The sequence below is a fragment of the Glandiceps talaboti genome, chromosome 7 (genome assembly GCF_964340395.1).
Source record: "Glandiceps talaboti chromosome 7, keGlaTala1.1, whole genome shotgun sequence".
Taxonomy (NCBI): Eukaryota; Metazoa; Hemichordata; class Enteropneusta; family Spengelidae; genus Glandiceps; species Glandiceps talaboti.
Window position 1 is genome coordinate 13,527,395 of NC_135555.1, and position 72,089 is coordinate 13,599,483.

Below are 72,089 nucleotides of genomic sequence, written 5' to 3' on the forward strand. Positions count from 1 at the left end.
GGAATTGTAGATGGAGTGATGTACATGTATAGTTACGTGCCGATATATATGTGTGTACCGTTTGCCACATCATATGTACAGGTCATTCTGTGTAAGCACTTATTTCTTACAATAAGGTACTTTCACATAAGCGTGGCCAGGGTTTACATCTCTTTACAAAGTTTTGGCTACTCTAAAAACAGCCGTCAACACCAACAGACTTTACTTGTACCCCCAGTCATTGAATGAATTGGGAGCTGTTTACAGTCATACAGTGTATAACACAATTTTTTTTACAAAGTAAAAACATTCCCCACAAAATGTTATTGTGTTTTGATGTCAGTCTGACAGGTGAAGATAGTTGAATGATTTATTGTTGTAGGCTCAGGAACTTTTTCTATCAATTGTAAATATAAAGTGACAGTATATGGATGAGAAATTAGTAGTTATTTGGGATTTTTAATTCATTAATAAAAACTTTACAATATTTCTCTACCTGAAAAAAAATCCAATGTGAAACAACATAGACCAAGTCAGTGCTTTTAAGAACTTAAAAAATGTGGAAAACGTTTGTTGTGGTATGTATGAGAAGTAATTTGTCAACAAAGTGGGTTTATCAAATTGATAAATTTTCGTCAATAAAGGTGTCCATTTAAAAAAAGAAGAATCAAATTTACATTCTCGTTGCTTTTTTTAAATACAGAACTTTATTTCTTATTTTTCAAAATTTTCTTGGTATTTTTCATATTTATGAATAAATTAATGAAGCATCTCCCTTGGGGCCAGCCATAGTAACACATATGCTGATAAATTTTTGTCAATAAAGGTGTCCATTTAAAAAAAAATAATCAAATTTCCATTCTCGTTGCTTTTTTTTTAAATACAGAACTTTATTTCTTATTTTTCAAAATTTTCTTGGTATATTTTCATATTTATGAACAAATTAATGAAGCATCTCCCTTGGGGCCAGCTGTAGTAACACATATGCTGCTATGGGAACATATACACTGGTTTTTGGTATTCTAAGGGTTAATGATACGATATCATAACTTCATACTGTCATCCTAAGTCATGAGAACATGTGTGTTCTCTCGACCTTAAAATGTGCATAACATTCAAATTAGCCAGTACCCCCCCCCCCTGTTTTCTGTTTTCAAAGTTTTGCTTTCACTGGCTATCATTCACCTATAGTTTTCATACTTCAATCGACACCCCATCCCTACCCCTCCCCACACCCCCGACTATATCCGTCGCAGTCTAAACATTGTAGTGTCTAATACAGAAATACAAATCCATCCAAAAATGAATGCATTAGTATTCGGTATTAATCATTTAGAAATGGGGGGGGGGGGGGCAACATCATAATATTCATCAACACCAAATTATAACATATCATATTTATTTTATTCATTGTTTAAAAAGAAAACATGATGATCCTTACCTTGACAAAAAATGATACAAATAGTTGTTATCAAAAAAAAGTTTTTAAAAATGCATCAATGGCAGATATTAAACACTCAGATTGCAACAGAATAATAAATACACTTTTTCTTTTTAAAAAAATTTCCTATTTACACATATTGAATGTACTGAATGTTAAACTCTCCAACAGTTGATACCAGAGGAACTATTTATGGAAATTGCAAGGGGCAATTTCTTCCTTGTGAATTTTTCTTTAAGAATAGAAATGTTGGCATTCCATCATCAGAATCTTGAAGACACATGTTACTGCCTTACGTTTTTGGCCGGGTGAAGAATTTTAGTAGTTTTAAATTCTTCCTCCTTTCCATTGGTCAGTAGACAAGTAACTGATGTATTTCTCAAGTAATGTGATTGTCTTGAAAGTATCTTCGAGTGGCAATATGGATAAGAATTACACAGTTAGTTTGAATTTTTCATTCAATAAACAACTTTGTTATGTTTTTTTACTTGAAAGAGATAGAAGCTCATATGTAAACACGTGTAATCAAACTATTTATGCATGATGGCATTTCAAAGTATGTAAACACTTTACATAAATAGACAGGATGTGAGGTAGTGATTATTTGTGTTTATCCAGTTTGTTTACAGATCACGTCCTTTATGTACAATAACAGATTTTTTTTAACTTTTTTTTTTTTTTTTTTTATACATATTTTAGTTTTTAGCAATTTATTGAGTTACAAACTTGGACTTGTGTCATACTGTTTCATATTGTTTTATCAAGTAGAAAAAAACACAGTAAAGTTGATTTATTATTTGAGAATCGAAAAAAATTTCTCATCTATATGGCCAAATTAAGAATAGTGAATCTTTTCTATCCAGAAATACAGGTCTGATACTCAAGATAACAATAAAAATGAACTCTCTACTTGATAAATTCTTCCACCTTTTGCAGGATACATTTTGAACATCTAGACATTATGTAGAACTTTTAGTAACCCCCCCCCCACCCCACTTTGAAACAATAACTCTGAGATGCTGCCATTTTCTGATGCTAAATCCTCTACACTGTGACTTGAAATGAGGTATGTTATCATGAAATGTGATTTGTTTTCATCGTTTGTTTGTGAAGTACGTTGTCAGGAAATGTGATTTGCTTACACCGTTTGTTTGTGAGGTTTACTATTGTGATATGGTGAACCATTGAAAATAACATTATACAAGTATTCTTATTATACAAGTGTAGAAAATGGTCACAAAAAAGTTGCATAAGTTTACCAAAGACGTCAAGTCACATGACATTTCTTTCAAATCCATCTAGCTATACTGTCCTACCTTTCCCTCCTACTTCTATGACTACTGTCTCCTTCTACAATGTTATTAATTCTGACAAAAGTTTGACACTTGATTTAAAATCCATCTATCATACAAATTGACAATGTTCTCTCCTTCTTCTGGTCTCTCTCTACATACACACATGTATGCTAGACCTCTCCCTATCCACCCTATTTACAGCTACCAGTCAATCTGGGAACAAAATGATAGGGCTAACCCATATCTCTAATATCACACCAAACTTCCGAGTTTCCCAGTCAGTCAGTCCACTGGGAATATGCAAACTTGATAACACATGTGACGATGCTAGACGTCTATGTCTTAAAGTCTGAATACAAAACATGACTGCACAACATAACCATGTAAACATAACTATGAACACTTAAGCATGATTGAAATCTTAGTGTCTAATGACTGAAAGCTAACTAACACTGTCTGAATGTTATGCAACATGAATACAGAGTAACATGACTGTGCTACATAACACATCTGAATGCTAAGTAATATAGCTATGTGCAACATAACATACCTGAATGCTAAGTAACATAACTATGTGCAACATATCTGAATGCTAAGTAACATGACTGCGACATAACATCTGAATGCTAAGAACATGACTATGTGCAACATAACATATCTGAATGATAAACATAATTATGTGTGACATAACATATCTGAATGCAAAGTAACATGATTATGTGCAACATAACATATCTGAATACTTAGTATCATAAGTATGTGCAACATAACATATCTGAATGCTAAGAACATGACTATGTGCAACATAAAATATCTGAATGCAAGTAACATAACTGCCACATAACATCAGAATGCAACATGACTGCAACATAACATCAGAATGCTAAGTAGCATATGTGCAACATAACATCAGAATACAACACGACTGTGCTACATAACATATCTGAATGTTAAGTAATATAAAATTGTGTTAAAGAGCATGAGTGTGTTAAAACATAACACAGCTAAATTACAAGACTGAGTTTAATACTGAGGACAAAGAAATTAATTATAAGATCATAGTTTTTGATACAACTTCATAAATGAACCAAATGGAATGTAAAACATGACTGAGTTATGAATACTATTCTCCACATACAAACGCTACTAACATACTACTCTACCAAACATACATCACATGATACACTACCAAACATACAGCATTACATGATATGCTAGCACACATACAGCATTACATGATACTAGTATGCTACCACACTACCATGTTTACAACATCACGTGATACTCTAGTACACATACAACATCATGTGATACACTACCAACATACAACATCACTTAACTACTTCAATCTCAGCTTTTTATTATAAGTAAAGCAGAACTTCTTTGAAAGTACAACAAGAAATGATAGTAAAAGTATAAAGTAGTCAGACTATCATTATATACAAAGTTTTATTAACTTGGATCAAGTGTCTCAATTTAAACTTGAAAGAGTATTCAGATTCAAACGTCACATGACAAATACAATATTATTCAATGTCATATATGATGAGAAATAGAAATATAATACTTTGAGTTGATATACTGGTCAAATATCCATTCATATTGACCTTTGATATACTGGTCAAATATCCATTCATATTGACCTTTGTGATATCCATGTCTATTGCACAATATTCATCAGTGAATATTTGACCTTTTGTGATATCCATGTCAAGAACTCAATATTCATAGATGGACATTTGACCTCTGTGACATCAATGATTACAACACAATATTCATAGATGAATATTTGACCTTTGTGATATATATGCCTACTGCACAATATTCATGAATGGATATATATGTCATATATGTGAATATCATATATGGATATCACAAAGGTTTATATATCCTAATATGAATATTGTGTTGTAGGCATGGATATCACAAAGATCAAATATCCATCTATGAATATTGTGTTGTAGACATGGATATCACAATGGTCAAATATCCATCTATGAATATTGTGCTGTAGACATGGATATCACAATGGTCAGATATCCATCTGTGAATATTGTGTTGTTGACATGGATATCACAATGGTCAAATATCCATCTATGAATATTGTGCTGTAGACATGGATATCACAATGGTCAAATATCCATCTATGAATATTATGTTGTAGACATGGATATCACAATGGTCAAATATCCATCTATGAATATTGTGCTGTAGACATGGATATCACAGCGTCAATACTGGTTTAAGTAACTACACTAGCTTCATACCAAAATTTTTTTTTATCCATCTATTAATTTGAACACATTTCTGAGACACAAGTTGAAGGTACATACCAGGGCAGGGGTACCAAGCCAGAAGCTGATGCTACACTATGCTTTTGTATAGCCATATATACATATATATTATACGAGCCCTCACTGTCTGTTGTGAGTGAGACACAGAAATAGATTTTTCATGGAATGATGTTCATATTGTTAAAGATTATCTGTTGCATTTTAAATACATTGTATTGATAGCATTTCATTAAATATTGATTGAAGTGATAAGGAAATAATTTTTCAAGAGTTAATTATTCCACCTACATGTATGTGACATAGGACAGTGACGTTGCTGGATTTTTAAATATTAAAGTTATAATACACAACAGTAACAATGTTCTTAGTGGTAAGGCCAAAAAAAACCCAATTGTTTGGTTCCGGTAACCCCACCCAATCCATTTTTTTTTACTGCCGACCCTAAACATTTTTTTAGGTAATTTGAAAAATTTATCAAAATTAATTTTTTTTTGAAAAGTCATGAGAGAAATAATGAGATTTAAAGATGTCATTGCCTGGTATGATCAAAACAACATGGCGGAATACAGAGTAGCAAACAGAAAGTGCTGATTTTAAACAAAAATCCTACCTACCCACCATATTTTGAAATTGGGCATTATCGAAACAGCACAATTTTTTTTTGCCTAAGTTACCATAAAAAGTCATGCTATATCATAAGTAGTATATGTATGCAATAATTGAGATCTTCCTTCACACCTAATGTAGTATGCACCCAGGGAATCCAAGTTTTAACCATCTGCAGTTACCTTGTTCAAGAAAACTCAGTTCAAATCAAGAAAGAAAATCAGGGGTCACCGTACATATTTTTGAAAATAGATCACAAAGGTAGCAATGTAAAGTCATTTTAGAATCCAATATGGCTGCTGATTACTATGTTAACACTGTAGAAACAAAAAATTGTTGTTTTTTTAATTTTTTTGAAAACACATTGGTGAACTCCCAACTTGTTTCCACTACTTGTATTTTAACCGAGGTACAAGCTTTCATAAGGCAAAGATTGGAGAGATTTTACGAACTTTGATTTTTAGTGGGAATTGATCCCAAGGCGCATTTCTACTTTAAAATAAAATACAAAGACTTACTTCCTATATCTATCATGTATATCCTCTGAGAGCAATTATAAACCAGAAGTACTCCTGAAATTTGAATATTTCAGTTTCATGTACATATTATTCACAATTTACACCGATTACTTTTCAAAATGACAAAACTGAATGTCGAGTGAAAAAAGTATACACAGTGATTAATAACCTTGTGAGTGTATTAACTAAGTTTGAAAAGCCGGTTTGTAAGTTTTAATTCATAGCCTTGGGTGGACAGCTCTTTTAATAAATATCACTGGATTTTATATCTCTCTTCGCCTTGATGGTGGATGTTTAGCTGCCGTACAGGTACTGGGCGGTCTTACGTTTTGTCAGCGACCGCCCCGCTGTTGTCGAGTTTTTGATAAGGTTTGGTAGCATGATGTAACTTCATTCTTTGCATTTTCTTCTGAACTTTATCAGCATGATTCTGTAAGTATTAAGTAAATGAGAAAAAAAAGGAGGATGAAAACAAAAGAAATGAGATGAATGTTACGTAAGTCAACAGACAATCTACAGGGTTTTTATGGCACAAAACACAGGCATTGAGGCTTTACAATTGGAAGGAAGTCATAGAAAGAACCTGCAGGCAAGCTTGGCTTTGTTCTCGGTCAAATCTAAATGTTTCCCCGTAATTACCACACAAACATTTGACACTCTCTCTTTGTGCATCTATTGTGTGCTATAACACTGGTTATTGTCGCACACAATAACTCAGGTGCTTCAAATTTTATCACCGAGATTATTATATTTCTTAAGTAGTATGGTGTAGCTTTGTAATGATGTGAAATTTGACAGCCGTGTCATATCGACATACCAAAGGCAAAGAAATATGGATGACTGAAGTTGAAAAAAAGAATTTGTCGCCCATCGATGGATAAGTCGGTCAACCATAAACACAATACACCAGAAAAATCATCAACTTGAACCAGGTCAGCTTGAAAAGTAACTGGTACCTTGCTAGTTCAATTATTGTACACTGGCCACACAATTTCAAAAGTCTGAATCCTGACACGTCAGTTTTTAAAAACTTTTCTGGACATTTTGTCTTACAAGTTTACAATAAAAATAAAACCCACTGTAAATCATTGAATTTTAGAATCAAAAGAAAGATCTAGTTGTTGCCATGGAGGTTATCATTCTGAAAAAAAAAAACCCTGAAAAAGTTCAAAAATTTCATCAAAAATTACAAATGTTTCACTTCACGTAGGAACTGAAAATTCATGACTGATCCTGGACATGGCAATATCCATGTCCTAAGGATTTTTTAAGAGATCTCACTGTCAGGGACACTGAAGGTCTGGGTAGGTGTCTTCAAGTTGTCATTCACATTATCAGTATGAATGAAGTATAATGCAATGAACACTACAACCTATGACCAAATAAAGTCATGTTATCATTACTTTCTCAAAACAAAATAATTAGCCACAAATAGCTGGCAAATTCACTAGATCATAACTTTGTAACCCTTGAGTAAATTCCTAGGACAACCTAGCTAATTTGAAATGCAGTCATTGGCTATGTAAACTTGGTAGACTGAGTATACCTTGTACCCTATGGCACAAACACTAATTAAAACACTAACTGCGGTAAAACTTGTAAATGAAAGGGGCATAAGCCAATTTCTGGTTTTTGTTGTTGTTCATCTTATTTATTTATTTATTTATTTATCTATCTATCTATTTATTTATTTTTGTTTATTTTATCAGGGGGGGGGGGGGGGGCTTTGCTGCACACAAACAGGTTTCTAGTTGTACAGTATTCTATTTACTAAATGCATACTTTAAACACTTCTCTATTGCCAGAACTCACAGCCGATATTTAAAGAGCCATATTTCAATCCTTGGTCATCGCGGTTATCTTAATGAGGTTATTCTTCAGCGCTGGCCCAAGTATCTCTAATCCATTTAGATGGTGGTTTTGAATTCATGATTTCCCCATGAAAGATAGGAAAATCAAAATTCAAAATCCTACTCATCTCGATTCAAGGCTATCAGAAATTTGGTTTTCACATGTAAATCCTAATGTGAAAAGGGCCTTTAAACACAATATATAAATGACGCAATGTCATAATTTCAGTATACATCTCCTAAAAATTCAAGGAAACTCAAATAATGTCATTAACTGTCCTATCAATGAAGACTAAGTTTTGACCTTCATCAAGGGCATACATGAAAGCAATCATATCTAATCAGTGTTTTACAAAGTGGAAACCCACCTGAGCAAACTTTCTTAGTGTGTGTGTACCACTATTGAAGGTTCCATCATCTCAATCCCACACATTCAACAAAGTGTGCATACATACATAATACAATTTGCTATACTAGTGTGCCAAGGTCTTCATATGTTTGTAGTAAAATGAGTTCAAAAAACGGCTTAAGTTTCTTTACACTTAGTCATTTTTTGTGTCTAAGTATCTATCAATCCTAGTTTTGACAAGGACCACATTTTAAGTGTCCATGTGTCCACGGATTTGAATACACTTGTCTACCTATATTTACAACAATGTCAGTCATAGAAGGCAGTCTGTTTTATAGTTAGTCATCAACCACCGTCTTTGTTACTGACAAAGTAGTTATTTACTTACATTGAAAGTAAACAGGAAAACAAACTTAAAGTTTTTTTCACTGAACAAGAAATGGACATTATTGCCAGCAATTTACTCCAACTACTTGATTGGTGACAAAGTGTGGAAGTTCTTTGTAAGAGCAGGAAGTTACTCACTCTAACAACACAGGTTTGACTGGACATTTGCTACAAGTGGATGTTTTCTTTTACAGGATTTTTTGATTATTCGTCATTTGGAAAATACATGTATTGATATTTTAGTGTCAATTGGAAATTATATCTGACTAAAGTTTATTTGGTTTTGTTTCTAATGTTTGAGCTGTTTTGAACAGTTCATTGACATTTACATCAGCACACATCACACGTACACTGTCATTTGTTCAAATCTCAGAACTTGCCAGAACCCTGAATAAATCTTACTTTCTAATTCAATAAAGTTGTTTCATGGCATGGCACAACAGAATCCTTCAGACCCAGAAATTTTGATAGTATGAGGCCTGACAATTCGAAATTATTCAGCAAAATTGAATGTATTTTCCTCATTCAGAAAAGGAAAATATGAATCATCTAAAGGGCCTGGTCACTTAGAGTCAAAATAGAGAAATTACAAAACTCTTAGGGTCAGGAGTATTTTGCAGCTGAGTGAAAACAAATATTGGAGACAAATGTCATTATACTAGCACATGCACAAAATCCTTGACGATTTTTAACTTTGAAATTTTTGGCTCATATTTTGAGTACCACATAACCAGTGATGTAGACGTGCATTGCTATGATGTAGAATGACCAGGGTATAAAGCCTATATATTTTGTTTGAACATGTTCTACTTGGCTTGTGTGTTGTATAATACTGTTTAGTTCATACATATATCAAGTCTTTGGGCTATGTATACAGAATCTTGTACCCTGGCCACTTTAGTTACTCATAATGATTTTGGTAACTTGTGTTGCATGTTAAGGAATGGGCTAGCTCAGAAGTGCTTGCAATATTGAGAATTCAGTGAAATCTATTCCTGATAGTGATGAAGCACCACCAGTTGGCAATGTATAATACTACATCATATCTAGGTTGTAGAACTGGTAAATAACGGTTATTGCCAAAGTCACCAAACAGGTCTGTACCCTCGAGACTTGAGTCTAGACGCTATCCATGGCTCTGAATTTGTGGTGAAGGATATCTTTAGATTTAGTCACAGACTACCTTGAGACTTGTCTTGGTTTGTTTACGAACATTTAGTAAATGAGCAAGACAAGTCTCTGGGTTACAAACAGGTGGAAACATCTCTTGTATAAAAATACATAAATGGCAGCCACCATGAAGTAGTGTTACCTGCACCTACTGGGTAGAAAATGCAATATCTATGCTAACCACTCCGCAGTTATTTTAAGGACACTCATAGACACTCTGATAGACACAAATACATTGTAGAACATATTTATGGCACCCAATATTGAGTTGGGTTTACTTTGTTGATGCACAGTCCATCTATAAGTGATAAGGGGACTGTGGAAATATATGTTTACAACACAAATATGGCTGCCATGGTAAAGTTTGGATACCAAAACATTCTTGGTTGAAATACATCTTCAAGAACACATGGCAGTCATAGCTAAGTTTAGTAACATAGACTTTTGTATGAGTTTAGACACCGACCAGTGTTTTCCACTTTAATCCATACAAGCATATCTTAGTGATGAATGGCATTATACACATGGCAGTCATAGCTAAGTTTAGTAACATTTAGACTTTTGTCCGAGTTTAGACACCGGACGAGTATTTTCCACTTTAATCTATACAAGCCTACATATTAGTGATGAATGGCATCATAATTTTTTATGCGAAGAATTTTTACAAGAAAAACAAAACAAGTGCTCATTCATCAACGGCCTAAAATGTTTTTCTTACTCAGAGCCATTCACGGTAATCAATCTAGAACGATTAAAAAGTTGAAACGTGACACTTTATGAGTAGGAAATTAAATGGATCTATAATTGGAAAGTGAAAGAATTTATTTGATGGTTGACTGGCTTCGAAGACAAGTCTTATACAGAGTGTTCATATTAGGGTATATAGCCTCCAGCTATTTGACTATTTCCAGAATCCATCCAAATATAATGCATAGTTTGAAATGAACACTACAGCAGTACGAAATGAACATGATCCAACACTGAAATGAACATTACCATACACCCACACTATCACATGTTAAACTAAGCAACACCAAAACAAGTTTCTTTTTGGATCGGTATGATGTATTGTTAATTTATTCAACATCAATTCTGATGAAGGAGTCTCCATTGTGACATTTTAATTTATAATTATAATCATGTTATGTATGATTGAGTACTTGTTTATTTTCAATTCACTTAATGGACTACAAATTAATTGAAATTGCCCACATTAATTGGTTGACGCACTTCTAAACTTAATTAAGAGGACACTGCCCCAATTTGTAATAAATCATTCAAAGAACAATACACTATCAATAAGAATGTGAGTAATAAACTTATTGTAATTGGCATTTATGACAGTTACCATGGTAGCAAGCCAACATACAATGCTACCATGGCGACAAGGCAGTAGTTTGCATTATGGCTTATGTTTGGTAAAGTATAGGCTAGTAGATATACAGTCATCTTTCAATGTCTCTCCTATGTACTTAATTTCTTCACACAAAAATTGATTTTGACAATGTCAAGCTCAAGTTTGACCACTTTGCATTTGTGATATAGAAAAGAGATCCAATGGTTTCTATGACAACAAATGAATTTGTATTGTATAAAAAACTTTGCAGTACTGAAAGATTTATCAATGTGTACATGCCTTATATATATTTATACACACACACACACACACACACACACACACACACACGTGCGCGCACATACACACTCACACACACACACACACACACACACACACACACACACACTGTGTGACTCAAGAAAACTCAAGTCGAAGGATATCTAATAGTTCTGACTAGAATGCCAACTTTGAATCTCTCAATCGAAACATTGTCTGTTCAGAAGAAACTGTTCAGAAGTCCTGGTAGGACTATGGTTGCTACGGGAGGGATGTTTTTCAATGCTATGAGCTTCAAGAAGGTGCAATGCCAGGGGAGTCAAGGTAGACTACAGGATTCCTGTGCCACTATGGGTCCATGTCAGGGTTAAAGTGCTACATACAAACTACTACTGTTATCATTCTAATGCAATTGCCATTTGTTTTCAATACCTTCCAAGTTTTGCGTGAATATCACTACTGCCCAAATAAATTGTGGGGTGGAGTGGGATGTTACATGTATGTGTGCTACTCAGGGGGGGGGGGGGGGGAGGAGAGGTTGTCACCTGACCGTACCCTGGGTTTAGCAGTAAAATCGTTGTTATTGATGGCATGGCGTTCAGTCTTTGTTCTATAAAATCACCCATAATTAAAGAGGTCGACCTGTCTTTCCACCATTTCATGATGAAAATGTTATTTCAAACGTACTAAAGACAAAAACAAAACTAAATCTCAATGTAACAATATAAGCGATGTAATCTCACACAATACATCTTGCATGGAACTGGATGACTATTGCCAAACTTAACCCATCACAAGATTTGCACTGTTGGCTTACAGTTGTAGTTTGAATTTACAAAAAAAATCAAAAAAATCAAAATGTCTGTTAGGATAGCTGAAATAGTGTAGTAGTATTTAGTTCTACCAAGACTACAGGTATAGGCTACTAAGAAAAGGTTGGATACTTGTAATATTTAAGAACACATTTGATGCTTTACAGGGGACGATGTTGACAACTCTGAGTGCTATCGCGACAAAAATTCTTTCTTTTTTAACATTGTTTTCTTTATTACAAGTTCCAAGAAAACTAGAAAACTTTTGCAAAATTACATCCCTGAGAACAAACTGTTTATGTCTTCTGAAACAAATGCTGACTCATGTTGCTATATTTACATGGTGCGATATCCAACACGACTCTGGTCCACAAAAATAAACAAACCTTGCAAAGACAAGCATCTCAATCTTGAAAACTATGTCAACTTTTTTTTTTGCTTTTGTATTTAAATATCTTTTTTTTTTGTCTGTAAAATCCTTGGCAATTTTGGCATATTAAAACTAATCCCCTGATTACACAAAGCAGGAAATAAGACCCAGAAATGCCATAAATTTTCACAAATGAGTCTGGTTCTATCATGCATGGTGTGCATACGGTAATCTCTACTTTGGGCTTTAGTATGTATTCAAATACAGCCACCCTTATAAGTCATTGCTCTCTGAGTGCTCTATACTTTATTGACACTATTAAACCAACACACGAAGTTCACTTTCATTGTTGAAAACAATTCCAAAATTGACACGAGGTGAATACTTAGAAATGGGTCTCTAGATATCTCATCAGGAAGCCAGGGGGTGGCTGTCTTTTGGGGGGAGGGCGATAGAATCTACAAACGGTTGGAGATGACCGACTATCGAAAGGAAATACTAGTAAGTCCCTCTCTGTCAGTTACTTTTGTCAGCTATGTAGTGTTCAATAATCACCAGCTAGTACCATTGTATGTTGCTAATCCTCTTGGCGAGAACAAAGAACACTTTCTTGTCTGCAGATTATCAGTTCCAAGGATTATGTAAAACAAGTGTGTAGAACAATAGAGGGGTTTGCATTCAAAGCCCTTCTTTGTACTTTTCACCATCCTTGTTCATTTCAGTGTTCACCAATAATCGTTAAATGTACTATCTCCACACAATTAAATCATCTTTTCTCTTTTATTACATAATCCTGTAAGACTTTTTTTTCTTGGGAATTCCGTCACTTATCAAGTTAAGATGAGGTGAAAGTGACAGTGGTGTGGTGCTAATGAGTAGCTCAGATCACAGAGCTGTCACATTTCATGCGTTAGAGAGATAGACAGACAGACGGACTGATAGACAGACAGACTGTAAAAGTTTGACGTGACAAGCCATAAATTCTCAAGACTGTATTTGGGAATACTGCCACTTATCAAGTTAAGATGAGGTGAAAGTGACAGTGGTGTGGTGCTAATGAGTAGCTGAGATCACAGAGCTGTCACATTTTGATGTGTTACTGTTAGAGAGAGAGAGACAGACAGAAAGACAGACAGATTTTAAAAGTTTGACGTGACATGCCATAAATTTGCAAGACTTTACAGGGGAAATCATCACTTTAACAAGAAAGGAAGGTGACAGGATACTGTGGAGCTAATGAGTAACTGAGATCAGACCTGTTGCATTTCATTGCACTGACATAATTGCATTAATTGACAGGCAGACAGACTTTACAATTTTGATGTGACAAGTCATAAATTCTCAAGACTTTATTAGGGAATTCTGTCGCTTATCAAGTTAAGATGAGGTGAGAGTGACAGTGGTGTGGCACTAATGAGTAGCTGAGATCACAGAGCTGTCACATTTTGTTGTGTTATTTGCCATTTTGGATAAAAAAAATATGTAATATAATAACAGAACCGCATCACAACTTCAAGCAAATACCAGTGTGGGTAATCAGGTTCATTGCATTCATGCTTGCTGTCTTTGTACTGTCAATCCATATGCTCATGAAAGTACAACCACGAAGAACATGTCAAGCACTCATGCAAATACCCCAAGTACACCACACTTGTACTCTGGCATCATGGGATTTCTGTCATCGTATTCCATAGTTCTATCAATACTGTCAAAAGTTTTAGCTACTACGGTTGAATTTGTGTATTGTCACAGGGTCAGTATACTCTGACAAGAGTTGAGATAATATCGAAGATGAGAAACACTTTTTATTTGTTTGTCCTCTTTATGAAGAACTCCATGATATATAAAGAAAATCCACTATCGGATTATAAATTTTTTGAGGTTTATGAACAATTGAAATCCTACTGTTATAAGAAATATTTTATTTTATGCTTTTGAAAAAGGAGCATTCTTTCTACAAGACATGGAATAAGTACATCATTTTCCTATTGTTAACTTTTGCATTTTACTCTTTGAATTCCTAAAATTATGTTTTACACTACGTATGTGTTATGCCTTTGACCTTTGACCCTTGATGTTATCTTGACTTTTTTCGAGATTGTACAGTGGGTCAGTAGACAGAAGTGCTTATTGACTTATAAACATATATGATAAGAGTTGGCTTTGACCTAAATATGAGTGTTATACTATTACTAGAGAACAGACATAACATTACACCAAGAGATGAAGAATTCTGACACAGAATACAATGTTTTTTGTACCTTCCTACATTCTCTCCTCGGTCTCTCTTTGGATAATTCTTCCATTTTACCGTCTTTGGTCCATAAACACAGCATTCCATCTTCTCCTCCTGTTAGCAGACTTTCCGTCTGTGTTATCGACAAAAAAATGTCGGTCAAAATGAGAACATTCATAGATGTACATGTCATGATGAAATGTTGATACTATTTACATTAGTACACAACTCCTGGTATTAAAACTTAAGCCATTTTAAATGTCATAGTAATTTTTTTGTTGAGACGTAAGACTAAAGGTACATCAAATGTTATAAAGTAATTCACCTTAAAGTTATAAGTAGTCAGTCTGGGAGATTAAACATTTTATTTTGTAATATAGGAAAGTGAAAAATTAGTCACTTTGAAACTGTAGATTTGGAGACATTAACATGGCGTAATTAACACTATTGCATGATAATGGTCCCCTGAAAACATAGAAATCATCAAAAATGTACTGTTGCAAAGTACCTATATTTCAATGTCCTATTTGATGCTTGGAACCATGAACATTATATTTTCCATTTGTGATATGGCTGAAATGTTCCATTTGGTAAAGTGCACAACAGTATCGTGGAACTAGAGACATGTGCCTGTGTTATGGTTTGGAAATATATTTGTTGTGTTTATCAACAAATGTGTTGATTTCACACTACAGGTCTCACTATTATGTCCTTGCACACTATACCAAATACACTGCATTCCAAATTCACAATGAGATATGGATTTGGGGATTTTTTTTGTTGTTGTTGTATAATTTTCTCCTGCGATAAAAGCTGCATTTTAAAATTTCATGAAAATAAGATACCAGGTATCAATTTCCAAAATCCACCTGACCTAATTTCTACACCTAACACAACTTAATTTGCATATTTGTGACATTATTTGCATAGATAATTGCAAGTATGAAATATTCATGCATCATTATCAATGACACTTTTTGCCAAGTAAACTCCAAACTGAGTGACTACTTACTGTGTTGTCCCACTGCAAACATCTGACCACAGACCCATGGCCGCCATTAAGTGTGCCGACTGGGTGTAGGATTTCCTTTCCTACTGTTAAAAGTCGAAGATTACCGCTGTAAAAAATAACAATTAAATTGATCAAAATATGCAGGTTTACAATATTAGCTAACCACACATTGTCAAAATTAGATATTGCTAGCCTCACCTTATCTCCCTGCTATCAGTCAGAAAAAGAATGATTATGTGCATAATTCTGAACAGTACATTTCAATGGAATTTCTGTAATTACATTTACATATGGTATAACAACTTTTTAAAATATGAATTTGATAATAACAATAATTCAAAAATTAGGAGTAGTTTTCATCATTCACATTTCAGTTTGATCAAAATGTCAAACAAAATACACAAAAAGTTGCACAAATCACCATCTCCTATTTGACAAAAAACTGATACTATGAACTACTACACTTTCATTTTTTTCATTGGTGTGGTTTTCTGCTAAGTAAAATCTCTTGAAAATACTGTTTATTCACAGATATATCATGCATACTACCTATAAAATCTGCGAAAATTAGGTCCAAAGTAGGATAATTTCTGTTTGGAGTCAAAATTTAACCCCTTGAAAATATAGCATTTTGCAGTATATGTATTTCTGTGATGTCACAGCACAGTTATAGGTTTAATGTACACAAGTATGTAGTCAAGTGACAGTCCTTGATGTACAGAAAAAGGAAAGTTCTGAAAAATTTGCACAAAAATTCACAATTGAAAAAAAAGAAGTGATATGCGTATTTCTGCAGAGTCATGCTATAAATTTACTGCAGGCAATACGTCGTCAAGTAGAAGTACTTGAAATTTGTCTACAGTTTCAACTCAACTCCGAGAATGATATCAGATAGTGGTACAGAATGAAAGCTAATAAATATCCTAGTCAAAAGCTGAAACCATACTTCAAACGAAAACACTTCATATTCTCTCAGAGCCATCTAAAGTTTGACACTCACAACGATAACTACAGCTCTATTTTTGGCCTTGGAGACGTAACTTGACGCCAAATTTCCGTAACTGATCTCAAACTCTGTTTATGAACTCTAGTAGCTATACATATGCATGTATTGAAGTATTAATCAATCTCAAATTTTCAAAGGATTTGAATTTCGCCGACTTTTGTTATTAGTCATAGCGGTTCTACTTTCACTGGTTTGTGATACACCAAAATATTTGTACAATGTTGTTGTTTCTTCACTGGGGGTATTATTAGCAAAACAAAAATATTACTAAAAATAGTAAAAAATAACTTCCTCCACAGTAGTTGTCAACTAACCTAACTATCAGAGTAACATGTACATATTAACCATTGGTAACCATTGGTAACCTTTTGGTAAAGTAACTAGTGCTGGAAATCACAGTATTGTTTACTTAAGGTAGAATGGGCCTTGGAAAGTATCAACTTACCCACTAACAGTCCCCAATACTACTACTTATGTCAATAACCTAAATAGTTACAATTACTGACTTACTAGTACTACCTAGCAAATACCTAGTACTTACCCACTAGCACTGGCTAATACTACCAATGTCTTTAACCTAAATAGTTACAATTATTGACTAACTAATCTTAACTGACAAAGTAACTATTACTTACCAACCAGTACCAACTAATACTACTGACATCTTTAAAACTTTAACAGTAACTGTGATTCACTAACTAGAACTAACAAAGTAACAGTTACTAATCCACCAGAATTGGATATACTACTATCACTAACCAGTACTAACTAACAAAGTAACTATTACTTACCCACTAGTACCGGCTAATACTACTAACGTCTTTAATCCTGAATGGTAAAAACAGTCTACTAAATACTCAATTTCTACTCCCCTCTCCTGAAAAAACAACGGTAAACAAATAAGTAAGTTGTGTTAAAACAGTAATACATTGAACAGTGTTAAAAAGAATCAAAATGTCACAATTTTTGTTCTAATGTGACAACATTTCACTGTCTACTAGTGCTTGGCTTACTTTCTACAGACAATTTTAAAGCTAATTATCACATCTCAAAAGGATTGCTTATACAAGTTTATAAAAGACAAAATTGAAATCCGAAAACACCAGCTACGTATTCAATTTATGAATTGTGTGAAGCAAGAGATTCTAGAATGGCATTCTGCAAGCTATAGTACTTCTCGGGACAGTTTTCAACATAAAGAAAAAATGAAATTTGTTTTAGACTCTAGAGGGCGCTCTTTGTTCTGATTTCAATACCTTCTGAATCGCTTTACATTTATACAAATATACTTACAGCTAAATTTTGTTTAACGTTATCAAACTTTGTAATCCTGGTTGACTGCAAAATACAAACGAGTGTACTTTGATAGTTAGAGTTAACAACAATTATACCACAAAATATACATGATACGAAATTGATGCAATGAACTTCTCTGTACCAGTTTCACAGCATTATAAACCCCAATACACAAGTACTATGGTAAAAACTTCTATCCCAGGTCAGATCAGAGTAATAATGTTTTGGCGTCAGTGTACATACTGATTTGGAATACCAACCAAGATGTCTCCTGAAACAACTCTCTACTTGTTCTGTGTGATGAGTTTACATAACTGTAGCACTTCCTGTCCCACTGCTTGTGATAGGAGGTAGTGCCTATGTGTAAATGGGGCACAAACTTCTTCACCATAATTACACAGAATGTTTCACATAAGTCTGCTGTGTGATGTTTCATTTTAGAACAGAACTAAATAAAAAATGAGCAATTTGTTCCCACAGCAACAAAACAGAGACAACGAGATCCATCCATCTATTCCTTCATTCATCCATCCTTTGATCAATCCATTCATTCACTCACCCACCCACCACTCCACACTAATGAACAAACAAACACACAGTTCTTACCTCCACTGCATCCCATATCATAACTTCTTCTGAGTGTGTTAAACAATACAGGTATTCATTGTTAGCACCACACCAGTCTAGTCGACTCTGTCAACAAAATGATACATCATTTACATGTCAACATTATCTGGAATTTTGTTTATTTTCAACAGAATGAAATGACTTTTTAAATCGGAAATTGAAGGTTACAGCTACTTTTCAAACAGCAAGGAAATATCAAATACAAACATAAACTTGAATGTGAACAACACATAGAACCCTTGTAGCAAAGAATGTAATATGCTATATTCCAATTATTGAAAAAACAAAAGATTGTACTGTTTGGCCACTGATGGTGCTGTTTAGAAGTAGGAGTTTGGTTTGAAGTGAGGATGGCATTCTACTAGACTTACGACTGATGACTCTGAATTCAGTGTTGTAACGAGAGCATCTTCTTCGCTTCTTTGACTGATATCAAATACACACACTAGACCATCTGTAGAACCAGTGGCAAGTGCATCAGAATTGGTGGGATGAAACTTTACCTGTGGAGAATGACACAAAAATTGACATCGTGTATATCGCTTCTATTGTATCTAACATACAAAATAAATGATTTCATTATGAATTTTTTATCAACAAAAATTTAACATCTATTTTTGAAAATGGCTTAATGCTTTGATTAAAACCTGAGGTAAATGTATGCAAAATATATCACACACATAATATAGGTACATGTACAAGTGGACCCTCACGCATTACAAATAAAAACAAAAGCATTACACTTAGCAGCCAAGAGGGCAGCATAACACAATCACTTTTACACTACTGTAAAAGAAATTTGAATGGTGTACGAGTAAAATTTAAATATAAATACATGGGTTTACAAAGTAATATGTAAATTTAATTGTAACAAGTCATGCCTAGAAGGGATAAAATCTGTAGCCTTATCTGTATCCATGGCAACTGATGTAAATTCTCTGGCACTGCATTATGATACACATGGCAGTGTTGTATTTTGAAGTCAGACAAAAATCTCACCAATTTTACTCTCGTAGAATTAATCACAAGCTGTCAATGTAGTAGTCTTCAGCTAACTTTGAATACTGATCTACTTGTCTCAAATTGATGGCAAACACTGAACTTTCCTGAAGAAATTTGATATTCAGTTATTTTTCTCGAGAAGACAGTGACAATTTCAATTGAAACATTTAGACGATCAGTAAAATTTCTCTATATATTATTTTGTATAACGAAATATGACATACTAAGATGTTTCATTTCGTTGATACAATAGATATACTGAACAGAACAGTAGACACTATTCCCAAATATTTGTCTTATATTTTTGTTCAGCTGAGCAAAATACTTATTATACACAGGGCTTTGTCATTACAAGTCAAAGATGAAAAGTGGTAAAACCCATTTTTTGGTTGAATATAGAAAAATTTTAGAGAAAAAATATAATTATAATTATGCATGCATGATATATGAAAAATTGAGAGAGAAGAGTAATGGCAACTTTGAATATTTTGACCATTGTTGTGTGAATGATAGAGACGCGTCTTTGTATTGACGTAGAATGACCAGGGTAAAAGTCTTGTTCAAACAGGTTCAACTTGGACTAAATATGGCACCATGGTTTTTTTGGCAGATGCCTAAAAAATGTGACATCAGTCAGCCAGCCATATTGAAAGTTACAGATGTCATCCCTTCAACTTTATACTCCAATAATTTAGCAATTACACAAAAAAACAATTGAGAATAATTTGAACACATTTAGATTTATACATGAATGAAATACCTGTTGAATAACAAAGTGATTATGCTATAGAAAAAAACAGACATAGTGGGAGGAAAAGAGATCCTGGTCAGACATAGAGCAACAAAATTCAACCCTTACATCCAATTACAGCTGTAGCTAATACTATCATTTTTTTCTCTCCATTATTTTGATGTCATCTTTATTTCTTCTTGTACTTATTCAAATAATTTCATTAACTTTGTAAAATTCTCAACAAAAGTTGATTGCATCAACTCACAGTGCAATGAAAGTATCTGATACTTCCCATATATCTTGTACTTGTTGAAGTATACATGATCACCTAATGATCAAACTCTATCAGAATCCCTCAATTTTACTTTTGTAGATTAATGTGTACATGGTTTGGAATGTTTATTTGTAATATAATATATTTATATATGTTTATCAAGCCAGCATACACAGTTCCTATATACTATGACTAGTACTATGACATATTTTGGTTATAAGAAAAACAAAAGGTTGTATAGATTAGCCACTAGGAGTGCTGTTCAGAAACAGCTGTCAGACCAGAAGAGAGCAGTCGAGTACTACTGAGTATTGATAGTTGACTACTAGTTGGCTTATAATGAAAATAAACATCACTTCCAAGTTTTCAACAGCAAACACTGTGGCTTTCTTAACTCGTCAAAACATTTTGCCAGCTTCGTTTTAGATTGAATGAACTTCAGTAACATATAGCTTAGACTGTAAGATACATCATGTCCCTCAGCCCTCATTCGCCTTGCTCCTGAGGTACTATGTATTAGATGGAGGTTGGCTGATGTGTGAGGGCGCCCTATCATGGCATACCTTACAGATTACATACAGAGTTGTATAGCCATAGTTTGTTGACATCTTCATATCACCTCATTATCCCTTATGTGACATGTCTTTCATAAATGACTACAAGGTGTGGTTCCCACAATATGGCATGTATTACAAGGGGTTGTACTTTTTCCAGTAATAGTTTGGTATATTTTTTTAACAGCAAAAATTTAAGAAAGACTAGAGAAAGTCACAGCTACTGGGATGTACAAGTAAAGTCTTCAGATAATCTGTATGTAGAGACTATATGTCCACATGGTGAAGTACAGACATGAAAAAAGCCCTCTGTTCTAAAAAATCTAAGTCTGTTTATATATAAGACCATCAGTATCTATGATTATAATTCATTTATTTTTATTTACTGAGTTTTGATGTATCAGACAGTCCACAATTGTGAGTATAATCATCTATAAACGTGGACCCCAAATTGTTATCGTTATTTCCGTGCTGCAGCTACGTTTTGCTGTGTTCCTGTCTTAAAATATCACTTAGTGTTATATTCTAGTTATACAGGCTAACTCAGAAGAAAGTGTAGAGTGTAGAGTTTCAGTACATAAGCATAAGCATGAGTAACTAGCAACCAATCAAGACTCTCCATACATAAACGCATTTTTCAAATGATGAAAGGACAGCAATGATTGGTTGGTTGACGAACTCTCTCTTACCTGTGTGACATCATCTGAATGGGATTCTTTGTAAGCACCTAATAGATTAGTAGATCTGCAATCCCTGAAATATACAATATTAATTTATGATTTGCATATTGTTGACACACAAGATTAAATACCGATACCCATTTCTCATCCACATGGTCACTTTCATTATAAATGTTTGAGGTAAATAATCAAATATTGGCTCTGAGTTAACTCATATCCATTTGGTAATCAATACATTACATGGTTTTAATCAAATCTAGTGTTTTAATTTTAATAATATCAAATAACAGCAATTATCAATTATATATGTAAATCAGTGATTATTAGGAGTATGAGTCACGTACTGCCAATATTCAGTCACGAAACATACAATACATCTTAACAGTCGGGTCAAATCTATCAAATACTGTTTTACTTGGGGACAATCTCACAATGTCACACATGCTCAATAAATGAACTTCATACATGGGGAGGAGGGGCAGGAGGGGGAGGGGGTCTGGCAACAATACAATTGCTGAACTTCATTTTCACACTTCTAATTTATTTCAAAGACTTTTATACCTTCAATGATAACACGTTCTATATTTACTACTCAGAAGTTGATAAGGTTGATAATGTAAAATCTTAGAGAGCAATTCTTTGGTATGCATATCTTGTATCTGTGAAATGTTAGAAATGGCTTGATTTTGACAGGTTAGATTGATCTGAATAGTGACGGTACTCCGAAAGTCCCCCGAGATTAGTGATTGCACTCTAAGAAAGTCCCCCTAGATTAGTGATTGCACTCTAAGAAAGTCCCCCTAGATTAGTGATTGCACTCTAAGAAAGTCCCCCTAGATTAGAGATTGCACTCTAAGAAAGTCCCCCTAGATTAGTGATTGCACTCTAAGAAAGTCCCCCTAGATTAGTGATTGTATTCTAATAATGTCCCCCTAGATTAGTGATTGTACTCTAATAATGTCCCCCTAGATTAGTGATTGTACTCTAATAATGTCCCCCTAGATTAGTGATTGCACTCTAAGAAAGTCCCCCTAGATTAGTGATTGTATTCTAAGAATGCCCACCTAGATTAGTGATTGAACTCTAATAATGTCCCCCTGATAATATGGATCAGTCTAAAAAGTCAGGGTGAGACTGTATGTACCATAACTCCTGAGATATCAGGACACGACAGCAACGATCTTCAAAAGAAATCCCTATGTCATCGGAAGATCATGGAAGACCAGGGACACAGTTGATTTTGAAAGCTTATGAATAAGTGCGTAATTTTTATCCAGAGTAATGACTGGATAGACGAGTCTACATATACATATACATATACATGTATCTATCCTGAGATATTGTGCATATTTTATTAATAGTATGGCTATCATGTACTTAGATTTGGTATGGTATCAAAAAAATTCACCTGTATATGATAACTGTCATATATCACCCTTGTGCAAGGTTTGAAAGAAAAAGTCACAACTGCTACCATGGGTTACAACACTTGAATTTAGTCTCTTGCGTATTGCTGTTCCATGTAAGATACACAATTAATTGTAATTTTTTAATTTACCATTAATTAATTCATATTAATTTTGGTCACAAAAAGAGTGCGCAGACGGATGAATGGATCACATACCTACATCTCTCAACATTGTCAGCTTGTCATTCATTATGCAAACTATACCAAATTAATATGCAAATTTTACGAATTTATGCAAGTCACACCCCAAAAAAAAGATGGAGTCTAAATCTTCTCCTGAAGTGAAAATCAAATGAAAACTGACAGTGCAGCTCCTGATTATAGTGATGCATACCTCTGGCACGTATGATTAATTTTTTAAATAGAAAAATGACCCAAAGACATCTAACACTATCCTTATTTAATCTAGGACTAATCAATATCTTCACTAGTTATGCTACCAATCAATCCATTCAAAATGAACGATTACAGTACATGACTGTATACTGGAATTTTCATTCTCACTTCATTCCACCACCACAATCAATCAATACATCTATATTACTTGAACCAAATGCAAAATGTACCAACCATTAACTAATCAACTGTTCAAATCAATTTCAAAGTAAAACATACAGAAACACATTATCATCAAAATTTTTTACAAGTTTTTAAAATAATACATTCAAATAACTACCAATATTAAATTCCTTTGTTCATTATTCAAGCCATTGAAAGAAAAAAATGGTCATCGTCTCTTTCAACTTCAATACTGTTTTTTTTTTTCCTGAAGTGTATGTCTATCTTTGACGGCCTGAAACGTAATTCAAGGAAAACGAAATCTAATCAGCAGACACAGAAAATCAATGCTACTGTAGGTGGCAGTAAGTTAATGAATACACTGTGTTTATGTAACTGTCAGGATTTGTTTGAAGCTTGCAATGTTTATTAGATTTCACTTCTTAGAGGTGAAAGCATTTAATTAAAAAAAAAAGCAGCCTGATTTTCTGCTCTATTTTTATACAGGAAAGCTTGCAGTATAATTTGTGTTTTTAAAAAATTAGTTTCATATGCGGTCTATTTTTATACAGAAAAGCTTGTCGTATAATTGGGTGTTTTCAAAAAATTAGTTTCATATGCGGTCTATTTTTATACAGGAAAGCTTGCCATGTAATTTGTGTTTTGAAACAATTAGTTTCATATGCGGTCTATTTTTATACAGGAAAGCTTGTCGTATAATTGGGTGTTTTCAAAAAATTAGTTTCATATGCGGTCTATTTTTATACAGGAAAGCTTGCCATGTAATTTGTGTTTCGGTACAATTAGTTTTATTTTCACTGTCAACAGTTTTGAAGTCTCATTCAGAGACTCAAATGTTGACGTGAATGTGTGTAATGAACGGAACGCACTGAGATTAATGAAGCTTGTGTTTCAGTGCTGACACGATGGTTTACACTGCCATTAACAAATCTATTTGGTGAAAGGTGCTCACTGCGAAAAAAGGGTCACTCTGGAAAAAACCCTGCTATACAAAAGAAATCATGCTAGGGATATTGTGACCTTGCAGTAAATGTTGTATTTTTTTGGATCGATGTTCACTTTATTAAATGACAGAACTATACTTTCCCCCTGACACCTTGTTTCCCTTCAAATTGTTAAATTCCTGGGTTTTAATAATCAGCTTTCACTTGGCTAAATTTGTGCTTAATATCCAAAGATAACAAGCCTTCATAGAAGACACAGTACCCCTTAAATATATTATTTCTAATGAAATGGACTTTTTATCATATTGACCCATAAAGTCTCCATTCAAGTTTCCATCCGTTATGTCAGGTGCATGCTTTCTTTTAAGAACCTTTGGCCTTGACCTTTAGGGCCAAATATCAAAATCAAGCTATTTCTTGTAAAATGCAGACAGTGATTTTTAGGTATATAAGAATGGCAAATTCCTTTCAGATTTTGTTTACAGGCAATACTATGTAGCAAGTTATGACTGTCAACTACAAAACATGGCTGCCAGTCAAACTTCATAATGTCATGAAACAAAGTGACATGCATACGTCAGATACAGCATGTCACACTTGTGCCAGGTTTGAAAGAAATTGGTCATTGCAAGCCAGAGATGTGAATGTGTATGGATGAAGATATAGACAGAATCCACTGTAATAGGCCCCCCACCCCAACCCCACCTGTACTACCAAAATAGAAGCTAATGATATGCGTAACTTCACTACTTACACAATATGTTAATTTTAAATACTACATTTTTTTTTTCAGTCAAATCGGGTGATTCTAATGAAACATTACCCAACAATCCCTTGATACCAATACTTGATTACTCTAGGGGTGTTACACAATGCATAAGTCATGATGACACAGAGAAATTACGCAGTATGCATAGTTGACAGATATAGGTCGACATAAAATATAGTACACGATGCACTCTACAGGATATTTCAGTAGGTCCTACCGCCACAACTCATGAATACTTAGAACAGTTAGAATGATTTAAGAATACCATGGTTAGATCTTGACCTAGATGTTAGTAGATATAATCCATGCATGTCAAAATAATATCAAATGTTATTTTTGTTGGTGGAAATCGATCTCATTTTTTGATAACAATAATTCATAGCATGTCATATTTTGATGGAAAAACTTTGGAAAATTTGACATTTTCATTCAAATTTATCTATTTGATTACGTATGAGAGATTCAAAGACTTATGGAGGCAAAGAGAGGGAAGGAAGAATTTAAAAAACTTAGTTATAAGAAATAATCTAAACCTCGCTATTGCACATTAATGTGACTATATTTTATGTATTTTATATTTTACTAAGTATGGCAAGACATCATTTTTAAGGTTGATTTTTTGAACAATATTGAAAAATTTTATCTTTAGTTTATTTTTGCATCTTTCTTTTTATTTTCGAAACAATTTTGAAGAATTGTTTTAGTTTTACCTTTTCACTTTTACATATTCCATTCTCCATACAATTTGTTCTTAAGAGTACAATAACCTTTGATTTGTGTATTATAAAAATGGGCTTTATTTCATTTTTTGTATGCATTTGTGAAGCACCTCTGAATGACAACATTTTGGATTTGGCACTACACAAATGTTTACTTTATCTTCCAAGTTGAGAGTGGAAATTTGACAGATTTTTGTTACAGTAGTATGTAACCCAATAATCCCATGTTTAACTTTAGTATAGCAAAATGATGAACATCTTCGTTCAAAAGTCTTACACAGTGAGAAGGAAGTAATAGGGACTGAAAAGATTTAGAAGTAAAAATAAAATCTAATGGTATGAACTCCCCAGATTTTTATCCAAAAGTGGCTATTTTTCAAAAATCTATTGGAAGGATAAGATGGGAGATTTTAATGATTTGACTGGTAAATACAAATTTAACTCTAAAGTCGTTGAACTGTTTTTCAAAAGTCTTAACAGGAAATGAAAATAAAAAGGCTTAGAAGTAAAGATAAATCTAACCCCAACTACTTTATTCAAAAGTGACTAAGATACATTTGTACAGAAAAATCTAATGAGAACAGTAAGAATTAAGATTTGTAAAGATTTTGGAAGAAGCACAAATTTAACCCTAGTTGTTTCACATCAATCTGTCTTTCAAAATTGTTCCAAGAAGGAAATGGTGATTAAAAGGGTTTATTAGTCGTAAGCTATAAAGAGCCCAGTTATTTCACACTGTATTTCAAATATTTACTGAGACAGAGAAAGAAGGGAGATTTGCAGAAAATTTTTAGCAGTAAACAAATAATTAATCCTTTGCTATCGAACATCAAAATGGCCGCCATTCAAAAGTGTTACAGGAATGGGAGATTACAAAAGGTATCAGAAGTAAATATACATTAAGTCCTACCTACTTTATCAAAAAAAGTGACAGTTTTTCATTTAATCTAGACAGACGGGTAAGAAGGCAATTTTACAAAGAAGAGGTAAACACAAATATCACTCTATCTTTTGACCATCAAAACGATAATATTTTATAAATATTATGAGAAGGGAATTGAAACAATTCAGAAGTAAAGACAGATCAAACCCTTGCTATGTAATCCAAAAAGTGACAGTATTTCACAAATCCAGAGAGAAGGGTATGAAGGCACTTTTGCAAAGTAGTGATAAATACATATCCAACCCTACTTTAGTATATTTCATAAATGTAATGAGAAGAAGGGAAGGGGAATTGGAGCTGTTAAGAATTAGATGCAAAACATAATCCAAACCCTAGCTACATTATCCAACAGTGACTATACTTAAAAAATTTACAGAGAAGGTAAGACAGACTTGAATGATTTTAGTGATAAGACACAAATGTAACCCTAGCTATTGAACCTTAAAAATTATGTTATCTCAAAAATTCTTACAAGAAGAGAAGGAAGGTAGTTGGAAAAGATGAGTACTAAAAAAATAAACTGAACCCTGGCTATTCCATTTCAAAAATCTAATGAAGAGCTTACAAAGGGAGATTTGAAAAGATTTCACGGTGGAAAATTCTAATCTCTGTAACCTTAGATATTGCATACAAAAGTGACTCTTTGACATCCACAGAGAATAGAAAGAAGGGGATTAACCAGTAGTAGAAAAATACAAAAAATTAATCTAACCTGAACGACTGCATGTCAAAGAGAATGTATTTCAAAAGTATAGTGTCAGGGTGAAGATTTAAAAAAAGATATGTGTAGTAAAAACTAATTGAATCTTAGCTGTCTGTCGAAGCAACTGTATTTATTAACCCAAACTACTGCATTTCAAAGGTGTAATGACAATATTATGATTGATTCTGACTTAAATCATCTCTGGCCTCTACTGCCAGCTTAGTCTGTACGATAGACATTCGTGCCATGTTGTCAGCCAACACTCATGTTAAGAAGTTGTTAAGAAGTTAAGGGCTGAACAACATGACGTATTTTACAGACTACTGTCACCTCTGTGCTAACTTTAATCACGAGGTTCCTGTGTACTACAGTCTCTATACAGTGAAGTTTCAATAGTGTTTTCCTTATAGTCATAATACAAGGATTGGTTTTCCCCACAGTTTATTTAGACAACTTTCAAACATCTGTACAGACAATGATGAGACCAAGTGGGTTGAGGATGTGGAAAGATATAATACCAGATGAAACTAATCTGTGCCTGGCTGTATTTCGTAGCAACATTCAAATCTCATTGTAACTAATACATGTCAACAATATCATATTTCAAAAGTACACTGACAAGATTATGAATATTAAAAAACATAACAAGAGTGACAAAACTTATTTCTAAATCTTTGGTATTTGCATTTCAAAGTGGCTGTATTTCATAACAACATTCACATCTCATTGTAACTAATACATGTCAACGATATCATATTTCAAAAGTACACTGACAAGATTATGAATATTAAAGGGTATAACAAGAGTAACAAAAATTATACCTTAATCTTTTGGTATTTCCATTTCAAAGTGACTGTATTGAGTAGTAACATACAACTCTACCCCTAGCTATGTACACTGTCAAAGAGATTGCATTTCAAAGTATAATGACAACTTTCAAGATTAAACAAGATATGAAAAGATATAGTGGTAAACACTGATCTGTTTGCATACCAACGCAACTGTATTGCAAATCTAGTGAAAAGGGTTGGATGGGAGATATTATTAAATATTTAGTTACTGGAGTAAAATACAAATCTAGCCCTTAGCTATCTGTATGCTGAAGTAATGAAACAGGTATTAAGATGGAAGATTGACGCAAGATGTAGTGATCAAACTAATCAAAATCTAAGCTGTTTGCATGCCAAAGTGACTTCATTACAAGTCTAGTGAAAAGGGTAGGATGGGAGAAATATAAAATTTAGTTACTCTAGTAAAATACAAGCTACCCCTTAGCTTTCTGCATGCTGAAGTCAGTTTTTTAAGACTGGTGAAACAGGTCAGATGGAAGACTGATGCAATGTATGGTGATCAAACTACCGATAATCAAATTTTAAGCTGTTTGCATGCCAAAGTGACTTTATTGCAAGTCTAGCGAAAAGGGTAGGATGGGAGAAATAAAAATTTAGTTACTGTAATAAAATAACAAATCTATCCCTTAGCTACCTAGCTGCATACAAAAGTCACTGTATTGGTGTCTTTCAAGTGAAAATGGCAAGAGTACCATGAAGATTTGAAAACAAAATAATGGTAAAAAAAAAAAGTCGAAATCTTGGTTGTTTGCATGTCAAAATGGCTATACTCAAAGTCTTGTAAAAAAAGGTTAAAATGTAGGAGATTTGAAAACAAGATTATTAGATGGCCAAACTAACCAAATGTAAGCTGTTTTCACGCCAATGTGATTGAATTTCAAGTCTAGCGAAAGGGTTAAGATGGGAGATTTCAAAGATTAAGACTGTATTTCAAAAGTACAATAAACAAGGATTTAAAGAGATTTAGCGGTCAAAATTAATCTAAATCTAAGCTGTTTGCTTGGCAAAGTAACTATATTTCAAGTCTAGTTAAGATTGGAGATTTCCAAAAAAAAAAAGATATAGTGGTCATTGGCTTTTCCTTCCTATTTGATTGTTAAAGGGGAGATGCCACTCCTATAAAATGCCACTCCAGGAAATAAAGGTATTTTCATACATTTTGGGTTCTGGAGAGTCAATTCAAGATTTCACATCTTATGAATTTCATGTGATTATCAAGAAACACCAAAAACGAAACTCTATTTCAGTACCATTGTTCTACCACTGGTCCTCTACTGCATCATGGGACTTCGCAGGCATGTATATGTATTAGTTGGACAATAAACATTCATGACTATTTATCTAACAGTAATAGATAACAATAAAATAAATTTTGGCGATTCACCATCTTGTTTTTAAGGAAATTACAATCTTTTATTTTCGCACACATTAGTTGGCGGCCATATTGGATACTAAATGGCTTAATTTATATGATATCAATTTGACCTCTATTAAAAAATTTTGCATGGTGACCCCTTTTTTATCTCTTGATTTTAAATAAGAACGAGTTTGAGTTTTCTAGAGCAAAGTAACGTTAAAAAGTTTACAATTTCTTTTTTGAGGCACATACTACCTTTAATAGTAAGTATATTGTGTATTCTGAGCAGGTTATGCGTAATCTGGGCCATTACTTTAATTGACAGTAAGTAGTACTTCATCACACACCAATTCTCATAAAACACTAGCCATGGCATCTTAAAGGATTATTTGGTCTTACAAATGAACTGTCGAGCCAATCTTTATGTGCAAGTCAACATGGCGTATCGGGTCAATCACAGATTTGCAAGCATCTGCCCCATTAAATCCACCTCAAGCTATACATACCAATATCTAGACATGTCTTCTTTTAAAGCCAGTTCAAATCTCTAGTTTTATTACAATCGCCAACTGTTTACGAATTCATCACGTCATTTGTCGTTAGTTGAAGAGACGGACAAATTGCACTATTTTTATGGCAATCAAAGTTATCAGAAAATGAATCAAGGTATTTTAATTATAGTAAATGACCAAAATAGTCATCAGCTGGGTAGATCAAATGATTGTGTGCTATAACCTAATATACAACGCATTGATTATTTTGAAGTAAGTGCATCTGACAGGCTTTGGGCTAAACCTTCAATGTGATAACAATTTCACACTGGCTAATACCGCTAACAACTATTTTTAACAGTCTTCTAAACATTTCAACCCTAATGTCACAGTCTCCTTCATTTCATCTGACTTCTACAAACAAGCTATGCTACAAAACATATTGGTGCCAGTGTTCTTTAGTCTTGTCCAATCAATGTCTTATGCCGACTCATGTCTCAGCCGTCAGTTACACAGGAAATTCTTTAGTCTTGCCCAATGTCTTATGCTGACCTATGTCTCAGCTGTTAGTTAGGCAAGAAATTGCTTGCTTTTGACATTGACCTCAAAGTTCAAAGTCAAACGTATACAAATATATAGTGTTTGGCCACACTGTGCACACAAAAGTCACTGTATTGGTGTCTTTCAAGTGAAAATGGCAAGAGTACCATGAGGATTTGAAAACAAAATAATGGTAAAAAAAAACGTCAAAATCTTGGTTGTTTGCATGTGAAAATGGCTATACTCAAAGTCTTGTAAAAAAGGTTCAAATGTAGGAGATTTGAAAACAAGAAATTCTCAGCCGTCAGTTAGGCAAAAAATTCTTTAGTCTTGCCCAATGTCATATGCCGACTTATGTCTCAGCCGTCAGTTACACAAGAAAATCTTTAGTCTTGCCCAATGTCTTATGCTGACCTATGTCTCAGCTGTCAGTTAGGCAAAAAATTGCTTGCTTTGACATTGACCTCAAAGTTCAAAGTCAAACTTATACAAACATATAGTGTTTGGCCACACTGTGCGCATGCATGAAGTATTAACTCCAGCTTACCACAATCCTTAGAGGACCTGACTTGTTACTAAAAAACACCATCCTAAGGAGCCCAGATTCATCATGCAGACTATGATTATCCAAGGGGGTCTAAACTCATTACTCAGACGGCCACTATCATAGGTGGCCCAAATTCATGCAGACTATCATTATCCTATGGGGACCAATCTAATTACTCAGACTACTACTATCCTTGCCCCCCCCCCCCCCCCCCCCCCCCCCCCCCCCGTCTCACATATTACTTATTACTATCACTGTGTCCCAGAGTAAAGATAGACGAGAAAACTGTCATCCTCGTTAGAACTAAAGTCTGGGATATGACAGAGATGAGAAATAACCTAGAGTTATAACTACATCTCAGTTATCCATCGTGGTTACAAAACAACATGTCAAGGATTTAATTTACATGCAATTTGTCATTTTATGTCCAAATAGAATCTCTTCAAATCTGATACAGAGACAGGCACGACAGACTAGTTCAGTGACTTACTTGTCTACAACTTATAGTCTATTATATTTCTCCAAATGCTTCATTTAAAAAAACTTGTGAATACTAACTTGCCAAGATTTTATGTCCATTTGTATACGCATGTATCCTTATGTGTATACACTCAACAATCCATACACAGACAGTTCTCTGATATGTACAACCTAGTTTCATTTTAACTTAGCACAAAGATGATATGATGTGAGTCACATGTACAACCTAATTTCACCAAAGATACACAGTCATACATACATACATACATACATACATACATACATACATACACACACACACACACACACACACACACACACACACACACACACACACACACATACATACATACATACAAATAAAAAATATAAGATGAAGTGTAAGTACATGAAGTATATAGTGAGTCTGGGGCCCCTAGGATAGTGATAGTCTGAGTAGTGAGTCTGGGCCCCCTAGGATAGTGATAGTCTAAGTAGTGAGTCTGAGTACTGAGTCTGCGTCCCTTAGAGTAATTATTCTGAGTATTGAATCTGGACCCCTTAGGGTAGCGATAATCTGAGTATTGAGTCTGGGCCCCTTAGAGTAGCGATTCTGAGTATTGAGTAGACATTTGGTAAACAGTGTAAATAGACAGTGGTGTATATAAATATACTTACCAGAATATTAGATATGCATCTTCTTCTACAGCTTCAGTACCAGCACATACTATAGTGTCTGTACAATTGATATCAAAACTTGTAAATACGTTGCCTGGGTAACCTGAAAGATGCATGGAAAGTCATTTTTTGTTCTCAGCGTAAGGTGATTATCAAAATAGAAAAACAACAACCAAAAGCTGATAGGGAGGTTTAGACATGTTTAAATTATAAAGGGTATATAATACACATCTCTGTATACAGCTAATAAGCCAACATATACTAGTCTAAGATTGTTGTGAAATAATTTCTAGATCTCCGAATCAAAATTTTATGCATGTACAGTACTGAACAGAAAATGGCTGGTGTTATTTATTTCCTCAGGGATCAAGGACAAAATGTCTCAGAGAAAACGGCATATTTTATAAAACTATCAACCGTGTAATGTTTTTTTAATTTATGACGACTGGGACTTTAAACGGACAGCATGTAACTTTATAGTTCTTGGTTGACACGTTCTTTTGCTCTTATATCCCGCCAATAATTATAAAATAGTTTGAATCATGCCTGGGAACAGGAGGCTTACACCTGGTATTCCGATATGATATGTAAACTATATTATAACATAATATGTTGGTTACCAAAATTTTTTTACCAGTTTTCACGCCTCTTTGTTATCATATGTATCAACTCAAACTTTTAGTGCCTATTTTATTTGTGTATTTGTACACTGACTTTCACCAGTGAAAAATGGGAGCCTTGGCCTTGGCCTTGGCCTGTGTCACGTTCAAGGCCCTCATCCCTCTAGGATCAAAAATTGGGTGAAAAAGGTTGTCTGTTAGAACTTTAGAAAAAGTTGGTTCAGGACAAAAGAATGGTCCTATGTAATCCTTATGGCTGCAGTGATAAAATAACAGTGGGTCAAGAACCTGGGATTGATTCATGGACCTTTAAGTAATGTTGTTGAAACTTTCAAGGTGTCTTGTAATACCTGTAAATACTTGCTGTGCTTTGCTTTTCTTGGCTCTTACATCCCAGCATCTAGAAAGAAAGTAAACCAATGGATGCTTCGTTTTAGTTTGTAACATACATACATCATTTGTACCTTTAGTGTCTATACAGCTTTTTACCTGCTGGACCAGTTTCGATAAAACTAGGCAGGCATTCATATTTTAAGTTGAGATTCAACAATTTACGAATTGCAATTCAAAACACGTCAAATACAAAAATGTTATGATTGACGATATAAAATACGAGAAACAACATTCCGGTTGCAACAGGATCTACAGTGTCCATACATTTGCTGATATTTCGTAGACATTGTATGCAAGAATGCAAACATAACCAATCCTGAAAACACAGCTTTAGGCTTTATTATACCCAATGCACTGAAAGCCTACAAATAACACAAAGTGTATATACGTATATTCTGATGGGAGTAATTGATGTTGTATAAAATCCCCTACAGCTTTGTCCACAAAATGGCCCTGACCTCATCATCCTGTTTGCCAGGAGATAACTTGTGCACTGTGTGCCATTTACTATGAATAAAATATGAGCTGACAAGCACTTTCAGACACAGACATCAAGCCATGCATACAAATTTGTTACTTGTGTGATATTAAAAAGATAGCTGTATTCTTTACTTTGTCGTCATCAGCTTACCTTACGGTGCCATCTTTAGATGATGTATATACAAGGTTAGGATTTTGATGACCAAATCGAATTCCGGTTAAAGTTTCAGAATGGCCTTAAAAGAGAAAAAAAAAACAGACAAGTAGGGATTGTCAATAAAAATATTTAATGAGATTGTCATGTGTTAATAGAACTCAAAGTCGAGTCATACAAAAAAATGTATTCAAATTGACTTGTTATATCGATCTAAAAATCAATCTAACTATTATGAGGGTCGATAGCAATTAATGAATCTATATTATATGGCAACTGACCTCGTCTTGTGACAATTGACCTGACTATTATGGGATGGATAGCAATTAATGAGACTGTTATGTGGCAATTGACCTTACTGTCAGGTGACAATTGACCTGGCTATTATGGGATGGATAACAACTATTAAACTGAGACTGTTAAGTGACAATTGACTCAACTCTTGTATGACAATGACCCAACTGTTATGGGATAGATAGCGATTAATGATATTCTCATTCGACAATTTACCTGGTTATTATGGGATATATTGCAATCAGAGAGTCTGCCCTCTGGTGATCAACATTACTGTCATATGACAATTGACTGTATCATTATTAATGGCAAATTTAAACCAATCTGACATGTGCTAACTCACAAATCTGCCATGTAGTCATTTGGCATTTGACCTGACAACTACTATCTCATGGAAATACACCTGACTCATAGGTAATTGACCAGACCCTGTCTGTAATTGGCATTCCCTTCCCAAGCTAGCTCACCCTCAAAATTATGCTTGGGTGTCTATATAGCTTGATAGACTTTACATTCTAATTCATTGATTAGTAGTTCTACAACCAACCTAAAAACACTGTATACCTTAATCACCGTGATATAAATATCAAGTGAGCAATTGTACAGACTATAACTATTACTTATTCTGAGAAATGACTAATCGCTGTTTATGATTCCATCAATATGACAGTATTCATAAATTGATGGAGTAAAGTCATCGACCTCCATGCCTATTAATCTATATTAATCCACACATTACTCTGACCACACTATAAAATGGATTTGATGTCTGCACGATATGTGTCTCTAAAGTGATGTCTTGTTTTGACATTTAGTAAACTCGTGAAGGAAAGAGAGAATCCCATTGTACATATAAAGTGAGAGGTACTCAAATAAAACAATTTCATGGCATCAGTGACTGTGCTATTAAGGATGAGTTGATTTACATTTGTGACTGTACATACAGTCATATCAATAAATCATCTAGTCTTGATAGCTAGTCATAGCGGGCAGGATGATCATAGAAATAACAATCTTTCTTTATACAGGATAGTTTTTTAAGTTATACATAAACACTTGTCTCCCAAGAAGTCCAGTGACAGCCAACCCTCATGGGTTCAGTGTTATTGCAGGAGGAAACCAGAGTACCCAGGGAAAACCTGCGTTGTTCTGTAGAGTTAAACTGAATGACACGCTTCTTACTTTACAGTGGGGTAAATTTAATCAAACCTTGAGTGGGTTCGAAACCCAACTGCAGTGGTAAGAAGCAAGTGGTTTAACCACTCAGCCACTAACAACCCTGTCAGCAAACGTGAAAGAGCTGTTAAACTGATGTGATCACACAGTTCAAAATTTTGAGAATATGTCAGCAACATGCACACTTCTAGTGCGGTGGTTGAGTGGGGACGTGTTTACTTAAAAGCTATCACTTCGATATGGTAAGATCAAAATTTGAAAACCAGGTCAGCAACAAGGCTGCAAGCTGGGAAAGTGTTTTCATTACTAGTTATCTTTTAACTGCCGTGTGAAAGAGTTGTTAATCTGCAGGTGTTATCATGCCCGGTAGGGGCTAGGATGTTTAAATCAATGGACAGTCAGCTGTAAACACAAAATATCTGTCAATTTCTTGCGATTCGATCAAAAATTGACAATCAGGTCAGAAATGATGCTGCTAGCGGGAGAAGTGTTTGCATCAATGTAAAGTCAGTTATCGTGACTGCAATGGGAACGAAACATCAATCTGCAGGTGTTATTATGCCTGGTAGGGGCGGGAGTGATTAAATCAATCAACATTTGGTTGTTTTTTCACCGCAATGTGAAAGAGCTATTGATCACTGAAACTTAATTAGTTGACAATTTGAAAATCAAGTTAGTAACACTACTGGGTTGGGGTGTTTTAATCATGAATGTATAGTAGTTGGTTTTTTAACTGCAATCTGAAGGAATTGTCAATTTGACATGATCAGATCAAAATTTGAGAATCGTGTTCGCAAAAATGCTGTTGGCTGGGGAAGAGTTTGTAATGTAATGTAATGTAATGTAATGTAATGTAATGTAATGTAATGTAATGTAGAGTAATGTAATGTAATGTAATGTAAAGTAATGTAATGTAAAGTAATGTAATGTAAAGTAATGTAATGTAATGTAATGTAATGTAATGTAATGTAATGTATTAAATGTAATGTAATGTAATGTAATGTAAAGTAATGTAATATAATGTAATGTAATGTAATGTGCTCAGTTCAAAATTTGCGATTAAAGTTTAGCAACACTGCTGGATGTAGTTGTTTGATTAATTGTTTCAAGTGCAATGTGAAAGAGCTGTTAATCTGACAAGATCAGGTCAAAATTTAAGAATCAAGTCTGTAACAACACTAGGGGTGGGGATGTGTCACAGTGTGTCTGTGGGGGTGTGTTTATATTAATGTATAGTAAATATTATAATTATTGTCAATTATTTTAAACTGAATATGAATGAAGATGCCAATTAATGTGACATATCGTGAGATGAAAATTTAAGAATCAAGTCAGAAATACTGCAGGGGATGGGGTGGAAGAACTGGTGGGGGGGGGGGGGGGGGTGTTTACATTAATAGTCTGTTGTTTTAACCATACCGCCTACAGGAAGACATGCATTAAATATGGACACAAAAGAGACATTTGAATTTCCTCCATGTTTTTATGTTTATTGTGTTTTAAATTACCAGCACTGCCACCGACACACTTTATTGAACCCATATCCCACAGTTAATAAATCAGCTGCTATATGTTGCAATACATCATAAACGTTGACTTGTTTTTGTACCGATACTATCCTACAGTGTACTGCTTGGTTGATTGCTAATCAATCTATATCAATCATTCTATGAGTTATTACTCTATTCATGTACAGAATAACAGTTATGTTTTAAAATCAATATCATTACCTCGGTATTCATTCATCTTTGATATTGCTAATTATGGTCACAATTAGACATCCGAGGGTGGATTATTATTGGCTAGCTTTTAAAAGGTTTGCTAATCACAACATTGCTTTCACTTCAGTAAATTAGACATGATTGTAAATGAACAAGTACTAGCTGAGTTTTATCATTACTAATTTCAATGCTTTGAACTTACAAAATCAGATACTGTAAATGAACTTAGTAACTGCTAAATTTTATCATTACTAATTTCAATGCTTTGAACTTACAAAATCAGATACTGTAAATGAACTTAGTAACTGCTAAATTTTATCGTTACTAATTTCAATGCTTTGAATTTACAAAATCAGATACTGTAAATAAACTTAGTAATTGCTAAGTTTTACCTTTACTAATTTCAATGCTTTGAACTTACAAAATCAGATACTGTTTATAAACTTAGTAACTACTAAGTTTTATCTTTACTAATTTTGACAACATTCACAAAAAATCACTGTGGGTGAGCTAGCATCAACTAGTTAATATAAATAGTTCTTGTTAAACAAACAAGAGTTCTAACTACCTGTGGGTAACGTTTTGCCTAGTCTAGTTCCTATACAGTATCGTTACGATTTATACCTTCAGAAACCACAGTCGGCATCCAGACTCCATTTTGTCTGTTTAGGTGGACAGCCTTCATCACACTATTCATTAGCTGTCTTTACCATTTGTACTGGCTATGGGTTTTTATCTTTGCTAATTTTGACAACATTTTGAATTCCCACAAAATTAAACATTGTTGGCGAACTAGTTATCAATAAATAGTTCTTGTTACATTCTAGTGATTCTTTGTGTGCCTTTGTCGACTGCCTTTGTCAAAATGTCTATTTTTTAGCTTGCTGCAAGCTATACGTTTCAGCTCTACTAATTTTAATATTTGAATTCACAAAATTAGACACTGTGAAGGAACTAGTATTGGCTAAGTTTATATAAATAGTGTTTGATGCATGCACTAGAATTCTAACTACCTGTGAGTAATGTTTTGCCTGTTCAGGTCGACAGGCTTCGTAAAACTGTTCTTTAATTGTCTGTACTGCTGATCTCAACATCATTTTGAATTCACAAGGTTTTTAATGATTGGTCCATGTAGCCATGAAATGGAACTGTTGCAGTTCAATTTTGCAAATCAATCTATTTTTAATTTAATGGCTTTTCTCTTTGATGAAATAACAAACCAAATTAAACCCCAGTGAATAGCAAATGCTCATAAAGTCCACTTTTTTTTTATTTTCGTTTTAGATTACTTCTCAGAAGTTAGAATGTCACTGATAGTAAAGTAGAAAGAAAATACCTTTAAAGCTCTATCACCTGAAAAAATCGTCATTCGACGTGACGAAAATATTACCAACATTGCGATATTTCATTGTCTGCCTCAACAAAATTTGTACTAACATTGCTACTACTACGTACTAGGTAGTCATTATGTGGGTCATCAAATCTTTCCTATAAACATTGCAACATTTCATCATACGGCACAACAAAAATCTTATGAACATTGATACATTTCATTGCTTGGATCAATAAAATTTGTGTTTTACTAATATTGCTACATTTCATTGTCTCGTTCATAGTCTAAAAACATTGTATGACTTGACAAACACCTTTCTAACATGACCACATTTTATCGTCTGCCTTGACAAATATCTTTCTAACATGACAACATTTTATCATCTGCTTTGACAAATATCTTTCTAACATGACCACATTTTATCGTCTGCTTTGACAAATATCTTTTTGACATGACCACATTTTATCGTCTGCCTTGACAAATACCTTTCTAACATGACCACATTTTATCGTCTGCTTTGACAAACATCTTTCTAACATGACCACATTTTATCGTCTGCTTTGACAAATATCTTTCTAACATGACCACATTTTATCTTCTGCTTTGACAAATATCTTTCTAACATCGTTATATTTTATCTCACTCCATTTCATTATCTGGATCAATAAAATTAGTGTTTTACCAACAATGCTACATTTCACTGTCAGGTCTGGTTTGACAAAAATCTTACTATATCATTACTATACTTCGTCATCTGGCATGACAGTAATCTCACAAACACTGCAATATTATATCATATTGCTGGAAACCAAATCTCATAAAAATGGTTACATTGTCTTTTGCTCAAGATATCTTTACTTTGAATTGTAGCAACACACAACTCTGTTTTCAAGTAACACAATTTTCATTTTTAATGGAATTGTGACTCACCTTTTAGGTGGGCGACGTTTGCCAATCGGTTTCTTGAACATATTTTGATAGAGTTATTGGAGCCTGCTGCAGCTATCAGAGGATCACCATCATTATTTGAACTGTGAAAAAAAAGTATCATAATGACATTGATGGAATGAAACTACTTTTGATCAAATCAAAGGATTTATAGTGAGTTGCAGAAGTATTCAAAACAAAATACGTCAGGCAAGCATCACTACATTTTCCACCCATAATAAACTAAATACTCCACTGCATTATATTTCTCATTCATGAACATTTTTCCAACCATGATAAACAAGTTATGTATCCTCATACTGTCTGCATACAGTACAAGCAGTTTTTTTTGAATATTCAAAGTGCTTATTTTCGCCGTCAACATTCTTAAAGTGGTCATATGGATGAGGTTGGAGTATTTAGTTTGGATTTTTAATCTAAAAACTAATTTCATCATGTTTCCTACTTGAAAAATCCATGTGAAACAACATATGTACATGTCAAGTCCTTTCCCATAACTCAATAAATTGCAAAAGCATAATAAATGTGTAAAAAAATTTGTTATTGCATGTACAATAACAAACTTTTTATAGTGTTTTGTCAATGTTGTTTTACTCTGGTTTCACATTAAATTTTCAAGAAGGAAGCCACGTTAAAATTGTTTTTATAAATTAGAAATCCAAAAGAAATACCCAATCCTCATCCATGGCCACTATAACAGTATCTAACTTGACCTTTAACCTTTCGTACATTTGATTTGTGGGTTTCTCTTTCAATAAAGAACAGAGCTTTGCTATGAAAACATGTTTTCTGTTTTGTTTCATTTTCATAGTGAGATTCTAAATACACATGATTAGCACCTCACTATTAAGCTCAAAACCCTTGATATAAATCATAGTTGTAGCAGTGGACCCTGTGACCTACGTCTTAGCAAGACTCCCCTATATGACAAATACTTTGAAGAAAAATGTATGTTATTCGCAGAAGCACCAGATGTAGAAATGAGTGTATATGAATAAATGAATAGGTAATGAATATATATGAATAAATTAATAGGTAATGAATATATATGATGAATAAATGAATAGGTAATGAATATATATGATGAATAAATGAATAGGTAATGAATATATATGATGAATAAATGAATAGGTAATGAATATATATGATGAATAAATGAATAGGTAATGAATATACATGACGAATAAATGAATAGGTAATGAATATACATGACGAATAAATGAATGAAATTAATAAACTTAAATAAAAATATAAATTTACAATGTATACATGGATAATCAATATTTTGACAATATCATCCGGTACAAATATTTCATACTTAATAATTATGTTTTTTTCTTTCCAATTCTTGATTCTTCATATTATAACTTACCCTGGGGTGATATACTAACAGTATTAATACATCACACAAGAGGCATTTGGCATGTCATAAAAATTGTAAATATTTTGAACTCATCAAGAATGTAGAAATGTCCTGGGGTGACGTATGAACAGTAAACAACATCACGCAAGAGGCATTCGGCATGTTATTAAAATTGTAAATATTTTGAACTCATCAACAATGTAGAAATGTCCTAGGGTGACGTACGAACAGTAAACATTATCACGCAAGCGGCATTGTGCATTTCAGAAAATTGTAAATATTTTGAACTCATTGACAATGTAGAAGTGTTGTCTCGATCATTACTTTTACCTTGGCCTTCATTAGCATTGATTTTTCAGTACATGACTTCATTGGGTATGTGCATATTACTATAATTTAGGGCAGTACACGACTAGTGTTTGGATTTTCTTCACTTTTTGCAAATAAAGACCTATTAGATTTTGGGTCGATAAAGTGAAAATAACGCCTCTGTATATATAAAGTTGATTATTGCTATTGCCATGGAAAGCGACAGAAATACCAAATGTGTAATACCTATAGTGTATCAGCTTACAAACTAAGGGAGGCTATACATCACTCTAAATATTTCACACAGTGTAATACCAGTATGGTGAATTAGTTATGGACATTGGTGAACCTTGTGGCAGGTTACACCATTGTGAATATTTCACACAGTGTAATAGCTAACAACACTGGTGAACCTTGTGACAGGTTACACCACTGTAAATATTGTACATAGTGTAATGTCTATGGTGGATCAGCTAACAGCACTGGTGACCTGTGTGGCAGGTTACATCACTGTAAATATTTTACACAGTTTAATCTATATGGGGGATCAGCTAACAGCACTGTTGAACCTTGTGGCAGGTTGCATCACTGTAAATATTTCACACAGTGTACTACCTATGTTGAATCAGTTATGAACACTGATGAACCTTGTGGCAGGTTACACCACTGTAAATATTTCACACAGTGTAATGTACGTCTATGGTGGATCAGTTAACAGTACTGGTGAACCTTGTGGCAGGTTACACCACTGTAAATATTTCACACAGTGTAATGCCTATGGTGGATCAGCTAACAGTACTGGTGAACCTTGTGGCAGGTTACACCACTGTAAATATTTCACACAGTGTAATGTCTATGGTGGATCAGTTAACAGCACTGGTGAACCTTGTGGCAGGTTACACCACTGTAAATATTTCACACAGTGTAATGCCTATGGTGGATCAGCTAACAGTACTGGTGAACCTTGTGGCAGGTTACACTACTGTAAATATTTCACACAGTGTAATGTCTATGGTGGATCAGTTAACAGCACTGGTGAACCTTGTGGCAGGCTACACTACTGTACATATTTTACACAGTGTAATGTCTATGGTGGATCAACTAACAGTACTGGTGAATCTTGTGGCAGGCTACACTACTGTAAATATTTCACACAGTGTAATGCCTATGGTGTTTCAGCTAACAGTACTGGTGAACCCTAGGAAGGCTAAATCACTGTAAATATTTCCCAATACTGTTTTGCCTGTAGTATATTAACAAAGTTTACAATACTGGTGAACTTTGTGGCAGGCTATACCACTATAAATAGATTACATTAAATATTGAACAACAATGTAAAATTAATAATCACTGCAACGCTGAAATAACGTAATACAAATACACAATCTCCTACTTTAATAAAAATGGATTAAAACTCTTAACATTAATAAACTAACAGAAAAAAACAGAATTCCAACAAATTAATGAAATCTTACCTCAACTGACCATCCACTTCAAAAATATATGTCTCTCTATTGTCCAGGGCAATGGAGGACTTTGCTGCAAGTCTCAAATCAGACAACGATGTCGTCCACTGTCGACCAGCAGGTGCTACCTTGGCCATGATAGTCTGAACAAGATACGAAATACAATATTTATACAACACTGCGTACGCCAAGTTGAACACATATGAACATAAAATATGGGATTCCTACCCTGGTCATTCTATGTAAAGATAGCATGCATCTATTCCATTGGTTCTGTGGTGTTTGTAATACGAGACACAATTTTCAAAATAGCCATAATTTTTCCTGACTTTTCATAAATTATGCATGCACAGGTACAACTATATCATTTTCAAATATTATTCTTCATTTGGATGAAAAATATTTGATGTGATGTAAGGAGTTTGTCCTTAATAACCTTCAACTTGTCGCGACAGGGCCCCTCAAGTCACTTGTATTTTCTTTGGCTGAATGAACAAAAATACAGTAAAATGCAAAAATGACATCGTATCAATGGTAGCAACTTGACTTATTTGTTTGTTCAGAGAGACACATAAGAATGAAACACATTTTCATGATAACACTAGTTATTAAAGGGGATTTCTATTTTGTTTTATCACGACTACACTACAAATTTGATATTTTCATAAGAAAATTTTGGCTCAAATTGAGTAGTTACATCTGACTGTTTTCCTAAGGCTTGGAAACCTTGGTAACAGAGCAGATAAATCTGGTAAAACTTGTATGGATTTTTATGCTTTGTACTGAAACCTTTGGGGAACCCTGTAAAATACCTGAGGAACTCAGAGGTAGGATTTTGACTACTCCGTATCCTTTACAGAAACACAATTGACAAGACAGAAAATAACATGAAATAACCTGGCAGCTATAATGACTTTACAGGCAACTTGGTCAAAATTAGTACTTGAGGCACAATGTGCATGTCGTATGGGTTGACTGTAATTGTCAGCTTATATCATTTTGTATGTTGTCAGACTGCCAGGTCAATTTGACGCTTTCGAAGCCATAATTGCCGAGAGAGAAAGCACAGCTTCAAAAATATGTCTCGGTGAAAGTCATGCATGGTGACCTAAAATTGATCACTCTGATTCAGTAAATCTACTTTCACCTCCGACTGTGTATGGACACAGGATAGATTAAAAGAATTTGAATTTCAAAAGTACCCTTTCCATTAAATTTCCATGTTCAGTCTGGAAGGAAATTGGCAAATTTAACGAATTTGAATTTCAAAAAGTGCACTTTCCACTAAATTTCCATGTAATGTCTGAAGGGAAATTGGCAAGCAGCTGCTCAAATCTGACCCAACGCAACACAAACGATATATACTTTCTTCCAATTACAACACGCATAGACTACTAGATGCTCATATTATATGCACATAATGCAGAGAATCATTTATATGCCCCTGGCAATCACATACCGCAGTACATACATTCAAAATCATTTGATGCAATTATTGGTAAATAGCATTGGAGAATTACTCACTGAATGAATTACCTTTTATGTAGATCTTCTCACCATTCCAAAAATTACCTTCCGACTGTAGTGTACGTTGCTTTTCAAACGTGAATGACCCTTGGTAAACTGTTCACCAGCAATCTATGAAATAAAATGTCAACAATAAATTGTATGTTGCTTTTCAAACCTGAATGGCCTTTCTAAAGTGTTCACTAGCAATCTATAACTTCAGATGAAATGTCAAGAATGAATCGTTTAGATCGATCTTTTGTACGTTCTATTTTTTCCATCTCACTTGAGCATTTTTCCCTTGCCAATTAGTAATGTTATGTCATTTCTGATACAGTTCTTTATCCTGTCCGTTTTCAAGAGCCTAACATTACACCAAAGTGAACATCTTCATACGTGTACATGACTCAATCTGATTACAGCATTCAATTCAATAACTTTATTTATCCCAAATGGGCAATTCATTTTGGCGGACAGAACATACATCAAATATACACATCAAATATAGACGGAAAATAAGGGGCAACAGACTGGTACAAAGAAAAAAAAACACGATAATAGGTTACAGAACATTAAAAACAATTCTTACTACAAAATGAGTATCTAAAATGTCTTATTTTAAAGCCGCACAGCGGATGGAATAAAAGAGTTCTTATGACGGTTTGTCCTGCAAGTTGGGCATCTAAGACGTCTTCCTGATGGAAGGAAATCGAATTCATTTGTTAAAATGTGGTCTGTATCTAAAATTGAACGAGCCTTTCTCACAATTTGTTGATTGTAAAATGACAAAAGACTTCTTTGTGGTACGCCAATAATTTTTGAACTTATGGTATTGGATATTCCATTCACAAGAAAGTTAATAGATAAAATTTACACACATCATTTTAAACACAAATGACACATATGCAGAGAATCATTGTCGGTCTTTGATACACATCAACAGCATTTTCACTAAGGTTTTGGAACAGTCGTAAGAGACATGGGAAAGCAGGTAAAACTAAAGTTGCATAGATAACCAATTTAAAAATTTTTACAACAGTTTTAGTCATAAAGTACAAATGTTTATGCTAAAGTTTTGAAACTGCAATAATAGACGAGGGAAAGCCCGTAAAATTTGCATAGATAGCAAAACTTTTTACCAAACTACAAATTTTGACTTCATATTAATATACACAGCATTTTTGCTAAAATATTTTGGAATAGCAGAGGAATAGAAGAGGAAAGCATACATTTCCATGACTACCGGTATTATCATAATTTTCACAAGAGTATAATATATAATTTCCTAATATATTTAAAAAAATTTTAGTTGGTAAATACTCATGACCTACAGGTTTCGTCACAGAGATAAAGAACTCGTGTATATTTTACCTGTTTTACCACCCTTTAACAATAATAACTGCATACAGTGTTTTTACTACGAATTCAGACCCTGGTAAATGGGGAGCGAAATGAGGTACAACTTGTACAACAATATAGTTTCCCATGTTACAGAGTGTAGTGTGTGTACTCAACCATAATTTTGTTTTGGAACCCTGGGAATAGGCCTGGGGGGAAACCTCAGTAGATTTTAATACTGACTTCTCAGCCTTAACAAAAAACACTGCATCAGATACTTTCTGCAATTATTACCATTACCGTACTCTTATATCGTGGCAAGTACACAGTGTTCAGGTGTACGTGAAAATTCTAATACCAAGAAACTGTCTTCCCTGTATAATAGCTCCGTTCATGTATGAAATAAATACAGCCCTAGATACAGTAGACAAACCATATCTAAGTGAGGTACATGATTTTCATTAAATCTATGGATGAACTTTTAGGAAATGATGCTGGAATGCCTCTTTTCCGTTCATTCTAATATTTCCCCTAAATTTCAATCGACAACTGAATAGACAAATTATGGGAAGCGTCAGCACGACGCTGACTTATACAGGAGCCAATTTGAAGCCACCTACTGACAGCCAAAATACGCCTATAAACTGCACAAATTTGAATTTAGCACTGCAGGTAGTTTAAGCTGCATAGTCATTTTAGAGTCACCATAATTGTAACTTTGACTACCCTATAATTTGCTGTATGCTGACAAATCTTTCACACTGGGTACACACACACACACACACACACACACACACACACACACACACACACACACACACACACACACACACACACACACACACACAGTCTTAAGAAATAACATGAGTTACAAGGCAACCATCATAACCTTTGACCTTGCTATTTCGTTGCAATTTCTCAATTTCGATTTCATATAACTTAGGTATGATTGCACAATGTCACACAAGCTCAATAAACAAACTTCATTCATTTAGGGAGGAGGGGGTCTGAGGTCAATGCAATAGCTCAACTTCATTTTTGAACTTCTGTAAACCAAATTTTGAAAACTTTTATGTCTTCAAGGATAAAAGGTTCTGTATTAACTACTGAGATGTCGATAAGTTATTGATAATGCGATATGCAGTGCTGGGTTTCTAGTAAGTATTTGAATGTGTTTACATTGTTTTTACATTGGATTGACCGCTACAATTTTCGCCCATGGTTATATACTATATTTAAATGCCATAGTTGTCGCACTTGTGTACGTTCAATTAGGGGGTACGGCTGGTGTTTTTAACCTAAACGAACAAATGTTCATTTATTGAGCTTGTGTAACATTGTGCGATCGTCCCTTATAAAACATGCGAGCGAAAACTTAGTATGCAAGGCAACCATCATGACCTTTGACCTTGCTACTTCGTAGCAATTTCTCAGTCTTCAGAAAGAAAGCATTAGAGTGAAAACTTAGAGTGAAAGGCCACCACCAAGAACATATCGTTGCAATTTCTCTATTAATTTTCTCACTTTGTTGGTAATTATTCTGTATTCAGAGATACTACTTCATAAATTATCAATCTAGTACAGATTTTCTTTCCTCAAATTTGCAAATGCAACGAAATCTACGAACGTCAAAATATTTTATTTCATAGCCCAATCGGGTAACTTAAGGGTTGTTGTTTTCAAATTTATGAATGCAATCTTTCCATGATGAAACAAATCTCTACCAACCTCAAAATATTCGGACTTTCTGACTTCAAGCCCTGATCACTTCACAAGCAACTGAATGAAACATTTATAAGTATTCAATGCAAAGATCAAATAAAAGTAATTAATATACCTTGCATTAATTACATTTATAACTCTTAATGCTAATTTCTAAAATTTCTAAATTTAAGGTATTTACTACTAATCGGCCGATTTAAGCTCACGCGCAATTTTTTAACGAAATTAGACTAATGCAGTAACTGCATTAATTTTGTAAATTTTTGATCACCATGTCCAAGAAAATTCATGACTTAAAAAATACAAAAAAATTCTGGTACCTTCCCCTTGATATGATTGGTACAGTCCACTGTGATGAAGGGCCCAAATAAATTCTGGGCTAGGACCCCTTAGTTATAAAAACCATCCTTGATATGAATGGTACAGTCGACTGTGATGAAGGGCCAATCAGTATCTTGACAAGATCTTGATGAGATCTCTTTCATCTTCATGGTCAAAGAGTCTAATGTATTGACACTGCACTGCGACTGCCATGGATACCACTATTAAACATCTAAGACTTATGACTTAAAATGCAAACCTGATCAAGGTGATGTTATAAATTCTTACTATACTTACTATTCATCAAGCTGTAATAAATTGACTGATTTTAACATTTGACCTTCAGGGTCGATGTCAAGGTTACTATTTTCAATAAACAGTTAATCTCTGATAATAGGGGGTCCAGACACCTTCTATTAATACTCAATCTATAAAAGAATGCATGATGGCAGCCTGAATGTCTGGCCTACATAGCTAGGCATGTTTGCAATAGAGATAGTAGTCTGAAAGCCTTGCCTACATATCTTGGCATATTTGGTATCCTAGAGATATTTAGCCTGAATGTCTGGCCTACATAGCTAGGCATATTTGCAATAGAGACAGTAGTCTGAAAGCCTGCATATTTGCTATCCTAGAGTTAGCAAACTATGTCTGTAACCTGAAAGCCTGATTTTAAAAGTAATCTATGTTTGCATACACAATAATATGTATATCCCGTACAATATCTGCAAGATGGTCTGTAGATAACGGAAATATGCATAATGCAAAGCATGCAAAGATTACATGATTGTTCATTTCATTTACATGCAAATCAGTACATCCACAGTTTGCCCGCCACAGGCAATTCCTAGCTGTACACATGTAGTAGAAAAAGCCTGCCATAGTCATAGCGCAATGGAAGCATTACATATTGACGCACGTCACTGCTTGAACTTTACAAAATATTGCCAATCAATTTTACAGAAAATACATCAGACTTGCTTCAAGGCAGTCTATTCAATATACTGAATACTCGTAAATTTTCTCGTCAAATGTTCTGAAGATATAATTTCTTATCTTTAAAATCAGTTTTAGAGAGTCACGATTATTGCTTGGGACAAACAGTGTGGTATGATAGATCATGCAGTGCCATATATTTCAATAATTTATTATATTACGGGGAACGTCCATATAACACCTGGGGGAACTTAATAGGTAGATTTTACTCAACCAAACCGCTGTTAACAAAAACACTGAATTATCTGCTATTTTCTCACTAAATCATCCTTGTAATTATTCATGATGTATTGTTTTATCTATGTTATGAATAATTCACATTATTCAAGATACCTTGCAGAAATATTTCATTAATATTGTGTGTTTGATAATCAAGGATCTGAAGAACCTGACGGTCATGAATGTAATTTCTGTAAAATTTCTCCTAACACCAGCATGTATTAGGTACAGTAAGAAAGCCTTTGGGAACAACTAGATATATCAAATAAACTTCCTGTAATGTTCTACTGTACCTCACAACAGCATGTACATGTAGTACATACAGTAGAAAGCATTTGAGAAAAACTGTAGATATATCAAATATATTTTTCTGTAAAATTCTATCTTGTATCAACATGTACAAAGAAATGGCATTTGAGGAGAGCTGTAGATATATCAAATACATTTTCTGTAAAATTTTACCACAAAAGCATACTACGTAAAGTTAGAAAGCATTTGAGAAGAACCGCAGATATATCAAATACTTTTTCAGAAAAAAATTCTACCCCTAATATCAGCTCTTATAAAGTACCAGTACAAAGCATCTGAGAAGAACTTACATATTATATGAATTTCTATTTCACAACAACATGGACTATACAGAGAGAAAAAATTTGAAAAGAACTGCAGATACGATACGATCATATAAATTTTTCTGTAAAGCTCTATCTTGTTTCAACACATACTATATAAAGTTAGAAAGCATTTGACAAGAACTGCAAATATATCAAATATATATATATTTTCAGGAAAAAAATTCTACCTTGTATCAACACATATAATGTATAGTTAGAAAGCATTTGATAAGAACATCAAATACATATGTTTCATAAAACTTTACTTCAAAATCAGTACGCACCACAAAGCCTTTGAGAAGAATTGTAGATATATCAAATATATTTTTCTACCTGGAAGCCATTGAGAAGAACTACAATAAATCAAATCTGGAAAACCCTACCTTAGGTTAGCACACACTAGACACAGTAAGGAAGCCTTTGAGAAGAGCTGAAGATATATGTATATCAGATTTCTGTAAAATTGTACCTCGCATCAGCACATCCTACTAATGTACAGCAAGAAAGCCTTTCAGAATATCAAATCTGTATTTTGCGGGATTTGGATCACATGAATATCATGCCTCCAGTCGTCATTATCACAATCGTATCTCATCTCACGAATACGCATGAGTAAACACACTTGATGTCTTCAGAGATGAGGCAATATTCCCAGGTGAATAATTTAAAACGAAATATGAGAAATCTATTCTAATGACATTTGTAAGATTTCATATGAATACAGTAGGGATAGGTAGGAACTGACGACAGTGAATCACATTAAGGGTTTGGATTGGATCTCAATGGAAATGACAGACTAGATGCAAGAAATACTTGATAAGATGTTCACCACATAACTAATCAGAGGTTAGAGTCACAGAGGAAATTACAACAGCATATAGAATGCATCCCAACATGATTCATACAATGAAATGTCAGGTGATATGACGCATGACTACAAAGCCGAGTTGAAGTGGTTCGTCGTGATACTTTTAAAGCCTGGATATGGCTTCCTGAATCTTAGGTTATTTCAGTAAACATCTTTTCTTTTTGGCTAAAATAAAGAGTATGTGCATACTGCATGATTAAAGGGTTTCAGAGTTTGCCTCAGACAAATTGTTGTCTACACCATACAATATTTTGAGGAAGACATCAAAGGATGCGGCAATTTATGCAAAATGAAAATTCTTGGCAAGAGATAAATTTTGTACTAAAATTCGCCATTTCATCTAGACCGTCAGTTACGTAAATGTTGATTTCTGCATTACTTGATGTATTTTATCAGATAAGCTTAGAGATATTTAAATAACCTTACAAAATATTTTGGGGGAATATAGACGTCAAAGGATATGCCGATCTGTACATACAAAAACAGAGATTCTATGTGAAAGCAAATTAATTGCATACTTTATTTGACCATTTCATTTAGACTGTCGGTTAAGTAAATGTTGATTTCTGCATTACTAGATGTATTTTATCAGATAAGCTTAGAGATAAATAACCTTACAAAGTATTTTGGGGGAAGTCAAAGGATATGCCGATCTGTACATACAAAAACAGAGATTCCATGTGAAAGCAAATTAATTGCATACTTTATGTGACCATTTCATCTAGACTGTCGGTTAAGTAAATGTTGATTTCTGCATTACTAGATGTATTTTATCAGATAAGCTTAGAGATATTTAAATAACCTTACAAAATATTTTGGGGGAAGTCAAAGGATATGCCGATCTGTACATACAAAAACAGAGATTCTATGTGAAAGCAAATTAATTGCATACTTTATTTGACCATTTCATCTAGACTGTCGGTTATGTAATGATTGCTATGAGCTAAAATATATTTATAAATCTACCTTATCACAGCTTTTAAGGGTCTATCTTATACAGTTTCTAGATTACATAAGAAATACTTTTTGATAAGAATATAGATGTTGACATTTCTCATTGTCCAATAATGATAAAGCAATATATCATCTACAGCATTGATAATTGAACATATGATTCTCACTATTTGGGAATAGTGTTTTAGAGGCCAAATTCAGAATAGAGTAAAGATTTAGGCGTGAATGCAGTTGACTGGCAAAGAGAGCTTCAGAAAAAGTTGGTCCAGAACAAAAGAATAATGCTATGTCTAAATCCTTACTACTCCGCTGATAAGACAACACTAATATGAAGCCAAAGGATTGAAACTCTGGCCTTTAAGTTGTCAGCTATGTTTATGGAACGATTTTTTCAGAGAGCTACGTTTAAAGAACTATTTTTCTGAGGGAAGGAAATCTGAAGTAGGTAAAATCCAGCTGAATTCCCCAGGCATTAATGGGGTTCTGCATCAATATTATGTTACATGGTAAGGAAATCTAATCGCTGCAATTTTGCCGAGACGTCTGTTACTGGAGCGCCCAAACATTAGCAAAACCATTGTATGGAATAGACCCTTTCAATGGCAGCATGATTCTGACTATGTAATACATGTACAGATAGTTTATTTTGCACATCATCACCATGACGGCATAATGGATTTACCCACTTAGCAGTAATTCATCACGTCATTAGGAAAATCTAATCACCAATAATTTCACAATCACTCACTTTTACATTAATACGATGCAAAGTTCAGAAAGCAGAATAGATATGGATTGAAAGTGGAATTGCACATATCTGTACATCTGTTTCTTGTGAATGAGATTTTTGTACACAAAAATGTAATAGAATTTTAATAACATCGACTTTTTGTTCAAATCACACAAAGCTAATGATGAGAAATATGATGACCTTTGAAACTCATATCATATCTATTGTTTTAGCTACAAAGTTATGCTTACGTTGTTGCTGTCCGGTCAAGTCAAGATCATGGTTGCTAGGGATGAATAAATAACTTTTAAAATTTTCATTTCCTGCCATACACTATAGTCCTAAAATTTGGTTTCTTAAATAATTGCTTTGGCTTTTGTTACATCATCTTGTGAATCTCACACTGTGAAATACCTGCATATGTATGACTGTAATATATGTTTAAGTCAGGACCTCTTACAATGTAGTTGTATTGTTACTATGGGTGAGGTCATGGTTGCTAGGGAATTTCTAAATCATTATGGATGGCTCATTTCCTGTATTACCCACAATCATATGTTATTTGGTCGAACAGCAAGAGTAAAGGTGCTGGCCAGGGATCTCCCTATTCGGAGACAATGGCATTTAAGGGCCTATGTTTCAATCCCTGGTCATCACATTAGTGTCATCTTAATAAGGATTACATGGGATCATTGTTTTGTTCTATTCTAACTTTTTCTATATCTCTGTCAAATAATCCTATTTCCCACCTAGATCTTAATCCTAATCCGAAGTGGACCTTTAACTCTGACCACGATTCTATCAACCTGCTTGTATGACAAATTCTATTAACATCCTATGGTACATGTCATAAATTGTAAATTGCGTGGTCACAGTAATAATTTTTTGATCAACCAGTTGTCATATCAGATCTGCAGTACTGACTACTCATGCGTATAATCAATCAATTAACTCATAATTTCTAATTAATTAAGAGCTTAATAATATGATCTATTTCAGTGTCAAACTGTAATTATAAAGTGACAAGGTAATGAATAAGTTAATAAGTCACATCAAGGTGACGTCTATTACGTTCTCATTTGAATTTGACATTGAAATTCTGGTTTTTTAAAAATAATCAATTTTGTTCTCATTTTGAACTAAACTGCTATGTTACTAGAAATTATAGTTTTTCTTATAGTATTTACATAGATTAACAATATCCTTTTCAAACATGGCAGACTTGTGTTTTTTTAAGACTACATTAATTCATTATTCATCTTACGTATTTGAAAACTAAACATTGAAAGCAGCATTACAGCTGGGTCTAAGGTCTTTGACTCAAGTTACTCATACGTAAAGATGAACAGAGAAATTGTATTACTACATGTACATGTTATATTCAGAAATCTGTCTACAAGTATACAATGTCTTCAACCTATTTTGAGGGGTTTAATCTTTCACACATATACTTCATAGAGAAATATTGTACATTGCTACTAAATCTATGTTAAGTTGGTTAATCTTTCACATATGTCATGTAGAAATCTTCTACATTGTTGCTCAATCTACGTTGAGTTGCTTAATCTTTCACACTACTGTTATGTAGAAATAGTCTACATTGTTGCTAAACCTACGTTGAGTCGTTTAATCTTTCACACATAACGTCATGTAGAAATCTACATCGTAGCTAAACCTATGTTGAATCATTTAATCTTTCACACATACATTACGTAGAAATATTCTACATTGTCACTAAATCTACGTTGAGTCGTTTAATCTTTCACACATAACGTCATGTAGAAATCTACATCGTAGCTAAACCTATGTTGAATCATTTAATCTTTCACACATACATTACGTAGAAATATTCTACATTGTCACTAAATCTACGTTGAGTCGTTTAATCTCTCACACATAACGTTATGTAGAAATATTCTACCTTGTTGCTAAACCTACATTGAGTTGTTTAATCTTTCACACATAAGTAATGCAGATATCTTCTACATTGTCACTAAACCTTGATTGAGTCGTTTAATCTCTCACACATAACGTTATGTAGAAATATTCTACATTGTTGCTAAATCTACATTCAGTCGTTTTAATCTTTCACAAAGTATGGCTTTATAGGCCAATCATCACAGAGAAATTCTTACTCAGCAACCTATCAATATTGAATAGACAACATTCTAATTTTAATATTACAACTCTGTCACAGGACAAGCTGTGTTCAGTGCATGTATGATCCCGAGCTTGTTCTCAAGATTTTGAATCTTACCAAAGCCATTTAAAACATCTTAATGTATAATAATTGACACATTTCATGTCATTCATCTCTTCAATACTACATTTTTATTATCTTTGCTTAAAGGCAATATTATAAAATCACCTTGCATAGTCAGGTATTCATATGAATCATAAGGAGACATATGTTGAAATCATAGTAAAATCTCTCTACTTTTCATTATGATGGAACCCTTATAAATGCATTATGTTTTTAATGTGCAATAATTCATATTATACCATGCACAAACCAAGTTGAACAAAAAATATGGAATTTATACTCTGGTCTGGTCATTCTACTTCACGACAATGCACATCTATGTCAGGACAACACGTGTCTATGTCACTGGTTCTGCTGTGTTCGAAATATGAGTCAAAATGTTCAAAATTGCCATTATTTTCCCCGATTTTTCTTTGATATTACCGGCGCTGGTTTAATGATGTTATTCTCCAATATTTTTCTTCTTTCATCCAGAAAATCCTCGTGACCAAAGGGTTGTCACTACGAGTTGGTAGACATATTTTCCTATTGTAGATATTAGATATTAATACTGTAGATATTACAGCTGTATTAAAAGTATCATAGATATTATTACTGACAGGTGAAAGCTGTTCAGAATTTTCTAAAAACACTTGAGTCAAATTTTGTTGAGACGGTACCATCCATTTTTTATCTGTATTATTGTAGATATTAAAATAAAATATATTGAAAGTATTATAGATATTAAAGATATCAGTATTGTAGATATTACAGATATCAATAGTATTGTAGATATTGTAGATATTGTAGATATCACGAGTGTTGTAGATATGGTAGATATTATAGATTATATTGCAGATATTACTAGTATTGTAGATAATGTAGATATTATAGATTGTATTGTAGATATTACTAGTGTTGTACATAATGTAGATATTATTGATTATATTGTAGATATTACTAGTATTGTAGATAATGTAGATATTATAGATTATATTGTAGATATTACTAGTATTGTAGATAATGTAGATATTATAGATTGTATTGCAGATATTACTAGTATTGTAGATATTACTAGTATTGTAGATAATGTAGATATTATAGATTATATTGTAGATATTACTAGTATTGTAGATAATGTAGATATTATAGATTGTATTGTAGATATTACTAGGATTGTAGATAATGTAGATATTATAGATTATATTGTAGATATTACTAGTATTGTAGATATTATCGATTGTATTGTAGATATTACTAGTATTATAGATAATGTTGATATTATAGAATGCATTGTAGATATTACTAGTACATGTATTGTAGACATGGTAGATATTATAGATTATATTTTTGGTACTGTAGATATTGCTTGTATTGTACATATTGTAGATATACATATCACTTCTATTGTACATATTGTAGATTGTACTGTAGCTATCATTAGTATTGTTGATATTACGGATATTATTAGTATCGTTGATGGTATAGATGCTACTAGTATTGTAGACATGGTAGATATTATAGATTGTATTGTTGATACTGTAGATATTGCTTGTATCATACATATTGTAGATATCACTTATATTGTACATATTGTAGTTTGTATTGTAGGTATTGTTGATTATACTGTAGATATCATTAATATTGTTGATATTATTGATATTATTAGTATTGTAGAAGGTATAGATGCTACTAGTATTGTAGATATAACAGATACCTCTAGTTCTGCAGATACCGTAATCAGTATTATGGATACCGTACATATTATTACTTACTTAGTGGATACTATAGTTGGTATTATGGATACTGTACATATTATTACTTACTTAGTGGATACTATAGTTGGTATTATGGATACTGTACATATTATTACTTACTTAGTGGATAGTATAGTTGGTATTATGGATACTGTACATATCATTACTTACTTAGTAGATACTATAGTTGGTATTATGGATACTGTACATATCATTACTTACTTAGTGGATAGTATAGTTGGTATTATGGATACTGTACATATTATTACTTACTTAGTGGATACTATAGTTGGTATTATGGATATTGTACATATCATTACTTACTTAGTAGATACTATAGTTGGTATTATGGATACTGTACATATTATTACTTACTTAGTGGATAGTATAGTTGGTATTATGGATACTGTACATATTATTACTTACTTAGTGGATACTATAGTTGGTATTATGGATACTGTACATATTATTACTTACTTAGTGGATAGTATAGTTGGTATTATGGATACTGTACATATTATTACTTACTTAGTGGATACTATAGTTTGTGTATAGTTAGATATCATACTGGGTATAATCAGCATAGTCAATATTACCATTAGTAGTGTCAATACTACCGTCACATACAGTACTTTCTACTTTACCATACATGTCATCAATGGACCATGATTAAAAGGGGATTCAGTGGATTGAAAGGAGACAGAACTGAAAGTACTTCACCATTTGTATGGTTTCCATGGTTGAAGTAGAAGAATGCATAGCCATGTTACACATGATGACACTTTGCTGCTTTTTTTTCTTGGCAAATAGAACGTAATTTACGGTGCATGAAGAGATAGTATTGATCTTGTTCTACATGTATTGTGAATTTTGTGATTAGAGTTTTGATATCCATGGTTAAAATTCTTATTTAATGATTATTTTTATGATTAATAATTTTAGTGGAAATCAGAAATGTGCCTGAAATACTGGAAATGTACATAAACTTCAGAAATGTACCAAAATTGTCAGAAATGAACCTGAAATGTACCAAAAATGTCAAAAATGTACCAAAATTGTCAGAAATGAACCTGAAATGTACCGAAAATGTCAGAAATGAACCGAAATTGTCAGAAATGAACCTGAAGTGCTGGAAATGTACCTAAATTGCTGGAAATGTAGCTAAAATGTCAGAAATGTACCTAAAATGTCAGAAATGAACCTGAAATGCTGGAGTGAACCAAAAGTGTCAGAAATGCACCTAAATTGTCAGAAATGTACCTAAAATGTCAGAAATGAACCTAAATTGTCAGAAATGAACCTGAAATGTACCAAAAATGTCAAAAATGAACCTAAATTGTCAGAAATGAACCTGAAATGTACCTAAAATATAAGAAATTATCTAAAACATTTGAAATGTACCTAAAATGTCATAAATGAACCTAAAATATCAGAAATGTACCTAAAATGTCAGAAATGAACCTAAAATGCTGGAAATGAACCAAAAATGTCAGAAATGAACCTAAAATATCAGAAATGTACCTAAAATGTCAGAAATGAACCAAAAATGTCAGAAATGTACCTAAAATGTCAGAAATATACCTAAAATGTCAGAAATGAACCTAAAATATCAGAAGTGAACCTAAAATGCTGGAAATGTACCTAAATTGTCAGAAGTGAACCTGAAATGTACCTAAAATATAAGAAATTATCTAAAACATTTGAAATGTACCTAAAATATCAGAAGTGAACCTAAAATGTCAGAAATGTACCTAAAATGTCAGAAATGAACCTTAAATGCTGGAACTGTACCTAAATTGTCAGAAATGAACCTAAAATATCAGAAATGAACCTAAAATGTTGGAAATGTACCTAAAATGTCAGAAATGAACCTAAAATGTCAGAAATGTACCTAAATTGTCAGAAATGAACCTAAAATGCTGGAAATGTACCTAAAATGTCAGAAATGAACCTAAAATGGTGAAAATGTAGCTAAATTGTCAGAAATATACACAAAATGCTAGAGACATACATAAAAATGTCAGAAATGTACATAAGATGCTGGAAATGTACCAGTCACTGTGACAATCTAACTGAACATCCTACTTTTGAATATCTGTCATAATTTTATCTTTATAACTTCCATGAAATGACACAATTAAAACATCTGCCATTTTCATTTTCCTCAATATCTGACCTACACTGATTTCAACATCTTTCCAACATTCTAAGATTTCAATAAAATCCAACATTCTCCAATGAATAAATGATACCTTTTTTTTTTTCAAATCAATAATTTAGTAGTATAGAAATCACAGTATTACAATGAATACGTGTCATGTTACGGAAGTCAGGCAACATCAATAATGAAAGAATAACATAATTTTACTAATACTGCCGTTACGTAAAATCTCACAAAATGGACTCTACGCACGAATTAATCCATACAGTATAGCTTGGCAGACTATTGTAAGCATTTTTAGCACAGTTTATGAAATAATTGATTTTCATTCATTCACCTCAATGTTACACATGAGTGAATCTAACTGAGGTACAATGAGGGGGAATCTCCGTAAGTCAATGTGGTTCATTTCTGAGCTCCAAAATAAAAATAAACAATATTTTTTCTAAAATTTTACAAAAAATTGGTATAAAAGTCTAAGAAAGTCGAAAAATTTTCAAACACTTTCCTGTATACAAGATCAGATATTTTAAATGGGAACACAAATACTGCAAGAAGTCTGGTTGATTTTACCTTGTTACTGCCCTTAATAAAAATATTTGATAAATGACACAACATCAGCTGATCAAATTAAAGGTCTCTACCAAACTATTATCACAGCTACGCAAATATTTTATATTACTTTAATAACGTAGTTTTCCAAAAAAAAAATTAAAAAAATGACCTAACACTATGAATTTTCATCTTGGCAATCTTTCACCGACATTGTGTCTGACATGTCTGTGTCTGTGTATTTTATCTGCCAGCATTCTGAATTCATCAATGTGGATATCATTATCAAACAATGCATAGTGAGATTTGCTGTGGGCAGTTGAAACAGTTAAAATTTACCTGTATTTAAAATAATTCATGTATTTTTCCAGTACAGGTATTACAGTTGAATGGTTACACTGGTGATAGGTCTTGTGAATTTACTTGCAAGATGCTATGTTAACAAAAGACATTTATATGTAGAGGGGGAAAAAATGTATTTTTCTTTAATTTTTTCTTCTATCCCAAATAACCCATCTTTTACCTATTATCCATGGTTTATAAACCTTTAAGATGGGAAAAAATTGAGGATGCATACCGAGGGTTTATAAAATCTGCACGGATTGAAATATGTTGGAATCAGGATGTATGTATGCATCAGGATGGCCAAGTGTCAGTTTGGCATATGTATGCAAGCTGGAATGCATGTATGCACGAGTAATGCATGATTTGGGACAGATATGCAAATTGGGACATATGCCCCAATATTTGACATACATGTATGTGTGGGTTGGGATCTATGGCCATTGATTTATGTGAGGGTTTAATTAAGTACGAGTATAGACATGAAAGTTGAATTACAAATTAATGTGATTTGGTCATTGTTACATAAGACGACACGAAGTTATTAGTATTATTAAAAAGGAATTTTTTTAGAAAAACTTGGAAAGCGCACTGTCAACAGTCAATTATATGGTAATAACTTAAATAAGTACTAACAGCAACATTTTGATGGCAAGTACGGTACCTAGCCTATGGCGCTTCATTTACTACGTACAAAATATTTATCAAGATTACCGTACAAATCGCACCTAATTGGCATTCCATTTATCAGTAGACAGCAAAAAGACGCACAAGCACCTGTCGACAGTCTCCAACTTGTAATTTGGCCTTCTATTTCATGAGATAAAATGGCTGCCCACTTACAGCTGTAGTTAAAGGTACACTTACAAAGCCTTTAAGGACAAGTATCATTATGAGCTACTTTCATGGCAATATGTTGAACAACTTAATGGTAAAATATTACACTTGAAAGGTCATGAAACTTTTCTCAATATTCACCAATTTTTTTCACAAAATTCATCAACATGCAATTTTTTCTGAACATTCATCAATGTTTTCTCAAAATCTATCAAATTGTTCTCAACATTCATCAAATCTTTCTAATAAAAATTCATCAACTTTATCTCAAAATTCATCAACTTCCCTCTCAAAATTCATTTTTTTTTATCGTGTCGTTCCAGAAATGAGAACTTTATTCTTGGAACAACACAATCGAAAACAAACAACAGTATACATGTACATGGAAAATGGAGGTAAATACAGCAAAGGAGCCTATTCCTACAGCAGAGTTTAATCAGATTGAAGTACAAGCAGCTTTTAGTATTTTCACAACTGAATTCAACACACTATTTTTACTGATACTTGAATGTGCTAAAATAATCTAATAAATACATTTTTACTATTATAACGTTTTCGCTTTTCCATTATATTCACACTACAGAATATAAAATACACATAGAGTGAATTTACGCTCTTTTCCATTAAACTATATCTGGCTATCAAAGGAGAAATTAAGTTCCCTATTATTACAGTGCGTGGATTCATTAATCTTCCTGTATCGTTGTTTAAACTTTCCTGACTTTTCCTGGTGATGGATGTTATATATAAATTGTAACACAAGACTATAGACAAAAGCAGAAAATAAACCTAGCTGGTCTTTCATTAGAGAGGCACTCAAACCTAAAACTCTTTAGAAATAATACTTCCTCTATTTTTTGTCTTCTTAGAGGCAGCTGTCTTATAAATTGTTGTCAAATCAGCGAAAGTTTAAAGTATCATCCATGGAGGGGGTTAAACTTATGCACATCACATTCATACTATGGTTGCTATAGCAACGTACACAATAAGTAATGCTTTAATGTCACACATCTGAGTTTATAAGCTATTTGACTTTGAGTGAAAATACTTCTATATCTATAAAACAATAATGAAACTATACTAGAATAATGCTAATGTCAATGCAAATTGTAGTTTCGCATTGTTAGTACACTTGGTAGTGCAATAACAGTTTCTCCGACAGTGTTTTTGCTAAGGTTGGGGAACCCTGGTAACAGAAAGGGGGAGTAGAGTAAAACTGACATAGTTTCCAAAACACTGTACCATAATTTTGGTGGGGTAGATTTTACCTGTTTACTGCCCATAACAAAAACAAGTACCTTTCAATCTAAAATCTAAAACAAACATTCCGCCCCTCCATCCCTTGAACATAAATTCAGCTTGCACCCCTTTAAGCATATACCTTGTAGTCAAAGCTTTTACAATCTACACTACTCACGAATACAAGATGGTGCTATCCCATAATATCTATTACTACCTATTTATCAGCAATTCCATGAGAAGTAAAAACATTATTTAATGGGCTTGAATGGCTTTGTCATGAAGTTTTGATTGATTTTATTTCATTGGCGAAAAAAACAGCTAATTGTTAGAACTATCAAGGCCATAATTACATTTGATTGTTAGTCATTTGTTTGCAGTTTTGATGCATGCTTGTATTAGTGCTATTATTGATCAATACCTGCATGTTACTTCTTTGCTTTCTTTGAGTCTGACATTTTAACTGCAGTTGACAGTTTCTGCATGTAATTTTGGTTCTTTGCTTTCTTTATTTGTGATTCAAATAGCGGTATTGCAGATTCGTCGTCACTCGCCATACATGTAGTTTTTTGTTCCTTGCAGCTTGTATTTCTGAGATATTCAAATAGCAGTATTTAATACAGATTTCACGTCATTTGCCATTATTTTTTTTTATTTTCTTATTTCTGATTCAGTATCGCAGATTCGTCGTCGGTTGACTTTTGTTCTTTCCTTTCCTAATTTCTGATATTCAGATTGAATTATTACGAAGTAGGCAAATTTACATGTCTTTAGTATCTAAATATTTCAATCTAATACTGATTATTTCCACACAAAAATAGTTAAACTACAATTCTTGCAGCTATCTCATGTCCACACATTCATCGCAATGCACTGATTCGTGTCGTATGTACTTTCGTTTACTTTTCTCTAGTGTTGATTTTTGTCATATTATTATCGTCGTATTTACTTTATTTGAAATAACAGTTACGATCTAAACCTGACAATAAGCATATCAACAGAGAATCAGAATTTTTTCCACCATATAATCCTAAATAGATGCCCATCTGCTGAATAGTTGCCCATGGGCAATTGTTTCGATGGGCAGATTTTCAGAAAATTGTGGTAAAAGTACAAACAAATGCCACCATGATTGTATTTCCACCAAAATACCTAGTATTCATCAGATATATCTTTGATAACCTATTGAAAACTGACAACTATAAACACTACACATATTTCAAATGATGACTTCCTGTATGTTTGAACCAGTTTCTGAGACATGAAAGTGGCCCTATGGATGAGGATTGGGTATTTATTTTTGATTTTTAATTCATAAAACAAATTTATCATGGCTTCCTACTTGAAAATCAATGTGAAACAACATAGACCAAGTCTGTGTTTGTAACTCAATAAATTGGAAAAAGCTATAAAATGTGTAAAAACGTTATTCTACGTACAATAACACAGATTTACATATTTATTAATCTTCTGCAATTTACCGAGTTACAAACAAGGACTTGGTATATGTTGTTCCACACTGATTTTTCAAGTAGGAAGCCATGATAAAATTGTTTCATAAATTCAAAATTCAAAAAAATTACCAAATCTTCATCCATATGGCCACTTTAATGCTGAATATTCAAATCACTAAGTGATCAAGGTCTGTAGTATTAGATGCATCAAAACGCTGTATTTGTTTCTATCTTACCGTTCCAAAGTAACTACATTTTACTGTCCTACTGATTCTTGAAACCATGAGCAGTATATTGTAAACGTGGACATTTTCGTTGAAGATTTATTTTTGTTTATTTTTGCTGGACAACAAATATGCAGAAAAGCAGAGACTAAAGTCATTAACCCTTTCATGACTGGAGACGAATTTTAAATAATTTTGGGACCCAATTTATATGAACATTTTCATAGTTATAATAATATTACTTCATTACGAAGTAACATTTCTTTAATTCCAGTCTAAAATGAAGCTGATATATGCCAAAAACTTACATAAAAACAAGAATTTGGTTCAAATAATTTTGGCGGCAAAGTTTTCAGTACTGAATGGATTAAAATACTAAAATACCTTGCTGTACATGAACAAGGTAAATTTTGTATTTTAGTCTCTACTCATTTGTGTATTTGTAGTCCAGTGAAACAATATACCTGTCTGGTAATTAGTGAAACTTAATCTCTCAGAACTAGCTGAAGATTGAAAAATTGCAAAATTTTCTAGTAATGAAAATATCTTGGTTTGCAGTATTCTCCATATACCGAGATACATGACTTTCAGAAGGTTTATCACACGTAATTGCACAGATGTGCAATTCATGACTTAAATATGACCAATAAAGGTATAAAATTTCAGGAAAACATTAGTGAAAATAAAAAGAAAGGAAATGGAGTTTTGATGATTTGGCCTTGCAACGAGGGAAAATAGACAGACAGACATCAATTACATAAACAGAGGGTGTGAAATACAATTCTAACATGGTAAAAACCATACAGCCTTCACTTGGCTTTCATATCATCAGAGAGATACAGTAAACATCAGCGACATCATAAATATAAAAAAAAAAACAGAATATTTCTAAATCATTTCCCTGTTATTGGTATTCTAAAAAACCTACAAATAAACATTGACAATATACATGCTTTTGTAAGGAGTAGCGGAAACAGTCCTTCTGTAGTCAGTTACAATTTACGTTTTCCAAGGACTACAGGAAGAAATTGAAAAAAACAGTCCTTCAAGAATGTAGAATGTACTTGACATGAAGATAACCATTAGGAAATACAAGGTTTCAGGAACTTAAGTGGCCTATCCCTATAACCTGTCACTGCTTGAAAACACAACATTTTAGAACATTGACTAAACTATCCCTACCTGTCGCTGTACCTGTACTGACATCAACTTCAAGCTATCCGTCGTTGAGCTCAAACTGAAAAACTACTTTCTGTGCGACAGTTTTATGGACAAAATAATCACACTACACCATCTGATTTAGCAAATGGCAATATATAATACAGTCATCAACAATTTATATTCAAGACTTGTGCCCTTTTAACTCACATTGATTGCCATTCTACATGTCCATGTCTCGTCTTCGCAAATCAAGCCTAACTTTTCCATGTCACTGCGTTACATAAAGTAACAGGTGCTAATCCGTATAAAGGCCTAACAAAAAAAATTGTGTGGTTCCAGTTACGCTCAATTTTAGAATAGGTGGGGTAGGTAGATTTTTTATCTTATCTTATTTCATTCATTTTTTTCATGTGTGAGTGTCTAGTTCAGGTAGTAGTTATGTTTTCTGTTGTTTTTCAAATGGTCTCTCTGTGTTATTGTTTTTTTCCCATCAGATGTACAGCCATTACAGTGTTATATTGTCTTTTTAAGTTGATGTCAGTTTCCGCATCCACTATTTCTGGTGAGACATCATGATTTTATTATTTTTTTCTTGAATATGTAAAAAAAAAAAAGTTTACGATCAGCAGCGAAAAAGTAGGTAGGGTTGGCTAACCAGAACCAAACAATTTTTTTTAGGTCTAAGGGCCACCCCTTTTTATTTTCATGTTTCTCATGACCTGACCGACCCTATATTTGCTTTGATTTGGCAAAAAGTCAACAAAAACTGATGCCCTCTATGGCATAACATCACTGATGGTACGACAGCAACACAACCACTGAACCAGTGCACATCTAGAAGCAAATTTTCCTGAATCTCGAAATTTGGAACTTTCAATAAAACAAACAGTTCATAGTTTCCTTCTGATTTTAATTGTGACTTCTAAGGCATCCAGACTGTTACAATATGAAAACATATGCACACACTTACTTATTTTAATCTTTTTATTTTTTTAATCGACTGACCATCCAATCATTTTTTAAGATTAGATTATGAGGAGAAACATAAAATTAAATTGAGGTGGCCTAATGTTGTAGCTAAAAATCTTTAAAAGTACAGTGATAGAAACAGGAAATCTGGTAAAAGCTGTATAGTTTACTCACTACTTTACCTTAATTTAATTAGGAATCATGTAATACTGAACACACAAGCTGATACACTACCTATTCCTCTTTAAAAAAGTATTCGTTATACTGTGAAATACGTGAAAATCCGTTTTTTAATGAAAGTGCTCAATTGCTACTGAAATCAACATTATTAGGAAGTGCTGCCACAAGAAAAACGCTTTTTGCTAATAAGCTCAAATGGATACCATTTGCTACTAGAATTTGCTAATATCTTGACAGATGTTGCTAATATGCTAATCAAGAGAATTTGGTCTTATATTAGCAGATGGAATTTTGCTACATTAGTGGATGGAATTTGCTAATATGCTAATTGATGCTAGTATTGGCTTAATTTGCTTATATCATATTTGAGAAGTTGCTAGCATGTACATTTATTAGACTACGCTAATATGCAAATTGATAGAACTAGCTAAAATGCTCATTTAAATATTTTGCTTCTTAAAAGGTTACATTTCAATTCCGGGTTATCATATTATGTGTTACCTTAATAAGATCACACCATGGTATCATTCTTTTTGTTCTATTCAAACTTTTTCTATAGCTCTGCCAAACGACTGGTTTTCACACCTAGATCTTAATCCTAATCTGAGGGGGGAGGGGGGGGGGGGGGAGGCTTTAAATAGATTGTTTAAATAGCTTGACAGATTTGCTAATTTTTCAATACTGTGTAAATGTAGTTTTGTGGCCCAATCACAAACCAGACTGTCTAGCATTAGAAACAAATTAGGAATCAGATTTAGAAAAAGATTAAGGCCCTTTATCTACATTTACATAGGTAGGTTCTAAGACCCTTTATCTACATGTACATAGGTAGGTTCTAAGACCCTTTATCTACATGTACATAGGTAGGCCCTAAGACCCTTTATCTACATGTACATAGGTAGGGCCTAAGACCCTTTATCTACATGTACATAGGTAGGTTCTAAGACCCTTTATCTACATGTACATAGGTAGGTTCTAAGACCCTTTATCTACATGTACATAGGTAGGTCCTAAGACCCTTTATCTACATGTACATAGGTAGGCCCTAAGGCCCTTTATCTACATGTACATAGGTAGGTCCTAAGACCCTTTATCTACATGTACATAGGTAGGCCCTAAGGCCCTTTATCTACATGTACATAGGTAGGGCCTAAGACCCTTTATCTACATGTACATAGGTAGGTTCTAAGACCCTTTATCTACATGTACATAGGTAGGTCCTAAGACCCTTTATCTACATGTACATAGGTAGGGCCTAAGACCCTTTATCTACATGTACATAGGTAGGTCCTAAGACCCTTTATCTACATGTACATAGGTAGGCCCTAAGGCCCTTTATCTACATGTACATAGGTAGGGCCTAAGACCCTTTATCTACATGTACATAGGTAGGTCCTAAGACCCTTTATCTACATGTACATAGGTAGGTCCTAAGGCCCTTTATCTACATGTACATAGGTAGGCCCTAAGGCCCTTTATCTACATGTACATAGGTAGGTCATAAGACCCTTTATCTACATGTACATAGGTAGGCCCTACTCTGTAGTCCTGATCACATTAGTATCCACTTCCTATATCCCTCTGGTGCCCCAATTCATTGCTATTAGCTCATTTCAAGTTGTTGTTCAACGGCTCTGTACTATACAACCATGCAGAAACCAATAAGAAACTGTACATTCTACACTTTCAGATAGCAAGTTTAAATTGAATAGTTTCTTGCAACCTTTTATTGAAACAAAATAAACAAGTTAACTGCCACCATGCAGACCCGGGATGCAGATATCAAATGCAGACATCACCTTGTGTATCTGTGTTTAATAGTTGCAGTGCATTTAAGTGGTTGATTTCATGTATATTAAATGTGGTAAGAAATTGCTAACTTGCTATCTTAAATAGTGTAGAATATGCAGTTTCGTGTTGGTTTCTGCATGGTTGTATCAAACAGAGCAGTTGAACTTGAATTCAAACACACTGTATATCAATGTATGCAAAGTAAATAAAGAATAGTTATGTAACTCAATCCTAATATTTCCTGCGGTTTGAAAAATTCAGAAATCTGTTTCCTATCTAAATGAAAATCATTTGCAATCAATACATCTAAGTGTAAAACGATATTGAAGATGCAAAATATTGCATCTGTTGAAAAAATCATATTCTATTGGCTGGTTGGTTGTTGGCTATATGTGTGCTTTCAAGTTGATGGAATCACACTGCCATCTTCTACTTGATTTCAAATTACTGACTACAGAACTGAGTTTATTTGATTTGTTTAGTGGAAAGGCCCTGGTTTGATCCCTGGGGTAAGTGAACTCACTGTACATGCTGTTGATTATCAAGTAGACAGTAGATGCAATTGTCATGTCGATCTACTCTCAGTGTGGATTAACATCTCCAACACTTGACACAAGGATTACATGGATATGTATCCCACGTCTTGTATTCACGAACTGTACAACATCTCCAGTTCTGCAAGACTCCAGTATGATTGTCTCTCTCTAGCTGTCTGTCTTTCGGTCCATCCGTCTATCACCGTCAATCTAAATATCTCTATCCATCTGTCTGTCTCTTTCCCATCACTTTTCCTTTCCGATACTCCCTCCCTTCCCCTTCCCTTTCTCTCCATGATCTGACCCCCCCCCCACCACTCTTTCTCACTCTCTGTATGACCCCACGTCCCATTCTCATCCCACGCTTCCCTCACGCTCTCTCAGTCTCTCTCTCTCTCTCTCTCTCTCTCTCTCTCTCTCTCTCTCTCTCTCTCTCTCTCTCTCTCTCTCTCTCTCTCTCTCTCGAATTCTACTCTGATTTTGATTTCTCAAGAAAAATATGCTTACCTTTCGATATCACAGAAGTTTCAAATCTTTACTTCGTAGTGAAAGAAACGCTTAGAGAGATTCGTGTTCTATCGATCGTGACCCATCCACGATGTTAGCGACATCACTCTACGAATACACTGACGATATTTTGTGATTGTGTGCACCGCACGTAATAGCCTCGCTAATCGGACTGGAATATGCGTCTTGTGGATAACACTACACCGAAATACTCATCGACTGAAGGTTTAACGATTTTGATGCACTGTGTTGACCCGGAAAATCGACTAAATTAAGTCACGGAAAGGTGATCCATTCATTCCGTTGTTCAACTAGAGACACTTCTGCTACATCAACTCGATCGCATGCTTCGTTCCAGCGTATGACCCTTGACCCTAGCAGTGACCTATCCTGACCTGAATGCTAAAACTTTTCTGGGACAGTAAACTTCGGATAATTATGTGATATACTGATACTATATGTTTACCCCATCATCTTTATGATTACAGTAAAAATCGACTGTTCATGAAATTGTACTTTTTAAGCCTAATTTTTCTCACGTACAGAAACATGGGACTGTAACCTCAAGAGGGCGCCCTTCCACGTTTCCTCGTCTACAACATGCGGCTAGCGTCATTCCTGGAGTCGTTCCACGATCCTATAATTACAGGTGAGAGAGGACGGGGGGGGGGGGGATTGGGATGGGTCACTTTTTACAAATCGGTTCTCGTCGGAGGGCCATATTTTTTTTAATGGGATAAGGAGAGGGTCACATTTTACTCAAACTTATTTACACATAACTTAACATTATTTTGTGATTTTTGCATCCCACCACAGCAGCCACTAGTTCTACGTCCCAATATTGGTTAGGGTTGGGGTTGGGGTTTAAGAGAAACGTAACGTTAAGATTAAGGTTAGATTTAGAATTAGGTACTGTTATATATAATAATACTGCCCGACAACGTGAAAACCATGCAGTGAATCAACTGACAGTTGTCACAATGATGTTAGAAGATGAGTTTAATAGTTTCAAAGGCGTAAAACGAGAACAGTTTGGCCCGGTAAGATAATAGGGATACTGGAGAAACCAACACTTGTGTATATTGGACAGGTTCAGTTTTGTCACGTCCAATGAAGTTTACTATATAGTAACTGGTCATGGTCCCCTCGATTTGTTTATTGTCATTGCATATGCTAGGGCTGGGGTCAGAATTTACGGCGGGGTGGGGCTGGGAGTAATTGACTTCATTTCGGGGGGGGGGTGATATTTTTTGAAAACGCGAAGGGGGTGGGGCTGAGAAATTTGTTTTGACCAAAATAATTTCTCTCCAGGGCCCCCCCGCTGTAAATTCTGACCCCAGCCTAACCCGATCGGAAATTGTTGCCATTTTTAAATTCATAAATGACAATCCAGTAGTTCTATCATCATACGTACACACCTTTCTCAGTATATATTTGATTCCCTCACTGAAAAAAAAATGCTTCAGTGATAAGTTCTCCCCACTGTAAAACTTTTGGTGTGGTTCTATTGATGACTCCCACAGAGTTAATATTCTGGATAAAATCGGCGGTAATTGTTTTAATTATAATATCAGGTTGATACATTATCGCTTATACATGTACTATAAACTAATGATTAACACTGTGTGTATTACAGTGTGCTTACACTTTTTCATATATTTTTTTCCTGTATGATTGATTCTAAGTGCCCACTTCCCCATATAGTTTGCTATGCCAGACCAGTAAATATCCAGCGTTGCTAAAAAAATGACTATCATAAAAATTTGAATATGTGAATATTATTAACATAAATGAATACCAATTACCCAAGATTCATACAGGAGAAATGATGTTGGCTTGGTGTTTCACCCACATGACATATGTTTTTGATAGATACATTTCAACTCCGACCTAACAGTAACACAGACACAGCACACAAAGCAGGATCCTTTGTCCAATCACATTGAAAAGTGATAAAACATCAACTTTCCTTAACAGTGTAGTAGAAACAAGGCTTCTGCTGAAAAATGCACATGGACTAGCTGACTTCAATTATTTACTTTCCAAGTGATAATCAACATGGTAACTTAATATCTACTTCTACATCGCCACTGTATTTGGCACACATATACAATAACTATTGTCTCTTTTGCAATAATTTTGCAGTTGTCTGAGTGTGTAAAATATGTCAAGTCACACAAGTGAAACACCAACAAGGCAACATCATTTGCATTACTCTGTAAGTTTTACGGTTGGACAAATCGTGTCCCTTTCTTGTTGGCGATAATAGTATAAAAATAAGCCTCTAATACTTCGCATGTAAGCATGACAAATGCTGCATCTATTGACTATAGTACTGTTACTATTACTACAAAACCGCTACTGCTACTACCACAGTAAGTGCTGTTGCCATTCATTGCTACCAGCGTAGTTGATATCCTGTTACCAGGGGGTGTAACTCTAGTTCATCTATTATCCATCTTAAGAACGAAAAGTGTTCAGTCTATAGGCCTAAACTACCAGGCAAAACACTTTGGTTTTTCTTTCTTGGCATATATTACTAACATCCGTTGCCATTCTCTCTACTGATAATGTTGCCAAGTGAAAAGTGTGTTACGGATACGTTACTTGTGTATAAATAATATCATTAACTTGGGTAACGTAATTACAAATCCAATCAAAAAATCACAAAAATGTCACTACACCAACAGATAAAGCAAAATGTGTGATGGTCAATACTCTTGCTCATTTGTCGCCATGGTGATCTTGTCGCCATGGTGACCCGTATGGTGGTAGAACAAGATTCAAAGGTCATGGATCACAGGATTTTCCATGAAGATTTAAGGATTTTTTCAGCGGCAAAAAAATGGCAATATCGACAGCGGTATATTATAATAGTTCTGTGACCTACAGTTAAAAGCCATCTTGGCAGTAATGATTGCTGTAGTTCTAAAATTTGTTTACGTAATGCTGAGCTGCGTTGTGTTGACGATTGCTTCAGTGATGTTCAGCATTGTATCGTTAGTAAGAGTAGAATTCATCATATCAACCACTTCCGTTCCTTCGTACAGAATACCTACGGATAAAATGAACACGGAGAACATTGGGTAATGGATTTAAATCGTTAGTATGGTATAAAATAAAACTGAGAGTTGAAGTCCATATAACCTAATATGCTATAATACATTGCATAATTGCACGTATATGCTAACTCTTCGCCCGCCCCTTGTTTGCAACTTGGCTTCAACTGTTCCTAATTGGGACTTGAATTATTAACAGATTCGTAGATTCTCATAATTTTAGCATATGAATCGAACGATTAATATATTGACAATTTTACTCGCAAAAAAGTCTGAGAAAGTTTAAAGGACAAACAATATAATGAAAATGGCAACATAGTGAGCGACTGGTCAATCAAGGGCGAGATCAAATCAGACGAATGCATTTTGTTTATGCAGGGAAGTCTCTCAGTATTCAAGAGATCTCACGAGATATCAAACTTTGGAAATTGTGATCCTTCCTATATCCTATATATACAT

At 33.8% G+C, this 72,089-nt stretch overlaps 2 protein-coding genes across 2 annotated transcripts in view; both read right to left on the reverse strand.

Annotated features, from left to right (window-relative positions):
• Positions 1-4,625: 4,625 nt before the first annotated feature.
• On the reverse strand, positions 4,626-44,959 carry LOC144437684 (WD repeat-containing protein 89-like). Its single transcript, XM_078126689.1, has 14 exons — positions 44,888-44,959; positions 43,361-43,494; positions 40,196-40,296; positions 34,739-34,823; positions 34,065-34,114; positions 33,095-33,197; positions 22,116-22,179; positions 19,235-19,366; positions 18,843-18,929; positions 18,234-18,278; positions 17,732-17,817; positions 15,935-16,040; positions 14,927-15,055; positions 4,626-6,563 (listed from the first exon to the last, which is right to left on the reverse strand). The coding sequence occupies exons 2-14, from the start codon at positions 43,486-43,488 to the stop codon at positions 6,456-6,458; spliced, it is 1,224 nt and encodes a 407-aa protein (XP_077982815.1). The 5' UTR covers positions 43,489-43,494; positions 44,888-44,959; the 3' UTR covers positions 4,626-6,455.
• A 25,762-nt stretch (positions 44,960-70,721) lies between these two features.
• Positions 70,722-72,089, reverse strand: part of LOC144437686 (solute carrier family 28 member 3-like) — an 11,726-nt gene continuing 10,358 nt past the window's right edge. The window contains exon 12 of the mRNA XM_078126691.1: positions 70,722-71,626. Coding sequence (XP_077982817.1) covers positions 71,511-71,626 — 116 coding nt within the window. The 3' untranslated portion in view covers positions 70,722-71,510. The remainder of the gene's footprint in view (positions 71,627-72,089) is intronic.

Bases quoted from the DNA above. Each gene is read 5' to 3' on its own strand.
- LOC144437684 (XM_078126689.1), bottom strand. From the start codon at position 43,488: ATGGCCAAGGTAGCACCTGCTGGTCGACAGTGGACGACATCGTTGTCT. The intron at 40,297-43,360 runs GTAAGATTTCAT...TTTTTTTCACAG, and splicing joins GAAGTGGATGGTCAGTTGAG to TTCAAATAATGATGGTGATC. The intron at 19,367-22,115 runs GTAAGAGAGAGT...CATTCTCCACAG, and splicing joins ATTCAGATGATGTCACACAG to GTAAAGTTTCATCCCACCAA.